Source organism: Amblyomma maculatum, chromosome 11, assembly GCF_055883805.1.
Source record: "Amblyomma maculatum isolate TAMU_Amacu chromosome 11, ASM5588380v1, whole genome shotgun sequence".
Taxonomy (NCBI): Eukaryota; Metazoa; Arthropoda; class Arachnida; order Ixodida; family Ixodidae; genus Amblyomma; species Amblyomma maculatum.
Window position 1 is genome coordinate 35,273,485 of NC_139354.1, and position 72,089 is coordinate 35,345,573.

Below are 72,089 nucleotides of genomic sequence, written 5' to 3' on the forward strand. Positions count from 1 at the left end.
ATGCCGATACCTGAGGGGCGTGCCCTGGATTTGGTTGGTCAGCATCTTCAGAGAGGGGCTGGACATAGGGGGTTTTTAAGGACGCTGCAGAGCACGAAATGTCGCTCTGAGCCCTGGGTAAACGGCTCATCCAGTCGCTTCTCGCTATGAACTCTTAACGCTTGCCATTTTGCTGATGTACCCTTCTTTTTCGTGTAAATAATCTTGTAAATAAGTTTCTCAAAGTGCCATTAAACCTGCTTGTACATATTTCACCAACTTCGAAGATTCAATCCTACTTCAACCCCGAGTCTCTGCACGCTACCAAGTGAAGGCCGGGTCGACGTAGCCCCAGCGTCACGACAGTGATGTACACCCCTGCAGATGTTGCCCACTTTGTCAAATGACTTATCCCCCATTGGGAAGCTATATACAACGACGTGGCCCAGCTACCACTGATTGCAATATATTCACCAGACCCTACGTATGTACATTATAGCATAAGCGAGCCAAAGAACCTGTAAAGAAAACGTGTACGGTCGACAGTAAATGTGTCCCTGCGCTAACGCGTAGACACCGTTTCAAAACAACAAAAACAAATGTGTAGCAAAAGGGTGCTCAGTGCAGCCGCCCGACTAAGTTCCTTTGTTTAAAGAAGCTTCTTGCTGCCAGCCGCCAAAACAGACACATTTATCAAGCTGCACCATGATGTCGGACGCCATTTTGGTTTTCATACATATTTATTCATGTGTGAATTAATCACAATGTGTGTAATTACATATTATGTCGAGTTTGTGGAGGTATGGAGTCATTTAGTGCAGCACTGGACGAATGCCACATAGATAAATTCGCCGGGAGTGCGCTGACATTTTTTCTTTATTTCGCTTGTGGAAAACTAAGAGTTGATAAGGGTATTCCAAACAACGCCGGCATCTGAACTTCTCTTTTGATTTAAAAGAAAAAAAAAAATTCGGTAATATAACTGTGCCATTCAGTTTCTCTATTGATATTGCTTCCTAGTATGACTCACCTGAACGAAAAATTTCCCCTTTTCGGCATGTAAGGATGTCATTTATATAGATTTTTGAATGGACGTTGCCATGCGGTACGGGGAAGGCCCGATAAATTAGCTATCAACCCTCCTGCATCCTCCAGGAAAACAAACGTTGCGATGATTCTTCCTCTTTGAAGAATAGTAACTGCAATGAGTTTTCCTGCTACCCATGTTTCCCGGAAAACTTTCGCTCCGAAATTAGGCGCATGTACCAGAATAGAATACAGAGTCATACAGACTACGCACTCTTTTCACCTTTGGCGAGCGGCAAACCGTCACTGGCTACAAGCTTTTGTTTCCAATCGATGGGCGTTCAGGCACTTGACTTAGTTATGCAGCCTGGTTAAAGTTTAAGCTACTGCCCTTGAATGCGTGTCATGTAGTTAGGACACGTGTCTTGGCTCTCAGCCTTACAGTGGAATATGCGCTGCATCTGTAAACACCAAAAAGGTTTTGATACTGAACCTTATTGCGGAGCGATTTTTGCGCACATAATGGCCTAACGGGTTTTTGAACATCAATGTGGAACATTTGATACAACTAAAAAGACTTAAATACCTTGGTTCTGAACCTTACAATGAAATATTTGTTGCGCATCTAAATACCTCAGTTGTCTTGTTTCTGAAACCCACAGTCTAATATTTGTGTTGAAGACAAGAAAGGTCTTCGTTCTGATTGGAGGAACATTCGAATCTGCCCAAAAGACTTACGAAACGTGCAGTGTCGGCACTAAACACCGCATTGAAAATTTGTCCGTCAAAGACCGGAAATGCCGTAATTGGTTCGGAACATTGCAGTGGAGATTTGTTGCAGCCTTAATGAATTAAAAGGTCCTGGTTCTGAATAGTGGAACATTGGATGCACTCCAGAAGAGTGAAATTTCGTGGTTATGCACCTCACAGTAGAACTTTCTTTAGACGCTTAAAGGCTGCAGGGATTGTGCTCTCCGAGCGGCGCGGAACACGCAGACGCTGCCGTTTGGTTTGGCCGTTAGAGACTATGCAGAAACTGCGAGAGGGGGCGGCACTCATGCTGCTGCTGCTGATCCGTTCCGAATGCAATTTTTCCGAGAACTGCTGTAATTCACCCCTCCCTTCCGTCTTCCTGTGTCGGTCTCCCCTGTTGGGCCACCTGCTGGTGATGTGTTAGGCCCTTGTTTCGACGGCCGTACGCGGGAAACGAACAGGGGCATCGCCACAGACTCTGGCAGCAGCAAGTGAGCAAGTATTTTGCTCCGGGTTCCCCTACTTTGGACAGGGGACCATGGGTTGGGAAAGCGTCCACGTTGTAAACTTACTCGAGTCCAGGCCTGAAAGGAGTCCGGCGCTGACTTGTGCGGCGCCGAAGCTTCTGTGTCTGGAGGACCTGTTTGACAGGGTTCTCCGTCACTATCTGCCAATGCCGATGGTGACACGCGATAAGTGATCGGCATGCGACCTGTGTTGTCGAGATATGCACCGCGTATCCCGTACCCTCCCTCGTGATGTATCGAGCGCGCTTAAAGTTTGTTTGACCGGTCGGCGAGCGCCCATATAGCTCGGCCGCGAATAGCCTTTACATCGCGTGGGCGCTGCGGCCCCGCTTTCGGGGGCTGCGGCAGGGCTATGGGCTGTAACTAGCTCTGGGGATCAGTGGAGTTTTTGCAATGCAGCTTTCTATGCAGTAAACATTCGTGCTTATAACTTGTGCTCTTTCTTCCTTGGAAGCGGAAGAGCAGGCGCGTAGTGTATGCTGACTGTGCCCTCGGCTTGCTCTGGCCCGAACCCATGGAATCGAGGCGAGGTGCCACACATCTAACAGCACGCTATCAAAAGTAATGCCACAAGACATAAAACCTTAGAAGGGTTCAACGCTGCCGAATCGAATATGGGGCGAAGGCATTAGCTGCGGGTGATCGAGCGTTCTTCTTCTTCTTCTGTTTGGCGCAGCGCCGGCTCGGGAACCACGGACACGGCACAAAGCGACGAGCGGTTAGACCTAGTGTAGGATGTTTTCGCAATAAAAGGGGAAGAAGAGTGACAGCAAGAGCGAGCCGGTGTTGATGCATAATAGTTCGACAGCGCTAGCGAACAGAACCGGGAAGGAGAACTGACACACAGCTGAGTTCTATTAGCAATAAGCATGTCGCTTTATACACTTGCACACACACAAAAAAAAGACTGCATACATGCACATAGTCATCAACAGAAGCGCTCATAGGAACCAAAACATTTGCAAAGCGCACGTGAAGTCATCGCCCAACCGCAGTACATTGTGAAGCATGTTGACTTCCCTATAAGATAACGTAAGAAGTGGCCCACGTAACCTCTCATTTCTTTTCATAACAATATGAAATGCGTACTATACTACAACTGTGCGCTGATCTAAAACAAACAAAAAACAATTAAAACACCTAAACAACAACTAGACTACACCTTGTGTACACCAGTAGCGCCTTATGTTTCTTGTTGTTGTAGTGGTTATTTATTATATCTACAAAAGGAAAGAAAATATGTTTGCCAGCCCCGGTATCTGCTATCTGATATCTGAAGCACCTGAACTGGGGCGGTGGAAATAAAGGGATAGTGAGGAGAAGGTAGAGGAAATCAAAGAGGTGAGTCATAGGGAGAAAGAAAAGGGTAGGTAAAAATAAAACAAATATATACACTATGATACAGTACACAGTAGTTTGCTTGATGCCCACCTGCAAATGTCTTAAGTCACTTGTTTTGCTTTTTTGTTTATCCGGAATAAACCGGTGTTTTTAAGAGACTACATTTGTCACTCGTCGGGCGAGACCATGCCTCGCGGAAACGTTTTTTGAAGGCGAGGTCTTCAACCTAACACGTCTTTGTTTTGAATCTTCAGTTGAATTATACGTTACCAGCGTGAAAATCTGAAAGGTCTTTGAAGACAAAGGCGAAGGCTCTGTTTTTTTTTTTTTTTTTTTTTTTTTTTTTTTTACGAAGTTCACTGCTTTGAGGGCCCTCGTTAGCGCTCCATCAAGGATTTTAAACAGAAGCCACAACGTCGTATATGTCTGAACGTTCCTTGTTTTTTTTTTTTTTTACAGTTTATTGGGGGGTACCTAGATATTAAGCATTTTTCAACCTTGATTGCCGGAATTAAGAAAAGCAGCATCAGTGAAGTTTTTCAGGGAAAAGCTCTTCTGAAGATGGAAGGTAGCGATACAACTCTACCTGCCCCATGTCTGGGTTGGAGTAACAGCTGACAGTTTGAATGAATAAGCAAATATACTCGACTTCTACAGGTTGTGCATCAGTTCAGCAACAGATAGTAGTAGTTCAGTTCAGTTCACTTTATTTCCTTTCAAGTGAAAGTGGAAGACGAGGCAAAAGGCGTGTAACCTGACAAGGTCTCGTCTCCAATGTGCAGCTCGCAACAGGCAACACGTTCAGATGCATACAAAGGGAATTGTCCAGATTAACAATACAGCAAATGAAAAAAAATATATATATATATATATATATATATATATATATATTGTGAGGCAGAAGAACGCACCAGCAAATTCACCTTTTTACTTCAGGTAGGCCGAAGCAGCAGCTACCGACTAGCCACAGCTTAGCAACACTTCGTCTTCTTCGCACGACCCGATGACCGATGATGATTACGCTGAGATGAAGATGAAGGTCACTCACAGTGCTTACAACATTCCCCCTCCCGAACGAAAGCGACCATCCTGGTCGCAAATTAAATCTTAAGGTCGGCGGTTAAAGGGTTTCAAGCGCGACACGTGCACAATCTCGGTGCCGCGACACCGACGATCGCGAACAGGCGATGCAGGTGTGATGAGATAGTTTACAGGGGAAGTTTGTTCCAGAACCGTGTACGGGCCAATAAAACGGCTCAGAAACTTTTCACACAGGCCGGGGATGCGAGTAGGTGTCCAGAGTAGCACTTCGTCTCCAGGGCGGAAAGACACTGAGCGATGAGTCGCATCATACGTGCTTTTCCTGGAAGCTTGAGTGGCTTCAGTTTGAAGGCGGGCACGATCACGGCAGTGGGCGATACGAGACACGAACTGTTCGTGGGAAGGCGCGGCAGAAGGAGTAGAAGCTGTGAAGAAAGATGCTTCGAGGGAGAAGGTAGGATGGCGGGCATAAACAAGAAAAAACGGAGAGTAGGTGGTGGTTCGTTGAACGGCAGTGTTGTAGGCGAAGGTTACAAAGGGGAGTAAAGAGTCCCAGTTGTTGTGCTGAGGGTGAATGTAGGTGGATAGCATATCAGAAAGGGTGCGATGAAAGCGTTCTGTGAGGCCATTGGTCTGAGGGTGGTAAGGAGATGTAGTTTTATGCACCGTGCCTGAAGCATGAAGCACTGCGGCGAGGACGGTGGAGAGGAACGACTTGCCACGATCGCTAAGGAGGAGGCGAGGGGCGCCGTGGCGAAGAAGTATGGTGTGGAGGAAGAAGTTGGCGATTTCGGAAGCGGAGCCGGAAGGAAGTGCTGCGGTTTCAGCGTATCGGGTGAGGTGGTCAACGGCAGTAACGACCCAGCGGTTGCCAGCTGGAGTCAAGGGCAGGGGTCCATACAAGTCGATTCCGACGACTTCGAAAGGTGTGGAAGGACATGGGAGAGGTTGCAAGAGACCGGCAGGAGGCGACGTAGACCGCTTGCGTCGTTGACAAGGGATGCAAGACGCTACGTATTTTAATACTGAGGTTGAAAGGCCAGGCCAGAAGAAACGACGTTTGATGCGGTCGTAGGTTTTGTGGTACCCAAGGTGACCTGCGGTGGGGTCGTCGTGAAAGGCTTGTAGAACTTGAGGACGCAGGGAAGAAGGAATTACGGGAACCCATGTGTGGCCCAGTGGGCTGTAGTTGTGCCAAAATAATGTGCCATCCTGTAACTTGAAATTTTTGAGCCGACGACGGAGACGGGCATTTGGAGGTCTAATAACACCGCTGAGACTATCAATCAGCTTTTGACAGTAAGGGTCAGCACTCTGGTGGTGAGCAAGATTGCAGTGTATATCTGGCATGGGAGCAATAGAGGCGGCGCTCAAAGACTGCATAACTGTAGGGTTTAAATGGCTTGACTCCGTTGGGACAGGAGAGGAATGCGAGGACATGGGTTGCGACGGCAAAGCAATAGGGCAACGAGAGAGAGCGTCGGCGTCCTTGTGCTTCTTGCCCGATTTGTAAGTGACAGTAAAGTCGTACTCTTGAAGGCGGAGGATCCACCGCCCGAGACGACCGGACAGATTTTTCAAAGTGGATAACCAGCATAGGGCGTGGTGGTCAGTGACGACTGTGAAGTGACGGCCGTACAGGTAAGGACGAAACTTCTGAACAGCCCAGACGACGGCGAGACATTCTTGTTCGGTAATAGTGTAGTTTTGTTCCGCAGAAGTCAGAGTTCGGCTCGCATAGGCAACAACATTTTCTGTAGAGGTGTTTTGGCGTTGCAGAAGGACAGCGCCAATGCCATGGCTACTGGCGTCGGTGTGCAAAATTGTCGGTGCTTTATCATCAAAATGGCAGAGGACGGGACCCGAAGTCAGAGCACGCTTCAGAGTTTCAAATGCTTCTTCGCAAGCAGGAGACCAGATGAAAGGCGTGTCGTTGTGAAGAAGCGCATGTAAAGGTGAGGCAATAGAGGCGAAATTGCGGATGAATCTGCGGAAGTATGATGCCAAGCCGAGGAAACTGCGGAGATCTTTGACCCGAGTTGGACGGGGAAAGTGCAGCGCAGCAGCGATTTTTTCAGGGTCAGGCTTAATTCCTTCGCTGCTTACGAGATGGCCAAGAACTTTAATGGATTTTGATGCAAAACGGCATTTCTTCGTGTTTAGCTGTAGGCCAGCGCTGGAAAGTGCTGTCAAAACTTCATCGAGACGAGTAAGGTGATCAGGAAATGACGAAGAAAAAATGACGATGTCATCTAAGTAACAGAGACATGTTTTCCATTTGAGGCCGCGGAGAACTGTGTCAATCATACGCTCGAATGTAGCAGGAGCGTTGCAGAGTCCAAAAGGCATTACATTGAATTCGTATAAACCGTCCGGTGTTGCAAAGGCGGTCTTCTCTTTATCATCTTCATTCATGGGGATCTGCCAGTAGCCTGATCTTAAGTCAAGGCTGGAGAAAAATTGGGCACCTTGCAAACAATCGAGGGCGTCGTCAATTCGAGGGAGGGGATACACATCCTTACGAGTTATTCTGTTTAGAGCACGGTAATCTACACAAAAACGAACCGAACCGTCTTTTTTTTGCACTAGCACAACAGGCGATGACCAGGAACTAGACGATGGGCGTATGATGTTGCGTGCAAGCATGTCAGCAACATTTTCCTGAATAACTTTGCGCTCGGTTGGAGAAACACGATAAGGCCGGCGTCTAACTATGCTTGATCCGTCGGTGAGTATGCGATGCGTTGCTGCAGCGGTTTGACCCAGTGTGCCGGAATTGACGTCGAACGAGTCTGCGTGCTTGTTCAATACAGCGAGCAATGCGTCTGTCTGGTCTGTTGTCAGGTCGGTGCTGATCGTGTGGCGAAGTGCTGCACTGAGCGAGGCAGGGGATGAATCAGAGCGATCGGAGGTGGAGATTGGAAGAAGTGTGACAGGCTGGGCGGAAGCAATTGATGCAACAGTAGAGTCGCGTCGCAGAAGAATGGGCTCTGATGTGGTGTTGAATGCGGCGAGAAGAGAAGAACCGCTGGAGAAGCGAAGAAGGGACACGATGATGATAATACCTCTTGACAGGAGACGAGGGCTGGGTGTAATCAGGACGTCGCCATCGGTGACGGCGTCAGAAGTCACAGATAGAATATCTTCGTTGCCCGGATAGAGGACGTGATCGGCAAGCATAACTACACGGGAAGAAAGTGGTTCTCTATCGGCAAGAATGTTGCATTCAGTGACTTCAATAGTGGGAGGGGAACACGTAATGACTGCTGAGGCGTTTTGGAGGAAATCCCAGCCGAAGATGAGTTGATGGACACAGGAGGATAGGACAGCAAACTCAATGAAGTGCAAGATGCCGTCAATGGTGACTCGGGCTGTACACGCTCCACAAGGGTTAATATTCTGTCCATTTGCAGCACGTAAAGGAGGACCAGTATAAGGTGTGCGCACTTTTCGCAGTTTTAAACACAAGTCAAGTTTCATAATAGAAATAGCGGCGCCGGTATCAATTAAAGCTTCCAGTTCATGTCCCTCAAGGAATACAGTCAACATGTTTGATGGGAGCAGAGGAGGAATTGGAGCGACGACAGGCGGTGCAGTTTTACCTCCGGAAACTGCACAGGTTAGTTTTCCGTTTGGCGGGCAGAAGCTGAAGATGGAGGGCGAAGGGGCGACGAAGTCCGGCGAAAGGGTGACAGGGAGCGACGACGGGATGGCCGTGCTGTCCTAGACCGGTCAGGAGAAGTCGACGGGGAGGAAGAGGGACGGAGGTCATTATCGGTGTAGTACTGGCGAGGAGGAAGCTGGTAGGCGTCGTCACGTCGAACGTACCCATAGCTCGCACGCTCATCTCGCAGTCGTCGGCGACAAACGCGTGTTACATGGCCGCGGATTCCGCAGTAGAAACATACTGGACGAGGTGGGAGAGGCCGCCAATTACCATACACCGGTGGTCGCGGGGACAGGGCGGCGAGGCTGGGTGGGACAGGCGCGTGATGGACAGGAGGACAAGGAGGAGGAGCCGCAGTGACTTCAGCATACGTCGGAACGTAGGGAGGGGCTGGTGGTTCTGTAGCCATGGGACGATTGAGTGAAGTAAGCTCCTCCTTGATAATGCCACGCAACCCAGTAGATTGAGCAGGTGGGCGTGAGAAGGCAGGAACCGACGAAATATCATTGTGGAGCTCTTCCCGTATTATAGATCGTATGATGGTGCGCAGATCAGTTTCGGGAATTTGGCTCGGATCCCAGGTGTTGTTGAGGCGGCGCGACTGTAGATAGTCAAGTCGCTGGCAAGTGGCACGAATGTCTGCCACCGTGACGGGATTTTGGGCAGCTAGAGCTGCGTAGGCAAAAGAGCCAATTCCTTTTAAAATATGTCCGACACGTTCAGCCTCGACCATGCCATTGTTAACTCGCCGGCAAAGGGCGAGTACGTCCTCAATGTAGGATGTGTATGTCTCTCCTGGAAGCTGCACACGGGTCTCTAGCTTCTTTTGAAAAGAGGCCGGACCAGCACCAACAGTTCCAAATATCTGGCGGATCTGTGTCGTGAATTGAGGCCAGTCAGGAATGGCGTCCTCATGGTTGAGGAACCACGTCTTAGCCACGTCACTCAGGTAGAATGAGACGTTGAGTAGCTTCATAGAAGCGTCCCAACCGTTAAAAGCGCTCACCCGATCGTACTGCTGTAGCCAGTCTTCGACGTCGTCACCGCGGAGACCGGCGAAAACCGGAGGGTCGCGCTGACGTGAGGTAACTGACCAAGTTGGGTGGGTCAAATGGTGCTGAGCAAGTGCACCTTGGGACGTCAGTGGTGCAGAGGTGGCATGGGCAGCCGTGGGATGCCCATCGGTAGCTACAGGCGCCGGAACGGTGAGAGCAGGGGGATGTGACTGCGCCATGGCGGTTGATGTGCCGCCAAGAACACGACCGGAACGGAGCTCCAGGGGGTGCCGCGTTGAGGACGCTGGGATCAGGAGTCACCTCCACCACTTGTGAGGCAGAAGAACGCACCAGCAAATTCACCTTTTTACTTCAGGTAGGCCGAAGCAGCAGCTACCGACTAGCCACAGCTTAGCAACACTTCGTCTTCTTCGCACGACCCGATGACCGATGATGATTACGCTGAGATGAAGATGAAGGTCACTCACAGTGCTTACAATATATATATGTATATATATATACATACATATCAACACCCAATGCAGTTTACAGTATAACATCACTTTGCGTTGAAACAAACTCATAAGAGAATATGTGACAGCACGAAGATGAGTAGAAAAAGGCAATAAAAATATAGGTGGGTGTTTGACAGGAAATAACATGACGACATAGACTGTATGGAAAAAAAAATACCATGAAGAAAAACTAAAACTGATCATTTGGAGTCAGATGGGTGCCCCTGTATTCAATAAATATATTCTGTGGTCTTTAGGAATGCTTTATATGCTGATTTGAATGAATTAAATGCTAACGTAAGATCGATTCTGTGTTCATGAAGGTTTGAGTAATTTTACTGCTTGATATTCAATATCCTGTTTGCCATAATTGGTTCTGACTTCTTTTGTTTTATGTGCAAGGGTTCGAAAGCTATAATGTGGAGATACATCAGTGTACCTTGTGTACAGCTTTCTTTTGTGAATGATTTGCATAAGTTTAAAGTAATATACCTTGTTGGCTGGTAATAAATCTCATTTTAGGAAGGGTGGCTTGGTTGGCAAGTCACTTATTCTACCGTTATAGTTCTCAAATAGACGTAGAATGCGCTTCTGTAGTACAAGCCGCTTATCGTAATTTCCTTTCGTCGTGGGGCCCCAGACTAATATTGCATAAAGTAGACAAGGGTAAAATAATGTGTAATACAAAGTTTTTTAAGCCAGAGAGGGTTAAGAGGAGCTATACGGCTCATACAACCTACGGCACGGGAACGTCAGCGCCACCGAAAGGCAGCGCTGCGAAAGTCATCAAGACAGTCGTTACCGTAGGAGGAGGAAGAGGATTACCGAGCAGTGAGGAAGCTATGACGGGAAGGGGCGAGACCTCACTCAGAGGGTAATACGAGAAGTCTATCCACATTTTAATGTGCCATCGATTAAGCAGTCGGTACTTTAAATTTGCGATGGTGTAAATCAGAAGTGGTGATGGTAATATTAGTAGTAGCAGTATTACGGGTGGTAAATAAACCAAAGAGTACGCTAGGAACTATACATATGCGCATGTCACTTTATATGTTTTGCTTGATCACTATAACGAGAAACCACTATAACGAACTCCATCCTTTTCCTCTCCAACCATTCACTGAGCCTCGCATTAAACTTCAGTTACCGCCTGCCGAGCTTTTTTTCTCCTGCAGTGAAGACTTTCGTGAATAACGCCTTGCAAACTGAGGATTATCTCAGCAGCGTTCAGATCACCCTGTCAGAAAGTATCAGAGACCTTGCATCTATATAATGCTATTGAATGATAAGTAGTTACAACCAGCTAGTAGTAGAGTTGTTAAGAACTCTGGTACTGGATGGAAGGCAGCGGTTTAAACCCGCAGCCGTCGCGTTGTTTGTGGTCCAGGTTGGCGTTAGGAAGAGCATCCGGTGAGGGGTGCTCTAGGCCAGGGGTCGGATTGCTCCTCTAAGACGCGCCTGTCGTTCCGTGAAATTCTGTCGCGGCCACTGTCGGACTAATTTCATTCCCCTACCGGTCGACGTTTGCTGAGGGATTCGGGGTGCGCCTGCATCCCGAGGCAGCCGTCCACTATGCTGGGGCTCGCCGGATTCACCTGAGAATTATGGCGTGCGACGTTAGGTGCGTTCCTTGAGGTCGTAAATCCCCACATCAACGAGGTCAGTATACTCCTCCGAAGTGAGGTGTATGCTGCGCCTTGTTTTAGACATTTAGTTTATTGTTAGTGATTCTGACGTGAAAATACCTTCGTTTGAATCATTTTCTTGGTGTGTAAACCCTGAAGTACTCGAGAAGCTCAGTTTCAAATGGGAAGTTTAATTTTTTATAATTGCGAGGCGAAAATCGATACGTTTGAATTATTTTGCTGCGAATACACAGAAGAGGTGAAAAAGCGCATTTTTCGACGCAAAGTTCAATTGTGAAAACTGCAACAAAAACATATTCACATGATTTCTTATTGACGTGCATACCAAATACTTCTACACAAGCGCCTTTTTCGACAGGATGTTGTATGCTTGCGCAGTTTTGTTCGGATATTACAAAATGCTATTAACACTCAACGTATCGGGAAGCTCACTGATTAATGTTTTTCATATCTTCGAAAACTCTCCTCACTATTTTTCTGCTGCAGACTATCTCACCGACGCGAGTGAAGGGCAAAAAATACAAGTAAAGATTTGTATCGCATCGAAGAATGGGGTGATTTCCTTCATTATTACCGCAAGCGTATACACGGCATACTAGCATTCAAGAAAGCTGGATTTGGTTAGTGACGACCTACACATAAGAATTAAGACATCTCCTTTTTGCACAAAAATCTTTTGACCTGTGTTGGGTAGGTATACCTGTTTGTGGGTGTGTTGGTGCAGCGTAAAACAGTACTAAGAGGAGCTCAAAAGTCCTGAAACGTACCTCAAGTCAAGGACAGTGCCAGCTTGGGAACGTAGCAGCGAACTTTCCTTATGCTGTTTCATAACGACTCTTAAAATTGCAGTTTCTCCGACCTTTTTGGAGCAAAAATTGCTCGGCGATAGCATGCTTATGGTGTGAGGGAGTGGTAATGATAAATTCTTCACCATTTCCTTTTATTTTAACACCAGAGCTTTAAAAAAACCCGTTATCCTGAAAATCTTCCGCCAGCATGTCGGCGCTGGTGTTGCGTGCGAAAAATCCTTGAAAGGCTATGGTATGTGGTAGCTTCCAGCTGACATAACTGAGCACAGATTTTACTTATAAGGTTGTGCTAACCCGTGAACTAATCTCATATTGTGAGATATACAGTGTTGATCAAAAGTCCTGGAGCCAAATAATTCTCAGCCGCAATTTGAAGCCGTAACGATGTCATTAAAGGCTCAAGGGCAGCGAAATACTATAATATAGTTTTTTGTTTTCCGTGATGAGAAATCATTTCCTAGGATTTTAAAAGTCATTTGGCATTTCATACTGTCATAGCGGCTCTGTATTGCGCCTGAGATGAAACTCCTCTGGATTCAACACTTTTGACAAAGACTTTACATTGCGCTTAATTGTTCTGAGCCCCACACGGGCACGAGGCAGGCCATCGAGGCCGTTGAGTCGTTTTCGCAGCTAGGAGAACACAGAACCGACGCCAGATTACTTTGTTTTGCAAGTAACTCGCTTCTCACACGACGTTCGCACTCAGCGTTTATAATGTGCACCCTTCGACATTCCTGAAGCTCTGAGTTTGTTTTGCAACGCGGAGAATCATTGGCCTAATCTACTAAGATGGCTAGCGATGCCATAAATTTCCCACACCAAGGTTGACATGTGGAGCACGTAGCCCATAACACATCTAAACTCGTTTCAATGGCGCTCCTTGCATTCTTAAGGAAATTTGCGCCTAAACCATGCGCCGAAGTAGTGGAAACCCCTATGCAACGTAAACAAAGCGTTGCACTCAGCGGCACGCAGCCGCTGGCCGTGAGTGATAAATGCACGTACATGGCATTACTTTGCGTTGCACTCTCGCACCGGTGCTTAATTACTCAGAGCAACCTTGAGAAAACATTGACTTTTTTCTTGAAGCATAGCGTATACAACGACACGTATGTCTGAATAACGTCCCTGCCGTTTGCAGTTTCCCTTTTGTCTTTCTGGCTATTGTTACTTTAATAACGACTTATGTCAATATTTAAACAGTTTAGAGTTACCGCAACGTATTTTTATGAACTGCAGAAGTGAAAGTGTCATGCGGTAAGAGCTCTGCAGTGAATGTTAGCAGTTTGTTTAGCATGAAGGGCTTACGTTGTAGTGCTTCTGCAACTATGAACAGTATCTGAGGTTAGGTGATAGCTGGAAATCAAAGTGAAATTCCTCACAGGAACCGTTTAGACTGGTGCTCAGTGGAGAAGATTTTAACAACTGAGCGCCAGTTAGCGAACGCCGCTTTTTAAAACAATGGACCCCTTTACTGCTGCTACGTCGTGAAAAGGCCGCGCCTTCGTCCGAAGCACATCCCGCTCTATTATATAAAGCCACTCAGTACAGTTTAACACGAACACAGCTGATAATTAGGTATTAGTTGTACGCAACACAGAAGTATATTTCAGTCCTTTTGTTTATTATCCCATTACGGGGGCCCATACCTTTGCCGCTTTCGTCAACATTTCACCTGTCATGAGCGATAGAAGCTCTTCATACTTTTGCTCATAGTAGAGACCGCTGGCACTGAAATGGTTTTATTAAAACATTTATGAAAAACGTAATTACGGTCATTGCGATACTATGAAATAACCTCGGAATTTGAAAGTGTGTCGACATCGGCGGTCAAGAACTCCTCGGTTCTTCTTTATGCTGATGATATAAAAATATTCAAGGTAATATGTTCTTTTCAAGATTGCTTGTTGTTGCAATCGGACATATCTGCTTTTTCTGGTTGGTGTGCAAAGAATCGACTTACCCTCAATTCTTCCAAAACTAGGGTTGTCTCCTTTACTCGTAAAACACATAGCTTTCTCTACCATTATTCCGTGAATTTTGTGCTGTTGGACAGGGTTAATGAAATTAATGACCTTGGTGTACTTTTTGACCGCACCCTCAGCTTCTCCTCTCATACTAAGCGCATTACTCAGCGGGCTATGCGCACACTCGGATTTGTTTGCAGACTTTCGAGAGAGTTCCGTACTCCACTTCCGTTCTTAAAACTGTACCTGTCCATATGCTTGCCGCTCTTGGAGTACGCGTCGGTTGTTTGGAATGGCACTTGCAAATCGAACTTGGACAAGGTTGACAGAGTACAAAAAAAAAAAAATTACGGATATTTAATTATCGCTTTCATTGCCCAACTTCCTCCTCTCACTCCACCAGGAGCACGCAATTGAATCTTCCTTCTCTTCACTGCCGTCGTATCAGAGTTGATATCATTTTTCTGTACAAACTCCTTCATGGCCACATTATGTGCCCTCAGCTCTTAGAGTACATCCTACTGCGCGTTCCGCGAAAGAGCATGAGGGAATTCAGACCATTTCAAGTTTCTCCGTCTCTTCATTCCCATTCCCTTGTGGACAGAATGCAGTGGTTATTTAATTCTTTTTGTCCACACCTTGACATCTTCCAAAACTCGCTCTGTTTTATATTGAATGTTCGTAGCGTTGTATTCTAAATAGTACTTTATCACATATAACTCCCACTTTCTAGCCTAAAATATTGTATTTACTTCACTTTTTGCTTTTTCTCCTGTTCAATGCTGTCTGCATCTTGAACTGCTTTTTATCCGTTTCTTATATTTCAACTTTAAACTTTATACTCGAATCTTACTGTCCCGTGTTCCATTCTATTTCTTTATTGCATTATTCTGTATTTCTAGTCTGTGTTTTATGTACCACTCACTTGTTGCGCCTGGAATTGTTATTTATTTTATGTATATTTCTATATTACTCTAATCATGCAATGTCAGTTATTTGTTGTTCTTTTTTCTCTCTATCTACTGTCCTTTTGTTTTTCTTTCGTGATGTGCTCAACAATTCTCTGACTGTGTATATAAGTGACGCTACTCATTGATTGCTTTCTTTTCGTGTTACTTTTCGTCTCAATTTCATTTCATGTGTTATTTATTTCTTCTTTGTGTTCTCTCTGTGTGTGTAAACATGTTTGTGTATTTTCATTTTTTTTTTTTTTTAATTTGTGCTGTAGCACGAAGACCACATGGTTGTTCCTGCACACATTAAATAAAGATTGATTGATTGATTGAATGATTACTATTTTTACTACTAATCGATATTTTTTTAATCGAAACGGTTATGCAATACGTTATGGGGCATCCGGTGGAAGATGGCTCTTGGAACACCAAACCAGAATATACTGAGTGATAGAGCAAATTCACCCATATATATTTATAGGGCCCTGCTTTCGCAGTCTCGAATCGTACTGAAATTCAAGATCAAGCAAGCATTTGCCCTTTTGCTCTACGCGAGGTTTCTGTCCTCGCTGAACTCGCCTTAGGACACCTGCGTGTGTATATACCGGGTGCCCCAGCTAACTTGAACCAAGGGTTACAAAATAATATATTTGCGGTAGGTCAGTGAGACCAGTTGCATACAACTACCAGCCTGCTTGCGCACTACAGGCAATTTTTTGTCTTGCAATTAGTTAATTGGCTAATTATGTTAATATTTCTAATTTAATAAATATTCACCTTAGACCAAAAATGTGAATTCGAAACTTGTAGAGCACCTTCAGAAACCCCCATTCCATTAATTGCGATAAAGAAAGTCTCACGTGTATCTTTTTTTCTGGGCTCGAAAGAAAGCCCGCGAAATACAAATAATACCACGTGACTAGTGCATTTGTGCGCCGCGATTGTGGTGCTCTCAGTCGTGGTTTGAGCGAACGAAATCAGCTGCGGCCGTAACCCGATGGTCCCGTTGCAGCGGCAGGCAGAAATGTTGGCGATGGTTGGAGCGAGCTCGAGCTCGCCCGTCGTCACCGCGATCTTGGCCAGCACTGTGCACCGCAGCAGCCTACATCACGACAGGCGGATGACGATAAAGAACCGGCAAATGAAGGTGCAGCGCTAATTTTAGTCGAGTCACATGTCATCTCGCCCCTTTACCCAAGCATGTATGCGCAGATTCAGTGGCTGATACCTTATCGCTCATCCGCTTGCCGTAATGTTCGCTGATGGGAGAGAAGGAGGGTTTGTTAGAATCCCGGTGGTGTCGGCTCGCCGCTCTCGGTGCTACTTGCACCATCCCGTGGGCCGGCTGTCGGACGCGGGCGAAGAAGCCATCGCAGGCATATCGGCCTGCCGCTTTAACGGGGCAAAGGAGACACGGCCGCAGCTAATTTCGTTCGCTCAAACCACGACTGAGAGCACCACGATCGCTGCGCTCAAATGCGCTAGTCACGTGGTATTATTTGTATTTCGCGGGCTTTCTTTCGAGCCCGGAAAAAAAGATACACGTGAGACTTTCTTTATCGCAATTAATGGAATGGGGGTTTCTGAAGGTGCTCTACAAGTTTCCAATTCACATGTTTGTTCTAAAGCCGATATTTAATAAATTAGATAAATTAACATAATTAGCTAATTAAGTAATTGCAAAACAAAAAATCGCCTGTAGTGCGCAAGGAGGCTGACAGTTGAATGCAATTGGTTTCACTGACTACCTCACATGTATTATTTTGTATCCCTTGGATCAAGTTAGTTGGGACACCCGGTATATATATATATATATATATATATATATATATATATATATATATATATATATATATATATATATATATATATATATATATATATATATATATATTGTAGTGTGGTAATCTTCATCGATATAACCACTGACATGCGTCGCGTGCTGCCGCTCTCAAGGACGAAGAAGTTGTTCGCTGCCTTGCTCTTTCGCCACGCCTGACGCTTCGCTGCGAGTCTCCCCTGAGCGGCTGGAATCATCTGGGTTCACCGAATAAACACACCCCTACAATTGGTGGAGGTGCTGGGTACGTTCCCGTCCACCCTGGAACTAAGAAGCCGCACGTTACCCTCTGCTTCCAGCATGCCGGATGACACTGCCACGACATCGTCGCCCCTCCCAACCACCGTGCTGTGTTCTGGAGCTCTACGGCAGCGTGATCCGTGCTTCTTCAGTGGCACAGCCGACCAGGACGTCGACGATTGGTTGGCGGCATATGAGCGCGTCAGTAGCTACAACAGATGGGACGACGCTATCAAGCTAAGCAATGTAATCTTTTATCTGACTGACGTGGCGAACCTCTGGTTTCGCAACCATGAGGCAGACCTGCCATCTTGGTCTGCATTTAAAAAGAATTTTGCAGAAGTGTTCGGCCGCCCTGCAGTTCGCAAGCTCCGGGCAGAACAACGCTTGCGTGAGCGCACTCAGCAAGTCGATGAGTCGTTCACTAGTTATATAGAGGACATCGTGGACCTATGCAAGCGTGTCGATCCGCTAATGACTGAAGCGGATAAGATCGAGAACATCATGAAAGGCATCTCTGACGACGCGTGCCAAATGCTCTGGGTAAAAAATCCTGCCACGGTGAGTGACGTGATCAAGCTTTGCCAGAGCTACGACGTGCTTCGTAAGAAGCGCGCTTCTACCCGGCGGTCCGGTGTTAGAGACGACGCCATCTCTACACTTGCGCTGGGCGGTTCTACCCCATCAGAGGACAGCCCTTTACTTCAGCAAATCAAAGCCTTCGTTCGGGAAGAGGTCGCCCGCCAGCTATCGCTGGTCCCTCAGTTACAGGATAGTGGCCGCCTTGTTCCTGACATGGCTCCGTCTTTGGCCCCTACCATACGGCGTGCCGTTCAAGATCACATCGCTGACGTTCTTCCTCCCAGCTCCATGCTCCCGCCCAGCCCTGTGCTGCCGCCCAGCCCCGTGCCAGCGCAAGTAACGGCACCACTGACTTACGCCCAAGTTGCGGCCAGGCCGCTCATGCCATCAGCATCTCTTTCCTACCAGGCCGCTCCTTCCAACCTTCCTTCGCCTTTGCCTGGGTCTGCATTCCATGTCCCTATTCCAAGGGTACGCCAACGCCCTACGAACCCTTGGCGTACCGCGGACAACCCACCAATCTGCTACTCTTGCGGGCTGCCGGGCCATGTCGCACGCCTTTGCCGCCAACGCCTTCCACCTTCTCGACCTGAACTATGGAACTACTCCTACAATACAGACCAGCCCTCGCCGAGAAATCCGCCCAGTTCCGAATTTGTATCTCGTGACAATCAAACGTACACAGCTCGCCGATCACCTTCCCCTCGTCGCCGTTCCCCGTCCCCACTCCGACGTTCTACCGGCACCGTTGAGGGAAACTAACAGTCGCAGTTCCCGGGGCAAGAACTGCGCTTGGTTCGAACTCTTCAAGTCCTCGGTGTTCTCCCACTAACGTAATTCAAGTGTTTGTCGACGGCGTCGCAGTACTCGCTCTAGTCGACACGGGCGCTGCCGTATCAGTCATCAGTGAAGCTCTTTGCCGTCGTCTTCGTAAGGTGACCACCGCACTTTCCGACTTTTCGCTTCGCACCGATTACAATATATATATATTGTAATCTATAAGCAATAAGCAATCTATAAGCATTCTATAAGCAATAAAGTATAGGTATCGTGTTTTTCTTTCCTTTTCCTTTGTCAGGCCTCCTCCTTTGCACAAGTAGGTGTTAATCCAGAGAAAACAGGTTTCGGCTCAGGTTAATGGGTCCCCACGCACAAGGATTTGAGCAAAACGCGCCCAACGCAAGAAGAAAAAAAAATGCTTATGAACTCTTAGCAATTAGTCATGAAAAACAAGAGAGAGCGGGAGCTATACTAGTCCTTTCCTTGCGCATAGATAAAGATAGCCTTCAACCTGGATGACCTGTAGTATATGATCTCAAATTAGGATAGTCTAAACGGCGCCAATTTTCCGGTTCACCACCTCAACATCCACGCATGTGAAATCTTCCTTATGCAGAATTTTTTACCAATTTGTGAGTGCGACGTTGTACAACGAAAAAACTGCCTTGTTCGGACGAGATTGTGCTTCGCTCTAGGACCGTCTTGCGTCACCGGTCGCCGTCTCCAGTCCTTCGAATAACCCCCAATAAACCCCTCTTCAATATCTCTATCGGAACTATTGCTGTGAAATTACTACTGCACGAATTAATAACCAATAAGGAATTTTACAAAGCCGTCAGCATATTAGGTGTTGCACGTTAAGTGAAGTGCCTACATATTCATCTTCGTTTGGAGGCGTATGCAAATAAACCGCTTGTTTGCTGATTTGCACTACTCGTCCTCTTCGATGTTCTCGCAGCATTGGGAAAACTAACTTTAATATTTCACACAGTCTTTAACAGTTTTTCTTTGTATAAAACATTTTACGTTGCAAAATAAGAAAAGTGCTGCTTATTATGATCTCCGAAACTAAAAATAGGACATATATATATAGAGAGGAAAGAAAAACAATACGTAAGAACAAATGTTTGAAAGCTTTGTTCTAAATACCCAAGCGAAAACTTGAGCACGACTGAACAACTCGTCTTTATAGCCTTTCAGTATAGAATCGGTATATTTTGTCTACCGACTATTGTCTTATTTATAATGCATGGTGATGGAACAGCGCAATGAACGGGACACAAAGACACTAGGAAGCACTTGCACTGCGTCCCGTCACTGTGTCCTGTCACTGTATCGCGTCCCTTGTGCTGTTCAATCGCCATGCATTATAGCTCGCCAACTAGCCCTTATAATGCATACTTAAACTCAATGAATTAATTTTTGGAGGTCTAATGCAGCTGCGTAGGAAGGTAAGTGGACGATGTCTGGAGAAACCTTACGACGAGAGTCGCAGACAAAAGGGACTGCAATCGAAGGTTGCATGTATCTGAAAAAAAAAAAAAAAAAAAAAAAAAATTCGCAATGCTTATTTAGGTGTGCACAGTTGCGAACAACAAAAAAAAAATGCGTTAAATGTTAACGCCTCTTGTAATTACTGTAAAAGTGCAACAAGAATAAATACAAAGTAAAAAAATGCTTCGCTATTTAGCAACTGGTGGCGAATTATTGTTTCCTGTTAGAACTCTATCTCTTCGCTATTGCGATGCATCTCTTCATTCGACCCAAAAGAAATTTTTAATTAGCAAGTATGCAAAGAAGCTATTCTGGGCATAGCGAAAAACCTAGAAAGAAGTCGCATATGGCTTTGCTTTCAAGAAGAAAAGAGTACACGTCTCTCAGCGCCCCGCCGGGGTGGCGCAGTGGTTACGGCGCTCGACTACATTTCCCACGGACGCGGGATCGAATCCCGGCCTCAGCGGCTGCTTTCCCTGCAGGCGAAAAGCAAGGCGCTTGTGTGCTGTGCGATGTCAGCGCACGTTAAAGAACCCCAGGTGGTCGAAATTTCCGGAGTCCTCCACTACGGCGTCTCTCATAGCCTGAGGCGCTTTGGGACGTTACACCCCACAACCCAACCCAACAGTTAGCAGCAACAACGCTCTGATGTTAGAGTAATTCACTAATTCTAAACGGGGAATACTACGTGCAACGTGTGGACAATGTGTCGCCTGCGTGTGCTCCAAAATAATAGAAACCACGCCAACACTTTAACATCTATTCTAATGACTTGCATCAGATGAACAACATGAGAAATGAAGAGTTGGCTCTTCAATCAGTCTTCGAGAAGAACCGAGCATAGCGCTGCCTGACAAGGAGGCAAGGACGGTTTCCCTGAAACTCTGCAGAACAATGCGTTCATCCGTTCTTTATGGCTGCTCAGTTCAGTGAGCAAATGGGAGCCGTTTCTTAAAAGCAACTCATTTATATCGACGAAAGGGCGCATCTGTGATGTACACCCCTGCAGATGTTGCCCACTTTGTCAAATGACTTATCCCCCATTGGGAAGCTATATACAACGACGTGGCCCAGCTACCACTGATTGCAATATATTCACCAGACCCTACGTATGTACATTATAGCATAAGCGAGCCAAAGAACCTGTAAAGAAAACGTGTACGGTCGACAGTAAATGTGTCCCTGCGCTAACGCGTAGACACCGTTTCAAAACAACAAAAACAAATGTGTAGCAAAAGGGTGCTCAGTGCAGCCGCCCGACTAAGTTCCTTTGTTTAAAGAAGCTTCTTGCTGCCAGCCGCCAAAACAGACACATTTATCAAGCTGCACCATGATGTCGGACGCCATTTTGGATTTCATACATATTTATTCGTGTGAATTAATCACAATGTGTGTAATTACATATTATGTCGAGTTTGTGGAGGTATGGAGTCATTTAGTGCAGCACTGGACGAATGCCACATAGATAAATTCGCCGGGAGTGCGCTGACATTTTTTCTTTATTTCGCTTGTGGAAAACTGAGTTGATAAGGGTATTCCAAACAACGCCGGCATCTGAACTTCTCTTTTGATTTAAAAGAAAAAAAAAATCGGTAATATAACTGTGCCATTCAGTTTCTCTATTGATATTGCTTCCTAGTATGACTCACCTGAACGAAAAATTTCCCCTTTTCGGCATGTAAGGATGTCATTTATATAGATTTTTGAATGGACGTTGCCATGCGGTACGGGGAAGGCCCGATAAATTAGCTATCAACCCTCCTGCATCCTCCAGGAAAACAAACGTTGCGATGATTCTTCCTCTTTGAAGAATAGTAACTGCAATGAGTTTTCCTGCTACCCATGTTTCCCGGAAAACTTTCGCTCCGAAATTAGGCGCATGTACCAGAATAGAATACAGAGTCATACAGACTACGCACTCTTTTCACCTTTGGCGAGCGGCAAACCGTCACTGGCTACAAGCTTTTGTATCCAATCGATGGGCGTTCAGGCACTTGACTTAGTTATGCAGCCTGGTTAAAGTTTAAGCTACTGCCCTTGAATGCGTGTCATGTAGTTAGGACACGTGTCTTGGCTCTCAGCCTTACAGTGGAATATGCGCTGCATCTGTAAACACCAAAAAGGTTTTGATACTGAACCTTATTGCGGAGCGATTTTTGCGCACATAATGGCCTAACGGGTTTTTGAACATCAATGTGGAACATTTGATACAACTAAAAAGACTTAAATACCTTGGTTCTGAACCTTACAATGAAATATTTGTTGCGCATCTAAATACCTCAGTTGTCTTGTTTCTGAAACCCACAGTCTAATATTTGTGTTGAAGACAAGAAAGGTCTTCGTTCTGATTGGAGGAACATTCGAATCTGCCCAAAAGACTTACGAAACGTGCAGTGTCGGCACTAAACACCGCATTGAAAATTTGTCCGTCAAAGACCGGAAATGCCGTAATTGGTTCGGAACATTGCAGTGGAGATTTGTTGCAGCCTTAAAGAATTAAAAGGTCCTGGTTCTGAATAGTGGAACATTGGATGCACTCCAGAAGAGTGAAATTTCGTGGTTATGCACCTCACAGTAGAACTTTCTTTAGACGCTTAAAGGCTGCAGGGATTGTGCTCTCCGAGCGGCGCGGAACACGCAGACGCTGCCGTTTGGTTTGGCCGTTAGAGACTATGCAGAAACTGCGAGAGGGGGCGGCACTCATGCTGCTGCTGATCCGTTCCGAATGCAATTTTTCCGAGAACTGCTGTAATTCACCCCTCCCTTCCGTCTTCCTGTGTCGGTCTCCCCTGTTGGGCCACCTGCTGGTGATGTGCTAGGCTCTTGTTTCGACGGCCGTACGCGGGAAACGAACAGGGGCATCGCCACAGACTCTGGCAGCAGCAAGTGAGCAAGTATTTTGCTCCGGGTTCCCCTACTTTGGACAGGGGACCATGGGTTGGGAAAGCGTCCACGTTGTAAACTTACTCGAGTCCAGGCCTGAAAGGAGTCCGGCGCTGACTTGTGCGGCGCCGAAGCTTCTGTGTCTAGAGGACCTGTTTGACAGGGTTCTCCGTCACTATCTGCCAATGCCGATGGTGACACGCGATAAGTGATCGGCATGCGACCTGTGTTGTCGAGATATGCACCGCGTATCCCGTACCCTCCCTCGTGATGTATCGAGCGCGCTTAAAGTTTGTTTGACCGGTCGGCGAGCGCCCATATAGCTCGGCCGCGAATAGCCTTTACATCGCGTGGGCGCTGCGGCCCCGCTTTCGGGGGCTGCGGCAGGGCTATGGGCTGTAACTAGCTCTGGGGATCAGTGGAGTTTTTGCAATGCAGCTTTCTATGCAGTAAACATTCGTGCTTATAACTTGTGTTCTTTCTTCCTTGGAAGCGGAAGAGCAGGCGCGTAGTGTATGCTGACTGTGCCCTCGGCTTGCTCTGGCCCGAATCCATGGAATCGAGGCGAGGTGCCACACATCTAACAGCACGCTATCAAAAGTAATGCCACAAGACATAAAACCTTAGAAGGGTTCAACGCTGCCGAATCGAATATGGGGCGAAGGCATTAGCTGCGGGTGATCGAGCGTTCTTCTTCTTCTTCTTCTGTTTGGCGCAGCGCCGGCTCGGGAACCACGGACACGGCACAAAGCGACGAGCGGTTAGACCTAGTGTAGGATGTTTTCGCAATAAAAGGGGAAGAAGAGTGACAGCAAGAGCGAGCCGGTGTTGATGCATAATAGTTCGACAGCGCTAGCGAACAGAACCGGGAAGGAGAACTGACACACAGCTGAGTTCTATTAGCAATAAGCATGTCGCTTTATACACTTGCACACACACAAAAAAAAGACTGCATACATGCACATAGTCATCAACAGAAGCACTCATAGGAACCAAAACATTTGCAAAGCGCACGTGAAGTCATCGCCCAACCGCAGTACATTGTGAAGCATGTTGACTTCCCTATAAGATAACGTAAGAAGTGGCTCACGTAACCTCTCATTTCTTTTCATAACAATATGAAATGCGTACTCTACTACAACTGTGCGCTGATCTAAAACAAACAAAAAACAATTAAAACACCTAAACAACAACTAGACTACACCTTGTGTACACCAGTAGCGCCTTATGTTTCTTGTTGTTGTAGTGGTTATTTATTATATCTACAAAAGGAAAGAAAATATGTTTGCCAGCCCCGGTATCTGCTATCTGATATCTGAAGCACCTGAACTGGGGCGGTGGAAATAAAGGGATAGTGAGGAGAAGGTAGAGGAAATCAAAGAGGTGAGTCATAGGGAGAAAGAAAAGGGTAGGTAAAAATAAAACAAATATATACACTATGATACAGTACACAGTAGTTTGCTTGATGCCCACCTGCAAATGTCTTAAGTCACTTGTTTTGCTTTTTTGCTTATCCGGAATAAACCGGTGTTTTTAAGAGACTACATTTGTCACTCGTCGGGCGAGACCATGGCTCGCGGAAACGTTTTTTGAAGGCGAGGTCTTCAACCTAACACGTCTTTGTTTTGAATCTTCAGTTGAATTATACGTTACCAGCGTGAAAATCTGAAAGGTCTTTGAAGACGAGGGCGAAGGCTCTGGTTTTTTTTTTTTTCTTTTTTTTTTTTTTTTTTTTTTACGAAGTTCACTGCTTTGAGGGCCCTCGTTAGCGCTCCATCAAGGATTTTAAACAGAAGCCACAACGTCGTATATGTCTGAACGTTCCTTGTTTTTTTTTTTTTACAGTTTATTGGGGGGTACCTAGATATTAAGCATTTTTCAACCTTGATTGCCGGAATTAAGAAAAGCAGCATCAGTGAAGTTTTTCAGGGAAAAGCTCTTCTGAAGATGGAAGGTAGCGATACAACTCTACCTGCCCCATGTCTGGGTTGGAGTAACAGCTGACAGTTTGAATGAATAAGCAAATATACTCGACTTCTACAGGTTGTGCATCAGTTCAGCAACAGATAGTAGTAGTTCAGTTCAGTTCACTTTATTTCCTTTCAAGTGAAAGTGGAAGACGAGGCAAAAGGCGTGTAACCTGACAAGGTCTCGTCTCCAATGTGCAGCTCGCAACAGGCAACACGTTCAGATGTATACAAAGGGAATTGTCCAGATTAACAATACAGCAAATGAAAAAAAAAAAAAAATATATATATATATTTATATATATATATATATATATATATACATATATATATATATATATATATATATATATATGTATATATATATATATATATATATATATATATATATATATATATATATATATATATATATATATATATATATATATATATATATATATATATATATATATATATATATATATATATATATATATATATATATGTATATATATATACATACATATCAACACCCAATGCAGTTTACAGTATAACATCACTTTGCGTTGAAACAAACTCATAACAGAATATGTGACAGCACGAAGATGAGTAGAAAAAGGCAATAAAAATATAGGTCGGTGTTTGACAGGAAATAACATGACGACATAGACTGTATGGAAAAAAAATACCATGAAGAAAAACTAAAACTGATCATTTGGAGTCAGATGGGTGCCCCTGTATTCAATAAATATATTCTGTGGTCTTTGGGAATGCTTTATATGCTGATTTGAATGAATTAAATGCTAACGTAAGATCGATTCTGTGTTCATGAAGGTTTGAGTAATTTTACTGCTTGATATTCAATATCCTGTTTGCCATAATTGGTTCTGACTTCTTTTGTTTTATGTGCAAGGGTTCGAAAGCTATAATGTGGAGATACATCAGTGTACCTTGTGTACAGCTTTCTTTTGTGAATGATTTGCATAAGTTTAAAGTAATATACCTTGTTGGCTGGTAATAAATCATATTTTAGGAAGGGTGGCTTGGTTGGCAAGTCACTTATTCTACCGTTATAGTTCTCAAATAGACGTAGAATGCGCTTCTGTAGTACAAGCCGCTTATCGTAATTTCCTTTCGTCGTGGGGCCCCAGACTAATATTGCATAAAGTAGACAAGGGTAAAATAATGTGTAATACAAAGTTTTTTAAGCCAGAGAGGGTTAAGAGGAGCTATACGGCTCATACAACCTACGGCACGGGAACGTCAGCGCCACCGAAAGGCAGCGCTGCGAAAGTCATCAAGACAGTCGTTACCGTAGGAGGAGGAAGAGGATTACCGAGCAGTGAGGAAGCTATGACGGGAAGGGGCGAGACCTCACTCAGAGGGTAATACGAGAAGTGTATCCACATTTTAATGTGCCATCGATTAAGCAGTCGGTACTTTAAATTTGCGATGGTGTAAATCAGAAGTGGTGATGGTAATATTAGTAGTAGCAGTATTACGGGTGGTAAATAAACCAAAGAGTACGCTAGGAACTATACATATGCGCATGTCACTTTATATGTTTTGCTTGATCACTATAACGAGAAACCACTATAACGAACTCCATCCTTCTCCTCTCTAACCATTCACTGAGCCTCGCATTAAACTTCAGTTACCGCCTGGCGAGCTTCTTTTCTCCTGCAGTGAAGACTTTCGTGAATAACGCCTTGCAAACTGAGGATTATCTCAGCAGCGTTCAGATCACCCTGTCAGAAAGTATCAGAGACCTTGCATCTATATAATGCTATTGAATAATAAGTAGTTACAACCAGCTACTAGTAGAGTTGTTAAGAACTCTGGCTTTGGATGGAAGGCAGCGGTTTTAACCCGCAGCCGTCGCGTTGTTTGTGGTCCAGGTTGGCGTTAGGAAGAGCATCCGGTGAGGGGTGCTCTAGGCCAGGGGTCGGATTGCTCCTCTAAGACGCGCCTGTCGTTCCGTGAAATTCTGTCGCGGCCACTGTCGGACTAATTTCATTCCCCTACCGGTCGACGTTTGCTGAGGGATTCGGGGTGCGCCTGCATCCCGAGGCAGCCGTCCACTATGCTGGGGCTCGCCGGATTCACCTGAGAATTATGGCGTGCGACGTTAGGTGCGTTCCTTGAGGTCGTAAATCCCCACATCAACGAGGTCAGTATACTCCTCCGAAGTGAGGTGTATGCTGCGCCTTGTTTTAGACATTTAGTTTATTGTTAGTGATTCTGACGTGAAAATACCTTCGTTTGAATCATTTTCTTGGTGTGTAAACCCTGAAGTACTCGAGAAGCTCAGTTTCAAATGGGAAGTTTAATTTTTTATAATTGCGAGGCGAAAATCGATACGTTTGAATTATTTTGCTGCGAATACACAGAAGAGGTGAAAAAGCGCATTTTTCGACGCAAAGTTCAATTGTGAAAACTGCTACAAAAACATATTCACATGAATTCTTATTGACGTGCATACCAAATACTTCTACACAAGCGCCTTTTTCGACAGGATGTTGTATGCTTGCGCAGTTTTGTTCGGACATTACAAAATGCTATTAACACTCAACGTATCGGGAAGCTCACTGATTAATGTTTTTCATATCTTCGAAAACTCTCCTCACTAATTTTCTGCTGCAGACTATCTCACCGACGCGAGTGAAGGGCAAACAATACAAGTAAAGATTTGTATTGCATCGAAGAATAGGGTTATTTCCTTCATTATTACCGCAAGCGTATACACAGCATACTAGAATTCAAGAAAGCTGAATTTCGTTGAGTGACGACCTACGCATAAGTGAGACATCTCCTTTTTGCACAAAAATCTTTTGACCCGTGTTGTGTACGTATACCTGTTTGTGGGTGTGTTGGAGCAGCGTAAACAGTACTAAGAGGAGCTCAAAAGTCCTGAAACGTACCTCAAGCCAAGGACAGTGCCAGCTTGGGAGCGTAGCAGCGAACTTTCCTTATGCTGTTTCATAACGACTCTTAAAATTGCAGTTTCTCCGGCCTTTTTGGCGCAAAAATTGCTCGGCGATAGCATGCTTATGGTGTGAGGGAGTGGTAATGATAAATTCTTCACCATTTCCTTTTATTTTAACACCAGAGCTTTAAAAAAACCCGTTATCCTGAAAATCTTCCGTCAGCATGTCGGCGCTGGTGTTGCGTGCGAAAAATCCTTGAAAGGCTATGGTATGTGGTAGCTTCCAGCCGACATAACTGAGCACAGATTTTACTTATAAGGTTGTGCCACGGCATGGAAACAGGTGACATGGTCTATTTGGCATGAGCCGCCTATTTGCCCACTCAGGCTTTCCAATTCAGCATTTAAAACTATTGTGCGATGCCTTCAAAAGGTCGGGCTTGAGTCTCTTCCCTGCAATTTTAAGGCAAAAACCTGTCAATCTCATCTCTGCCTGTCCTCGAGAAGTGTCGAACTTCGCTAAATTTCACGAAATACCGCGAGATTGTTATGTCATCACCTGATGATGCCATCGGCCATGACCGGGTGTAACGTCATCACCGGATGTGATGTCATCACGTCGTCACATCCGGTCAGGTATAAGAACCGGAACTTTCGTGGTCATGGTGATAATGATGATTCGGCCGTGACTGCTGGCATCACCAGGCGGTTCACGCGTATACGAAGCTGACCCCGCCGGGCGTTCGATTCAGGTTTTCATGCTGGGCTTTCATTTGACAGTTCTTTGAACGCCGCACCACGCAGCATACAGAAGCAGTAAAGCAGGAATCAGTGGTGCTTCACACAAAGTTATCGCCACATCACACTTTTGTGGTCCGAAGTGCCCTGAAAACATTTTTTTGTTGTGTGTGGATGATGCATTTTGACAAGCTTGGAGCTAAATAGGAGAGCTTCGGGATTGTTTAGAAAAATATAACGCCCCGTTAACACTCCTTACGATTTGCAAGCGAGCTGTTTACAGTCCTCTCTCCTCAAACGCACTCTTGCTCTCGTGATCTACGCTGGCACGTCTGCTCCTACAAGGTCATCATAACCATATCAGCCCAGGGAGAGGATCAACGGCAAGTCGTCGTTGCGAGCTTCGGCGGAAAGTAATCAGCCGCCTGAGTGAACAGGTAAATACCAGAAAGAGTACACCAAGTTACCGTCCTCGACCACCACAGAGGTCATCCTCCCCCGGCGACTCCCTCCTTTCCCTCCGCTTCTACTCGGAGCGAGTTTGCTCGGTCACCAACGCCGTTCGTGATTCCCATGCGGCTAGCGGCGACGAGCGTATCGCGTTAGAGGCCTGACTTGTATGTCTGCTTGGAAGCCTGTGTGTGTGTGTGTATTTATATAACAAGTTTATCGTCATGCGGACATCCTGGGTGTTGTTCGTGGTTCTTCTGGTTGCACTGCGTTACGCTTGGACGTGGTTGCCTTTAGTACCGACGCTGTCCGAATGGTTGGGCACGGCTTTGGTGATGGTGTGCAGTGCGCACTGGCTGGCGCGGTTCCTCTGGCGGCGATTTTTCGTCACGCTAATCAGCGGAGATGGCAAAGCGGTGCTCATTACTGGTAAGTGCGTTAATGGACTCTCCTGCATTTGAACGGTGGGCTAAAGTTAATGGAAACCGGTGTCAGTCAACGATCCCTGTTCTCGTTCGGCTTTTTTTTTTTCCCGCCAAAAAACGTCATTAGGTTTTCAACTCAGGACCCCAACATAATTTTATAACGGTCGTGTCTTGCTAATATGGGCACTTTAGCTCCCCACTAAAACTGTTCATAATGCGAGTCACAAGTAATAATCATTAGCCATAAAAATAAGAAAATTCATTAAAGAAACGTTTGTGATTCATGATTCAGTTTTTAAAAATTCCATGCATAGGGGTTGGTAGTGAGGGTGAAAATAGTGAGTTGTGGAGAATTGCCATTATGTTTAAATACACTGCGGTGCAGTTTGAAGCCATTAGTGGAACATGAGGCGTGTGATGGGTTTTCTTGGAGCGATTCCATTGTCTGTCACCGTGACTGTTCCTTTTCCGCGAACTGTAGTACAGTCGGCGTCACCCTTGTGTAGAGCGCTCGAGCAAGAGATATCGGGCTACAAAAGCCGAAAATGAACTCCAGCTCCATACTTCTGGGCCAGGTGCTAGTCTCTACCTTGGTTGCGGCTATCTGTGGCACCACTTTCACTCGAGTGTTGCCGCGAGAACCTACCAGCTGCGACGATATCTGGCCTTACTTACAGGGCTCGTGTCTCCCGAGACCTCTACATAAGGGTGACGGTCGACTGTACATACACAGGAGTTCTGTCGGACGTTTCTAGTTCGTTGCTACACTTGGTTTCTCATCTGGTTCCTCATAAGCTCTAGTTATCAGTGGAACCTTTTAAATGCACGTGGAAACTTATTTGGAGTGAGTATATCTACGCAGCGTGCCTTTCACCGTCTCAGAAGCTGCTAATAGCTATCCTTTCAAAGCTAGTCATGAAACAAGGCAATTCGTACGCAACGTCAGCTGTGCGCCTTGGTGGCGTAATGCACGACCCCCACCCTGGAATTTTTTTTTTTGTGTGTGTGGACATTCGAGCACCGCGTTTAGGGTATAACGCGATAGCGTTAAGCTACTAAGCTATAAATAACATGTTGAAAGCAAGACGGGATAGCCTCAAACTACTCAGCTACCTTTTAATCCGGCTACCAATCATAAGTACCCACCTGGCACGTAAAGCCTCGCTTTAATTAAGTCGCAAGAACTTACCTGCGTGAGTACCACGCCACACTTGGCATCGGAGGCCACTAGGGAATTGATTCGCCTCACCGCCTCAAACGAGCAACTCGAGTTGGCAGCTGCTTCCAGCTTTCTGACATCATACGGTATTGTTGTGTTGCACAAACCATCGAAGAATCAGTGCTAGCCATGCGTGTCAGACAGCTGCTACCACCTGCCACCGCCATGCCTTGGTATTCCGCTCACAACACCGACGCCGACACGGATGACGACGCCGGCTGTTCTAAGTAACCAGACCTTTTAAAGTCATGATGTTAAAGAATTCAATAAAACAAAACCGAGCCCCATTAAGCCCTTTATACTACTGTACTGTTTTTCAACGGCGGTCAACAATCAGAGCACTTAAAAAAAAAAAATAGAACAACCTTGTTTAAAAAGTTGATCTTTTTTTTTTATGATCACAGTTTATATAAAAGGGGAACCAAGACAAGAATCGTCCAATGTTAATCCCACCATAAAATGAAGAAAATATTCTCTTGCTCTTTTTAAGCGTGATGACATTCCTTCGGCTTCGCCATGGGGTTAAAAATTTATATTTTCAAACGTTTTTCGCCACTCTACTCAAGTTGTTGTTGTGGCTGTAGGAAAAAGAAAAAGAAAATGCATGGGCCTGCTACTGGCTTTGTAGCTGAGCCACATCCGCTGCCTCGTGCAGACAGAAGAAAGTAGAGAAAAAAGCAAAGGAAGAGGGAGTGAAAGACGCGCGCCGCAACAGCCGTCGTCCACCATTTATGCAGTCGCGGGGGCAATGACTGCTTACAACAGAAAAAAATTGGTGGCCGGCTAGCTCCCGCCGCAAGCGGCGTTGACCTGCCGTTCCGGCCCCGTAGGGCCAGGAACAGCCACCCTCCTTTGCCTCTCTACTCAAGCCCGTGACCTCTACGCCGAGGACGACTTCGTTGCCTCCGCTTTGAAGTCAATGACCTTATTGCATAGCCTCAGGAATTACAAACGTTTGTGTCGGCGGCATGCAGTGTAGTTGTGAAATCAGCCTGCATTTATTTAGTTAGCGTTTTCTTTCTCACAATTTTTCCATTCATGATGGGGCTGCTCCCTGTACTTTTAGATGGCGTTAGTGTATAACTCCACGGTGTATACCATGGCCTGTTAACTGTGGGGAAGGAGATCGCCTCTCACACCGCACAAGCACAGATTAATTCGTACTCAGTCTTTCTGTAAGGAAGCAAGAAGGTATCGGCCTCAATTACTGCTGCATAGCTTCACTGTGCCTTTGTTTGCAAGGGGCTGCTTTCCGTATTGATAGGGCGAAAATGCAGTATGAATATCTGACCTTCAGAAAAGGGGCTCATAGTTAGAGTCGTTCATATTGACATCTTAAATGGCATGCCCAGAACGTTAAAAACGAGCTGATTGTACTATTTTTATTTCTTGAAATACGCATATGGCATTAAAAGCGCTGAAAAGAAGGTAACAGTGAAGGGGACTACGTCACGAAGTGTATTATGCGATGTCTGAGCATATGTCCACATATGAATGCGTTACTGCCTCTGTAGTCATGGTAGCATATATTAGTCAGGCACGATCCAGGCATGTTGCTATGCCAAAGACAAATGTTTGCATAACATTATCTTTAATAAGAAATAAACAATAATATTAATATAACATACAAGGGCCCGGCCAGTATGCTTAATGGCTTAGTACCAGGTGACTACTAGTAAAATATAATTAAGATTCCTTGAGGTCGGCAGCGAATATGAAAAAGTAGTACATTTGGGCTTAAAAGAGTATTAAATGACTAAAAAAAGGACTACCGGAGACAGCAAGCTCGTAGGAAGATCTGCTGATTCGCAATCGACACTACTGTGAACACAACACTGGAAGGAGTAAGGAGTGGAAGATAAATAGCCTGCTGAGGAAATGGATGAAAGAAGACTGTACGTAACCCTGACGGGAAAAAGGAACATGAAAAGAAGTTATGCAGTCTCCCTTTTTTTCGGTCATGCTCCGTCAATACATAGGGCAGTACCAATATTTCCGACTCAGTCCCAAGAGCGAAGGAACGATAGAAAGGGGTAAAAGCAAGGAAGGAGAGTCAACCTGAACACTGCTCGTTTGAGCAGCATGGTCGCTATTTTTGAAGTAAACACAACGACGGCGGGTTTATAGGATACGGGCCGGTGTTTTCAAACTAATATGTTTCATTACCACGAAATCAGAAATCAGGCTTCAATACAGTATGCGTCCTTTGAGTCAGCCATGTTAAGATAACATTGCAACAAGTTCCGAGCGCACTGCTCTACCTCTAGTCCTCGGGACATGAATTGATTCGAGTGACGAACTCCTAAACAATGAAGATTCTGTCTACTCCCCTTTATTCCCATCCATGGCCATGAGCCTTCCCAATCAATAAAGGACATTCAATCAATCAATCGCTCCGTAGCACCATGGCCGCCACTTATATGCAAGTAGCGGTTTATCGGAGGCCCGCCGCAACCACAATGGCGCCTGTTGAAATGCGAGCATGCTTGCGGAGCAAACGTTCTTCCGACGTGACTTACAAAAAATTCCGGCCGTAAACGCCCGAGCGTTAAGCCTAGCTTTATCAAGACTTATAAACCACGAATCGTGACCAGCTAGCAAACCGAGATGCGGGTTGAGATCATCGTAGGAACCAACGACGCACTCAGCGTCTAGCAGCACATATTGAGCATCCCAAGGCGGTACCCATGGCAGTCGCATTGAGTCAGGTTCCTAAAGCACGTGATGGTACTCGAATGTGCCTGTGAGGCATGGTTTAGTAATACGCGTTCCGATATTTTTTTTTTTCTTTATTACGGTGTAGTCAAAATTTGTGAGGTTTGGTCAGTATCAGCTCGATTGACTTCCTTCGGTTCCTTGCAAGAAATAATGATGGCGGTTCAGCACACGGGCTTTCTTTGAAGGGTAAACAGCACCGAGGCAACGTGGAGACCCCTGCCCATTTGACGCAGATGCGAAACGCGCAGCACAAAACAGAAGAAACAGGTCGAGGTCGGCAATCTATGCTTCGACGCCCGGTGCACTGCCCCGATCGGAAGGAGCGTGTTCGGGGAAGTAAAAAAAAAAACAACAAAAACGTTGCGGGCGGAGATAAGTGGTCAAGGCTAGCCTGTTTTGTTGTTTGTGAGTGCTCCGCGGAGTTTCAGGAATGCATGGGTTGTTTCAGCGGAGATTATAGTAGTTGTGTTTAGGTGGGCTTTTTTAAGGGGGAGAACGCTGTTTCTTTTTCCGTGGTGTCTGGGATAGTGTGCATCACAATGTATCTAATACTTGCTGACTGGGAGGATGTTTAAATAGTATTGAATAGTTACTTTCTATCAGTTACTGTTAAGCCTCTCCTTGACTAAGAGGTTTGCAGCCTATGGCAAGTGATGTGCACGCAAGCTTTAAGATTTTAAATAAATCCTCTTTCCTCGCCGCTGCAGCGCTAGCAGTTCTGTGGCCGCTCGACACCGAAACAAAAAGCGCCAGTGAACGCTACGTGATTGCGGGCCTGCGCTCTGTGCCAGCACCCTCCCACCGGTTGCGAAGCAGGCACGTGATGCTCATTATTTTATCTGTCGTAAGCTCGTAAACGCGGCTATAGCTGGCATAAAATTGCTGTCCTTGAAAAATAGGGACCACGATTGGGGGGTCGCGATGTCTACCACTTTCCTCGTAGTCTATCGGCGAATGAAAGATTTCAACATTTCATGAGCGTACGCTTTGTCCACATAATCCGAGTTTTAAATTCCGGGAAAAAATGAAGAGCCTAATTTACTCAAGCTGCACAGATTTAGTGAATACGTTATTCAGTGTTTCGTAAGTAGAGCTTTTTGGGAAGCCTTTTAATTGTGAAGAAAATGAAGGCTATTGTAAGATATACTATGAGCACATGCTTATGCATAGCGCAAATTTGCTTTTGTATAGTTACACCTGCACTCCTATCGAGTAAATAAAACCACCGCATAGAAAGCCAATGGGCTCCGCTCTTGGAAACAGTCGCGAGGCAGCTGTGGAATATCGTTGGAGGCTTTAATGAACGTATTGATGGGAGTGGTTTAAGCTTGCAATGTATGATAATATGTGTGTATGAAGAAGTATTATGGTATAGTCTCGATATATTCTTCTTCCGAGCTTCTATTTGACAATGAAATTAAGCACCAGGCTGTGCTAAATAAAAATGTAATAAGGCTGTGCTAGTTATTTAGATGCATATTATGTTCCTTTGTCTCGTTATAGACCCATATTCTTATTTACTACCGGCAGTAAATTACGGGGTTCTGCTGAGTTTATACTGCCAGTTTTTGGTTCTTACTCCCTAGCCCCTTTTTTGATTTTGTAGAACCGTAAAAAGTATGCTTTGAAAGGGATCAAAACTTAAGAAAAGGGATTATAAAAACCTATGACCATTGCGTGATATATTAAACTGCTGCTGTAATGCTCGAGTGGTTAGTGGGACTTTCATCTGTATGCAGAAAGGCATGACTTATTTTCCCTTGCATTTGCACGACGTGCATGATGCTTTTATGAAGCTTGTCCATCAACAGCATGTCTGTGCATATCCCGGAGGATTGTAAAAGGCCTGGTCAGATTAAATGCACCAGTCGGTTGTAGGGTAATCAATAACGCGACATGCAAGACACCTAAACTGTCTACGAAGAGCCTGTGTTAAACGCAGGCACATATCTTGAAAGCTTAAAAGAAGGCACATGCTGTGGGTTTTCTTTGTGTCTGGCATACTGTGGTCCTGTGTTCATAAACGTAATTTCATTTATTACTTCATTCAGCGAGGCATACTTTATACACGCCTAGCTTTATGAATATTCGGCAACTATGTCCACATCTCCTAGCTCATTGCAAAGAATAAAGTATCACTCAATACAGGAATTTCAGAATCGTAACCGACTCTTCCTTGACGCTGTAAAAAGTGGCGTAAAGAATTCGTCCTGTATACGCTCGCACCATTTCCTATAATCTAGGAAAATGCACTGAACAATCTAAATTTTCTAGACGATTTCTTGTTCTCAGCACCATGCAGCTCGTAGTCATGGTTGTGCAAAATAAAATTATTTTTCCAGGTATCCTGATCTGAGTGGATTTTTAACAGTCACCCAGAAGGATTTTATTGTGCAAGAAAAAGATATTAACAATGTATCCGCTAAACTGGCTAAACTCGAACAACTTCCTTCCTCGGACGCTATAGACTAGAGAAAAATACAAACAAACACATTCCCTAATCTTCACATTTTAAATAAGATAAGCCCAACAAAATACACGAGTTACTGTCCTTGGTGCGGTGCAAGCCCCACACTCTATCACATCTCTTGGGAATGCCAGGGCAAACCTGACCCAACGTTACTAGTGCCATGCCCGACACACGAGCAGTGGGAGGCGGCCGTGACCAGCGACAGCCTGGACCAGCAAGCCTGGATTATCCAGCTAGTCCGCAAGTCAGCTGCTGCCAGCGGAGACCTGGACTAGGGGCACCGACCACCCAGCTCCTGCGAATTATTACTGATTATTAATTAAAAGTTTTCTCTCTCTCTCTCTCTTGTTTGGTTCTCCTTTGCGTTTCAAAACTGGGATGCCGGTGAAAGACGAGAATCACATTCCCAGATTTTTTCCCGCGATGATGATGGGGTTGGCTCGTCCTTTTTTAGCGGGTATAAACTTAGGACACCGGCAATCAGCAACTGGCGCCAGCTCTAGGCAGCCAGCAGCGACAACTACGATATATAGTGGTTTTAAACTTCTAATTTCGAGGAACCTGAAATGTCTGAAGGTAATCTAATGACCCTCACGACTGATCGTTTTTCCATATTTCTTGGGCAAAGGTAGTGATGAATTTCCACTGCTGTAAACAATGCGAGTTATAATTTTAGCGGCATAATTAGTACAACAGGAACACTAACCTGAAATACGGTTTCATGGCACATGTTTATGTCAGAGACGATGCAAACAGTCAAAGCGCCTACGATGTTTTCTTCGACCTTCTTATAGGTGTTTCACCTCTCAAAGCGTCTGATAATGACGTACTTGCTTCCTTTTCTTAGGTCATGAATGTTGTTTTACATTACTATGCCCTCTGCCCTATACACCATGGTTTGAGTGTCAATACACTCTTTTCGCGTTTATTATTATTTTGTTTGTCAATTGCAGGCTGCGACACGGGCTTCGGAAACCTGCTGGCAAAGCGACTGTGCCGAGAGGGCTTCATGGTATATGCCGGCTGTCTTGATTCCAACAGCGAAGGAGCCATGGTCCTTAAGAAAAGCCGGAACATCAAAGTGATGCAGCTTGACGTCACGAAGGACAATCAAGTTGACGAAGCTCTCGACTCGGTCAAACGTGACATTGGTTCAAAAGGTGCACTTTACACAGTGAAAACATGTTTGGAGTGGGCAGAATCCGCTGTTTTTGGAGAAAGGCACGCACGGCTGTCATCTTTGGGCAAAGTGTTAGTTTGAACAACACAAATATTTGCTTATCTGCAACTATAATCGATATCGTTTAGCTTTTGTTTGGTTTAGTTTGATTTGCTATGGAATTTAGCGTGCCAAAGGTACATCTACTATAAGAGATGCACAGTGCGGGCAACTTAAAGTCTGGGCTGCCTGGACTAGCCTGAGCTTCCTCTATAAATCAATTTACAATATTCAAGAAACAATTATGAAAACGGGACCTTGACCTGATTATGTGTAGTTTTCCACCATTCTGTGGTGTCTACCGAAAAGTATAGGGCGGCTTCCGTTCCCTAAAAATGTATTATAAAGAAAAATTGAAGAAAAAGACGCGAGTTGAAAAGCGGGTGTTAGAGAGGCTAACTCTACAACACTGCATAACTATGTTTAAGTCATTCTTTAACCCCCAGAAGTTTTCTTAGGCATGCAACAACGTTGACGTTACAGTAAATCTTGTGCACATCAGGGGCGATGTAACTGTTGCTCATTTGTAAACAGTTGCAATTCGCCACAGCCTGTTGTATTAATTTATTTACAGGTCTGCCACAGCGTGGCTGAGTGCTAGACACTTGAATTCAATTGTGATGACAAGAAACACAGTTATAAATATCCGAAATTGATTAGCAGGCAATGGAGGCAGAGGATCATCAAAGTTCTTCTTTCAGAAAATAAATAATTATGTTTAGTGGTGCGGCATTGCGCGTAGCTGTTATAAAGGAGACTGTCACCTATCTGCTATAGGAAACACGTATAATGTCATGAAAAAACGGAGCACGGACTTGGGTGGAACGCGCGTGCTCCAGTGATAATTCCGATTATTGCCGAGATCCTCTTCAAAACTTAGTTATGTTTATGGATATGAACACCATTAATGGCTTACGTGGATCACGCGTTTCGCATAGGATTTGTTTATTTTAATGCTAATACGAGCTGGTCTTCGTGTTTATCGGTGCAAAGCGGCATTGACGGAACCCCCAGAGCTCAGTCTAGAATTGTGACCTTGACATTGGCTCTCACAAACGTGGGAACATCTGTTACTCCAGAGGATATGTATATGCTCATCTGTTGAGAGCTCAGAAGCAGACGTTCGTGTATTGAAAATTTTACCGGTTCTGTATGATTCTTTCTAAGGAAAAGAACATTTGTTTAATGATCAGCTACGTTACATACAGAACTAAAAATTGCGGGGGTTTAAGCATGGCTTGAACCTAGTGATTAAGCGAAAGATGTGAGTGCTGCAGGGAATTTTTTTACGAACACCTGTATTTAATGTGCCGCTGTCAGAACTTTCGAACCAACCTTCTGTCATAGTAACTCGCTGTCGCCATTTGCCTCTACCAACTACCGAGTTATTTGTCTTCTTCTTCTTGTTTTACTTCTACTTCTTCTTCTACTACTTCTTTTACTACTTCCTCTTCTTTTTCTCCCTTATCTTCTTCTACTTCCTTTTCATCATTCCTCTTCTTCTTCTTCTTCTCCTTCTTCTTTGTTTTCTTATTCGTCTTCTACGGTGCCCCGGTTCCAGACCGACGGCTTGGAAACCTACAAACTAACTAAAAAAAGAGAGGACTGATTTGTAAAATGAAAAGCATGTTCTTTCGCGGAATGAAGGAGCGGTCTTAATATACACTTTCAAAAAAAGTTTCAGATGGTCAAAGCTTTCTTGATATAAATACGCCTGTGCAAATATACGAAGTGTTTTAATACGTTTTTTCATATCTTCAATGGTAATTAATTACTTCACACCTGCAGAGCTGTGGGCTGTGGTGGCCAACGCCGGCATCGCGAACAGCGGATTCATTGAGTGGATGACCATGGAGAGCGTCATCAGGGTGTTCGACGTCAACGTCTTTGGAGTTGTTCGGGTGGCAAAGAAGTTCCTACCACTGCTCAAGAAAAGTCGTGGCCGCATGGTTATTGTCACCAGCGCCTACGGTCAGTACCACTTATCACAGAATGACGCATATCTATACTCGTAAGGGCGCCTACGCTGCTGGTTACCGCCAAACATTACTGGTGATCTGAACAGCGCTTGTTAACGTATTTGCATGTGAGCAGATTAGAGGGCAAAGCAAATAAATAAATTTTTCAAATTGTCGGGCTCTGTGAGGTCTCGTTACTTTATTCTTCCTGCCTAGCTCAATGGTCAAATCACTTCAAAAATCCAAAAGAAACTTTGAAAGTGTCTCTCTGGCTTTAACGTACAACCACTTCGTGGTAAAGATGTGGAAGATTAATTGGGGCCCCATTAAGACTTAAGAGCTTCCTCATGAGCCCTCCTATGTTTTTTTATTTTACCGCAACAAACTTTCGTACTAATCTTCACGCTTTCTTTTAACCTTGTGAGCCGACTGCAGCAGCGTATTCTCCTAGGGTTTTTGCAGCTGTTAATTGATGGGTGAAAATATAGTGAATCTGAGATGAACTTGTCACATTTAGTGTAGCCGAATGTAGACTTTGCTTGAATAATATTAGTTAAAAAATATACTGTACATCGGCTTCGCATACGAGCTATCAATTAGGATTTGTTTATATCTTCTGCATTCAAAATTCATGCACGAATTTCGTCTATGCATTTACTTCTGTGTTCTACATTCGAGGCAATATTTGGACAGCCGAGGCAGAATTGGCCACAATGACTTAAATGTTCCCCGTGTTGTGACTCCAAAGAAAAAAAAAAGTAGCGGAATAAACAACACCCCCTGAACAATGCGGGCAGCAAACAGCACCCATAGACGCAATGAAACTTTTCCAGAGAGAGAGAGAGAGAGAGATAAAGAGAGAGAGATAGCAGAAAAGAACTTGCAGGTAGCAGGCTAGCATTGCACAACACGGTTATTCAGAGACAGTTATGGGGATATTTCACTGAGCGTTTCAAGACAGCGGCAGGCGTCGAAGTGAGGAGAGGAAACTTCTCCTGTTCAATTTTAGATAATAGGGGAAGTGGGAGAAGAAATAAGAGCGGAAGTTGAGGAGTGGCCTTGTGGCTTCCGAGGTTACGACAAGATCTAAGGGTGTGCATACTGAGGCTGGGGCCAAGAAAAGAATTTCGCGAGTGGCTATGAGGAAGTTATGGCGAAGGTAGAAGATAAGAGGATGTGAGGGCAGTTGTCACGGGAACAAATCAAACGGTGGGTACACCATGGGAGGAGGAGGAGGTCATGACGAGAAATGAATGTGGGGCACAAGCTAATCAACGCGTCAACATGCGTATAGAGGTCAACTGTAACTGCTGTAAACTATCTCTCGAACTAAATCTAGTTCTGATCATCACTGCTTACATGTCAATCCAGATTCACCTGCGCCTGTCTGACGGCGTGAGAAAAAAGTGCAGAGTTCTGTAAACACTTCTTGTTATCACACCGCGAATAACGGGCGAACATTTGCATTACCCGCTCTAACCATCCTACGATTTTTTTTCCATCTAAAATGAAGGCGAACCACTTGACAGTGACGTGGATATCAGTAAAGGCACAGAGTACTTCTACCACCACAGCGAGGCGAAGCCCCAAGTAATGGCCGCGAACAGCTTGCGCTGATAATGGCAGACTACTCTACTGCTATACCCCTTGACTCCGCCTTCATTTGCTCAGACCTTATCTTATCATTGCCCGCTAAACAACCTGCTCCTCACCTTCCTTATCGCCCTTATCAACTCTCGGGAAAGTTCCCGTGGCAACTATCCTCCGCTTTAGCCCTGTATAGTATAGCGGTTAAGAACTGTTGCGGTGATATATATGCTACTAGGTCGGAAATACGGAGGAGCATCTGCCTAGAGAGATTCGGGCGGTTCTTGGGGAAACAAACACTTTCACGCATGTCTCCACATTGAGCAACGAATAGATCTTGCATTTTACCGGGTATGTCGTGCCATGTGACGCTGCACGTACGCCTGAAAATCCAGTCCTGTCCGAAAAATAACCACGTAGAACAGAAGTTTCAGGCGGCAAACGTTCCGGTGGATTCGAATTTGTAAATGTTCAGTTTTAAAGCCCACATAAACATATTCACTTAGATCACACTTTTGGCACATATCGGAATACTTTCTTTCAGAAGCGCTCCGTAGCATTATTTTCAAATAAAATGTGTGGCGGTCTTGTCCACGTCCCTCTGTAGCTAGGATTTCTGACAGCGCTACAAGCCCCGTCTACTAAATGTTTCAGCGAGCGCATACAGTAAGCTCAGTTTACGACTATTTTTTTATTCCAATACTTGCCGCCCTGACACTATAAAACAAAACTCATAAAACAGAGGCAGGGAATAGTTGCCCATCCTAAGGGATAATGCCATTGTGTTACCGGAACAAACACCTAGACCACGTGGTTTGTTGCAGATGCGCGTAGAATCTGCAATTGGAACGAGAAAGAGGAAGAGGTTTTGGGACTCGGGGCGCGCGGGAGAGATAGAGTGCCATTAGAAGAGACCAACAACAACAGAGTGCCATGTTGGCATATTGACAAACGTGGGGACAGCCGAGGATTAAACGCAGTATAGAGGCGTCCTAGTGCCTTCCCTCCTTCTTTTTAAACGTCCTCTTCGTTGCGGGGCACAATGATGGCGGAAGAAAAATATAGTCGTAACTGTTTTCCTTAGTCAGGAAATATTGATTGCTGAAACACCCCTCAAAACAGCATGGTGCCGTGTGGTTCCGAAACGTGCTCTGATGAAGACTTCTTTTTGTAGTCTTACTCTCGAGCGGGCGTGCAGAAGGCCATGTGACCTACGAAGCAGTTCTGGGGATGTACTCTATAAGAATTGGCCATATATTTTTTCGATTTTTTTGGCATGACGACAGTATGATGGCAGCAGCGATGAAAGCAAGAGATGACCAATCACAAAACTCGCAAAATGTGGGTTCACACATGTAAGGTACTTTGAGCATATGCCGCGTGTACCGCCTAACCAATGACTACGACATTCGGTCATCGCGAGGTGTCGAGATATGCTCTACAGATAACCCAAGAGTCGGTTTCTACACATTGACGCAGTTATTAGCGCTGTTATAGTTCATGGATTCAGAGAATAGTGGCCATTATTATGAGACCAGATGGACTTCATTTAAAAGGTGTATAAGAGATTTTTGTTCTTTAAGGCGCTTGATTTCGCCTTGAAATCGAAAACTTGGAAGTGCTCCCTGCAGTAACTGTCCCCTTATTTTGCCTCTTGTGTACTTGAACGAATACCAATCTGCGCGGCTTGCGTATTTGTCTTAGCGCACAAAATAGCTTTTACGAGGCACGCCTGATATATCCCAATAAACGTGTTTCCAGGTTCCTGCACGTTCCCATTGGCCACGGCGTACTGTATGACAAAATATGCGGCAGTTTCTCTCGTCGACGGCCTGAGAAGAGAGCTCTATGGAAAAGGAGTGGACGTAGTTGCCATTGAGCCTACCCTGTACAAGTAAGTTAATTGACCAGCGTAAGCCATTCTTTTGCTTCCATATATGGGCGTGAACCTCTTGGGTTTTGCGATTTATAATGTCAGTTCTGCCACACGCTAACATGTCCCGCAATATTTTGTTAGCGGCAGCTCATAACCAGTGATGCATACAATTTTATGATGACCACTCTTTTCCTCTGCTAGGAGGCAGTAATTTTTGTAGGCTTTAAGCAGAGATCTAAATGAGAATCACTGCACTGTGCAGGGTAAATTATACAAATTGCAGTTCAATATTCCTATCATGAGGTTTAACTGGTTCAACAGAAAATTTACGTTTATATTGTTACGCTAACTCCAAAATTTGCTTTAGGAAACATAGGGAAAAAAATTCAACACACTGCACGATTTCGATCTCCACATCTCTAAACAGGGCGTCGTTAATTTCGGGTGCCTGTTAAGACCTGTGTCAATGATCGCTGATTGTTGTTCTCTTTTGTGGCATCCAATTTTGGTAGTTAGTTGTTTGCAATACGTTTAAAGCTATTAAAACATTGTTTGCCTCTACAAAAGCCTGAATGACTTGATAAGACACTGTTAATAACTTATATCGTGATCATAGAGTACAAACGAACTGATGCTTGCGAAAGGTGTAGCTGTTCAGCAAAATCAGCGAACGCCCAATGGTAGTCTTCAGAACTCTAAACAGGGCGTCCTTAATTTCGGGTGCTGTTAAGACCTGTGTCAATGATCGCTGATTGTTGTTCTCTTTTGTAGCATCCAATTTTGGTAGTTAGTTGTTTGCATTACGTTTAACGCTATTAAAACATCGTTTGCCTCTATAAAAGCCTGAATAACTTGCATTGTGATCATAGAGTTCGAACGAATTGCTGCTTGCGAAAGGTGTAGCTGTTCAACGAAGTTAGCGAGCGCCCAATGGTGCTGCACTGCCTTGCATCGGGAATGCACGCTGACATACATTTGTGATTGGGCGCCACAGCGTTTTCTATGCTTACAACCTACAGATATATAATCGAAAATTGACCTCCTCAGTTCGAAACTCCATCTTCCCGTAACAATGTGAACACTTATACAGGCAGTAATTTGGCTTTACATTGCAACAAGTGCGGGTGCGTGTCTTTTCTGGATAAATTCTAAGGCGTTTCTGGGTTACACATTTTAAACTCAGTATTAAAAAAAATGCCTCAGTGTTTCAGTCCTGTGCTCCCTGTCCTAATATGCGCAGGACTCCCATCAACGACAATGTTGGCTCTCTATCGCACGTCGAAAAAGACTTGAAGAAGCAGGCACCGGAAGTGCTCGCTGACTACACGGAGGCGGAGGTGAAGAGCTGGATGAAGACGGCCACCAGCTTTTACGCCTACAACATGCGCGAAGATGTTAACGAGGTTGTAGATCAAATGGTGGCAGCTGTGAGAGAGACGGACCCGAAGACCTGTTACCCGGCCACTGGTCCTCTGGAGTACATATCGCTTTGCGTGCTTAGGACTTTGCCTGGCGAGGCGGTGGACTATCTAGTCTCTGGCACGCGAAAGATCTTGAACCTGCTTCCCTGACCATACTTCCGTTATATTGCTTGCAAAATTAAAATTCCTGCTGGCACAAGGGCTCGTGGGAAATGGACGGGGTGTAAAAGGAGAATAGAGCTTAGCGTAGCTCCTTAGACAATATTCCACCAGCAGTAGCTGATTGGCGCGTGCCGCCGAAACATATGGAGCTGTGCAAGTGTCAGGCCAATGGGTCTTACGATTTTCCGCACCTGCTCTGTAACAAAGGCAGCTGGCTTGATTTGAAGGATATGCTTTTTGCGTTCGCAAGGTGACCTCCTTCTGTGACGCAGATAGCCAGCCGTCACCCACTGACATCCTGTCAAGCCTTCTTGTGTTTTATTCAATGTGAAATTACAATGTAATTAGAGTGGTAGTCGAAAAGAAAGCAAAACTCTGAGAGCACTGCATGAGCTGCACGGGAGAAATTCGAAAGCCTGAGCGTTGATGATCGACACTACGGACGCGTAGTCATTTGTTATTTTTAGGTTCTGTTAGTTATTTATTTTTGTTTTCATTCTTAATTGTAGTTTGTTTCTTTCTTTAATTGTATTTTTTTTATTGCCTTCGATTCCCTGCAGAGTCCTCGCCGTAGAGAAGTAGATTTATAGACAAGTTCGCAGGAAGCCGACGTATAGTTTCGATTAGCGCGCTCGGCTGGCACATGGAAGGATATGGCGATTCTAGTGCTGTCTTGGACTCGATTTTTTGTAATTAATGATTGCTGTTTATTAATTATTGGTTCACTGTTCAAGCAGACATAGTCTGGTGATATACTGTACTTCATTATACTGCACTATACTGACGCAATCATAAGACAATACATGTTCTCACGTTAAAAAAAAAAACGACATGCAATCGGTGGGATCCGATCCCACGAACCGCGAATGTCGCTTTTGGTCTTCCATCGACTGTTGTTGTTGTTGTTGTTGTGGTTGTCCTCATAAAATGGCGCATGCCTACAAAGAGGATTGGCCATGACCAGGTGGTGATTACAGGTTCTGAGGTTCCATTGTGTATAAATGAGATAAGAATTTTGATAAAATCCAGTTCACTGTCAGTGATGGTTGAGGGTGGCGCATGGGCTTAACTACGGCGACAGCTGTTCAATCTCTTCTTCTTTCTCAAGTATTTATGTAGGCATTACCACGGCCGGCACATAGCGGCTTTTATTCTAATTTCAATTATCTTCGTGATCACATTCTTTGACTTTACCAAAAGAAAAAAAAGAAGAATCGGTAACAGCCAAACATAAATATCATAGTATGCAATAAATTATGTAATAAAATTAATAGCCGCCGCCGTAGCTTACTCCGTGGAGCTTGGGAAGCAGAATTTTGAAGTCGAGGTTTAGGATTCTATGGTTACGTCCTCTGGTTAGTTTTATTGCGATAGCAATACTGCACCAAGTTTCGAACCATCGCGTATCCCTGACGGACGCCACGCTTGACCTTGAACAGCCGAGGTGGGGGAGGAGCAGGAGCAGAAAAAGAAGACGAAGAAGACTGGTAACTTATGCTCTCGCGTCATACTCTTAAAGGATGAGCTTAAGTGTCCCCAATAATGCAGCACCTTACACTGATAGGGCGTGATAGGGGAATAATGTAGGAGGCAAAAGAAGTTTCCACCGTAGCTATCGCAATTCAACTAGGGTTAACCAGAGTTAAACCACAACTAGTTTTTTTTTTTTCTAATCACTCATCTTCATGATTACATTATTATTTCACATTGATCGAGACCAAGAAAAATCCCGTGCACTACTTTTTCTCGCCGGCTACGTTGGGTTACTGCCAACGTGGAGCGCTGTGATATAGATGTACTTATGAGTTTACTATATTTATCAAAATGGCAGTGCCTCTCCGACAGCTGGTCAATGCAGGCCCAAGTAAAGACACCTGATGCTATTTCAGCGCGCACACTACGATCTACAACGCATTAGTTACCCTATAATCCGCATTATTTCTTCCATGCCGAGGTATATCTTGCATCTTTCATTTTTTCAAACATTTTGAATGTAACAGCTAAACTGCCAAAATATAGCAGGAATAATTGTTTAAGATAGAAGGATCTTTATTCAAGACACTCGACATCGACGTGTGCGTCCTGGTTGTTGTCCTCTGTCAGCAGCCACCCTTTTTTATACATTTCTGAGAAGAACGCTTAAACAATTTGATCAAATGTACAATACTTCCCCCGGCATGGTCATATGTATAAAGATGCCGCTGAAATTTTGCCATATTTTGACCGCGTTTGATGGGCCGTGTAGCAGACAGAACTTGCATCTAATAATCATCTCAAGCACGTGCATCTTCAGCCAGACGCTCCGCTACAGTGGCTCAGTTGTAATGGCGCTCGGTTGCTAAACTCTAGGACGCGGAATTGAATCCCGGCCGCGGCGCCCACTTATCTATAAAAGAGCAGAGCAAGGCGCCCGAGTGCTGTGCGATTCAGTGCACGACAGTGCAGAACCCTAGGTGGTCGAAATTTTCGGAGCTCTTCACTAAGGCGCCCCTCATAGCCTAAGTCGCTTTAGGACGGTAAAGCCCACAAATCAAACCTAAGCTTCAAACAGCCAGGGAAAGAGTGGTCAAGAACTGCTCGTATTCTGCGGAAGGCAGCGGCTGGAAGCAGCCGCCGTCGATTTCGGGTTCTTTGCTGTACCTAGCCTATGTTTGCCACTGTTACAAGCGTCGCGTTAGAGATGCTCAAGGCCATGGGTTGGATCTGTTGTCTGTTGTAACTGTTGTCGCGACGTGTATGTTGTCACTGGAAGTCGGTCGTTGTAAATGTTGCGCACATTTTATGGCCTACCGGTCGACGTTCGCCGAAGGATTCGGCCTAACCATATGATGATAGACCATTGATTTTGCGGTGCTCAACACATTCGAGTGAGAATATCAATGCAGCCTTAAGACACGTTCCTAGAGGTCATAAATCTTAACACTAATCACCTCTGCATACTCATCCGTTGTGGAGTGCATAATGTGCTAAATATGTTTGGAATTTTGTTTGGGAAAAAAGCTTCCATTTCAAACTTTTATGTCCGTGGTATTCAACGATCAGAACATAGGAAATCATGCATTGCATTTTCGGGACTTATACGGAACACGGGGCCCATTGTTCGCGCTATATATGTTTGTGCACGTTTTTACCAGCGTTAAGAGTGCTCAGGTGTGCTTATCCTTATACTCGAAATATAACTGAAACCATCTACTTTTTTTTTCTTTGACCGCCTTGGTAATGCATGCTCAAAAGACTTTCTCTATAGCACCTCGAAAGATGACCAACAATTCTCTTTAATATCACCCGCCTTATCGCTGCGATTTTTCCGAAAGTTAATGCGAAAACCTTTCTAAGGGATGAAACCTGTTGGTTCGTTCTTCCAATGCCTGAAATAAAATACTCAGGGAACTATGTCACTCCAAATTAAGGGCCATATATGATTTGTGATTTCAAAGAGAGGCTTCCAGGGCACATCCACACAGAAGAATGAAGGCAGACATGCCTGAATATCGCCAACAGCCATTGAAATTTTTATTTGTTGCACTTGACACTATGCGCTCTCGAAGCAGATGCCTTTTTCTTTCTTAACACTTAGACTATATTCCTAACATTCATTCCTGTAGTTCGAGCTACTTCGGTTTCTCAATGTCGGTCGCCTAAATGGCGATATATCGTTGCTCATAAGGACGTTATAAGGACGCATTAGTGATGAGATGTATCCTGAACATGTAGATATGTTGCAGCACAAAAGTAGCTAATGAATACTACTTGCCTTTAAATCCGGCTAGTGATATCATGGCTAGCTATCACTTGTGTCTCCAAAGTTTTAACGCTGCAGCCTTGAGGCTCCCGTGAATTGCAAAAGCAAGCATTCGCGTTGTAAGGAAAAAATTTATGCGCATATTTACGGCAGATGACACGGCAGGATACTAATTGTCCGGCAGATTGTGTAACTTCATGAGACCTTAGACACGATCGAGTTGGAAAATTAAGAGGAAGAGATGCAAACGTTTTATAAGTTAATCTGCCTTTGGAACTGAGCGTGTTAGTGCAAGCCATACTAAAGGAGGAGAGGACCATCGCTATTATCATCAACAGGCAAACTACGTGTACTGCCTCCCAACGATCACCAACAACCTACAGCCCCCCTTGCTCTCTTTCAAGGAATCTCCTAATATAATCCGCTTGCTTGATTCTCTGCAAATCCCCATCTTGCTTGTCTGCCTTTCTTGTAATCAACTATTTTGCCCTTAAGGACCATCAGTGATGCGTTTTGTACAATGCGTGCCTTGCATAGGTATTTCCACTAACAAGGCTTCGTAAATACACATGTTGGGCAATGGGTGTACGGGAAACGTTGAATTTTGTGAAATCGGTTCCAAACCGCATGCACACTTTCCCTTAATGTCTTTTCAAAGGGCCTTGCGGGTCCTACATTTCACTTGTTTAAAGCAAGTCCTGCTTCTTTAGCAGCCCGTATGTTTTGGGACATAGAGCTTTTCGCAGCACGTCGTACGCGGAGCCACGCTCCGTCTTTGTTGACCGGCTGTAAGAATTCCACAGGTGAATCGCGTAGCTTTCGGTCGTGGTCCGCATCACGTCTACGGTGGAATTTCTGAGGAACGTCTTCCGCCACTGCAAGTAGCTGACGGGATAAAATGCCGTATTGGGAAGAACGGTCACTCCCGAGCACTGGACGAGGGGAAGCTTTCCCAAGAGGTTCCGAGGACAGAACCACGCGAGCACGCGTTCCAGCAGACGGGGTCCGTTGTAAGCCCACTTGTGAGACCTGCACGAAAGTGTGGATATGACGCTTATACTTTATATTCAGAACTATTCATTTTAACATTAATAACGATATTCATTAGCCGCCATGTTAGCTCAGTCACTTTCAGATCTGACTCCAGAGTCAAGGCGAAATTATCGAATCTTGCCATCAGTGGCAGCGATTCTATCCTTGCTGAATTGGGATATGCGTTTTTAAAGAGGCAAAATTCAAAACCGGAAGTAGGTGAAATTTTACCATGGCTGAAATATATTCTCAGTCATTATAATTGTACCCCTCTTCATGGAACGTAAGGTTGTGCCTATGGCGTTCGGCGTGTGAACCCAAGCCCATAGGCTCGAATCCCGATCACAGATCGAATTTCGATGGAGGCAGCGTGATGGAGGTCAAATGTGTATGGCAACCGTGTGCTGTGCAGTGTCCAAGAATGTCAGGAACCCGGGTGCTGTGCTGGAACGGTCAATCATAGCCGATGTGCACCTCAAGAATACTAACACACACACACACACACACACACACACACACACACACACACACACACACACACACACACACACACACACACACACACACACACACACACACACACACACACACACACACACACACACACACACACACACACACACACACACACACACACACACACACACACACACACACACACACACACACACACACACACACACACACACACACACACACACACACACACACACACACACACACACACACACACACACACACACACACACACACACACACACACACACACACACACACACACACACACACACACACACACACACACACACACACACTGAAACTCATCTACTAACTACACTCAGTCACGAATGAATTACCACTGGCATAACAATGCGCAGTGTTTTATAGAAAGCGCATAGCTCAATTTGTTTTCATTTTAGCAGCACTAATTTATTTCAAGTTTCTGAGCCGAGCTTCCGAACCCACTGCATGCATGTTCATCCTCCGTTATCAAGCATTGATAGAGATGTAAACGGCAGCGTTAGGGCAGGCAACAAATAAAGAGAAGGAATGCACAATGTAATTTCTTTACCAACTTGTGCACAACAATGGAAAAGCGACAGTATATGTAGTCTTTCGAGCGGTTATCGTAATCGCTGCTTAAAAGATTAAACTGTCACTTTCGGGTCGTCCATTACTAAATACCTGGGCCCTGACAGCCGTTCAGTTCCACAACAGGCCAGGCGGCATGATTATGGCTAATGTGGATCAGGACCAGCGCAAAGCTTTATACAAGGGTTGATGAAAAAGAAAAATCACAAGAAAAAAAAAGGAACGTTAATAAATAAAAACATTGCGCTCACAGCCTACTGCGGCCGGAAAAAAAAACGTAACTACACTTCGCTCGAACTCTTATCAGTAACAGGTAGACGAAATTCTAATGAACAAGCTGTCTTAAACGATAAAGGACCCTAATTGTGTTGAATATAAAAGGGAAAGACGAGCATGCCAAAATGATTGCAGCCTCTTTCCATCCTATAGTGTAGCCGACACAGTGGATGATGTCTAATCGTTAACGCTGCTACATTCGAGAAGTTGTACCGAATCGGAAGATCTTTTCTGCCTCTACCAAAAGTCATGTCGTCGGGGGTCCTGAGCACCAAGTCAGCTTAAGCAAATTGATGAACTACTACGATACTTACTTGTACGTCCAAGAAAACTCTTCTAGACACCGAAGGAGGAAAGGATGTTTTCTTTCGAAGACCATCACGCTGTTGCCAACGTCGGGAAAGTGCTCTCTCGCCACTACATTTCGGAGCTGTCCAAAGCTTTTAAGTATGAGGACGTCTAAGTCTGCATACACTCCGCCATACTTCCACAAAATGAGCATCCTCAAGGCGTCACTCATGTGGTTGATTCGAAAGGGGCTGCGAATCCAGTCGTCCTTGATATACCAGTGCACGAGTACACTGTCTTTTACCAGCTGGTTCAGTTCTATTTTGAGGGTTCTGAAGTTTGGTAGGTACAGCAAATTATCCAAGAACCTGGAAAGAGAAGGGAGACAGAGAGAAAGAAAACTGTCTTGTAAGGTCTCACGGTAAGCGTTTTGTTACTGTTAGGAGGCAAAGGCGTCGGTTCGCTCCATGTCTGACTTGAGATATCTGTAGAGGTCACCAATCTTTGATGTGAACTTATGCTTTTCACTACATAACACGGAAGTGCAGCCCTCCACATAATAGAAGCTATCTTCATTCGTTGTTATTAAGCATGCGGAAAATACAACAGTTTGAAATTTTCTGTCAGCGAAAAAGTCCGGCGGTGCAGTGTGCGAGCCCAGAAACCTTTTTGTCGAAGGCCCAAATTAGTGGCCCTTTGCAAACATGGCCCTGACAAAGACTCTCGAGAATTTCCGCAAAGCTTTATGAGAAAGAAATAGGCGATCCGTCATACCAAGTTATGAAAGAAATATGCTTTAGTCGTAGTGGTTTTATATTTCTGTTCTAGTGGACGCAGCTGCTGGAGAATGAAGGCAGATGATTTGTTGCTGGAAGGCGCTTATAGAGGAAGGAGGCTGCACTCTCAGCGCATTTACATGCCGATATTTGGAGGCATTATGCGAATAGAGATATCTTTGTAATAGGCTCCGTACAAACGTCATGGACGGCACTACAAATACAGGAGAAACCATTGAACCTTTAAAGTGAAACTATTCTTACCGTAACAAGTCCTTAGTATTGAGCCCAGAAATTGATTAACATTTACAAAGAATATTTTTTCTGGACTACTGTGACCATGACAGCTATAGGTGACAAAAATGTCGGAGGCACATCCTTTAGTTGGAATGAAAAATAAAACATAACAAATGGACCTTACCCTAACTCCCATATTTTGAGGGCACCCGATAAAAAGTTATCATAAGAAAGGTATAACTGAATTATCTCCTGTAACTTCCTAAGCTACATGTACCTAATTAGTCTATATTAACTATATGTACCCATTAAGTATAGCTTTCACCCTTGGGCCTAGAAGGCAAAGCGTATAGTTAAGAGTTGACATTTCCAAGCGGCCGATTCCTTGCCCTATAAGACTCACCGGCAGTCCCGCATGTCGAGAATGGTGAGAAGCCATACGGTGTAGTCCGGATTCCGAAGCGCTGCTGACTCAATGGCACATGCTGCCCTATCGCTGATGCACGATGCACCGGCAGTCTCAATGAAGAAAAAGCTTCTCTCCGACTCATTGAGATCGCCACGCCGCCCAAGTTCTTTACTATTGTCTCCAGAGCCTGCACGGAATCGAACAATGCTGCTTTAACGAAGGTTCCTATAATAACCTTGCTACAAATAGTGCAATCAGGCTTGTCAGAAATTGTTGCTGCCACTTCCATCGACTTGTGGCATTTATAAAAGCGGAAAATTGAGGATGTTGCGCAGTTCCTTGCAATATGAATCATTGGTGGCACTCGTGTCTGCAGAGTTCGTAAGAACAAAATGAGGCAAAGAGACAAATACACACATGTTTAATATTTTGTTGTTTCGGCGTATTGCAAAAATACTGGCCCAGAAACACTCCCGGGCCTCTTTTGCAGTTTACCAGTAATAGAGAGATTTAGCTTACCGTGATCAGCGATCCGCCACCGTGACTCTCTACCGCGCGTGGGCGGGGCGTTCAAGCTGATTGGTTCTGACAAGGCAGGTCTATATGCCGACATCCAGTATGTGGCGCCATCTATCGGCGTCAAGGGGGGTCTGGGCATGCGCAGTGGTACGCGCGGTGGCGGATCACGGTAGCGGATCGCGGATCACAGTAAGATAAAACTCTCTAATAACAGAAACTCTAGATGCAGATAAGAAGATGAGAAGTCCCTCCCTTTAATATCAGTCAATCCATATTTCTTGCTTCGCAATTATGTTTCGATGAGACAATCATCTTCTCAAAAAGCATGCGTGAAAGAATATCGCTTAGTGACGGCATTCACAGAAGTTTGCTAACGCCTTTATTCGCTCGTTAGTCAGTTTAACTTAATTTGCATTAAATGCAGTTAAACTGCACGACATATTGCATCTATGCTCACATCATCGCTCAACACGCCGGAGTAACGAAAAAAGAATGACAAGATTACACAAACGTTACCTTATAGCTCTGAATAGCAATTACCTAGAAAGGTTGCGGTGTTGCAAAGGAAAAAGTCTTTAAAAGCTAGATACTTGAAAAGAAAAACGCTGTAAATCTAGTGTGGCTGTCATGTGCAGATTACGCTCAGATGAAAAAAAAAATGCACCGATAGTGGGTTGCGATGTATAAACTGCACCGCTCGTACGAAACAGCACCGCGGAAGAAAGCATTCAATGCAATGCAACGTACTCAGGCACTGTGGCTTGTTTAGGCTGGAAGCGATCACCAGCAAACCACGTGGATCGTAGCCAAGGTGTCTAGCGCTGACTTCCAACAGGGGCGTGAACAGAGAAACATGAAAAAAAAAATACAGTTTTATTTCACGAAGCCGGTAACAGCTTGCTTCAAAAGTGAAATACATTTTTAGGCCTACTAGGCATGCACTGCGCGTTATACTTTTTTAATAAGGTGCAAAACCTAATTTCACGCGATATGTTCATGTTGGCCGGTACTGCAACCACAAAAAAAAAAAAAACACTTATTCCCTCAGAAGTCATATATGATATGGCGCCTTATTAACTTTATGCCACACGAACTTCAAATTGGTAGAAAGCACAATTTAATACTTGTGCGACTTTGACTGTATTATAACCATACACAGTTGTCAACAGTCCTGCTTCAAATCTCGGTATAAACCCTGGTACAAGATTATGGGTATGTCGCATCATGAGGAAAACCATGAAGCAGCCAATATTATATTTTATTGCTGGAATTAAACATTGCTTATACGTTAAATAGTACGAACTATTTTTCATTCCGGTTTGGTTTGGTTTGGTTTGTAGGGTTTAGAGTCCCAAAGCGAGTCAGGCTCTGAGAGAAGCTATAGTGAAAGGCTCGTGACATTTCGACCACCTGGTGTACTTTATTTTTGTACCATCGCACGTCACAATGGCGCCTTGCTTTTCGCCTCCACAGAAGCCGGGATTCATTCCAACATCCTTCCTGGAGCACCGTAACCACTGAGTTACCACGGCGGGGGATTTGTAATTTTGTAATAATTTCAGAAAGATAAGCGCCTGCCCATATGAATTCCACACATCACTGAAGCCCTGAGAATATTTGGAATTAGCCCTCAGGATTTGTTTACTCGAGTATATATATCGCATTTGTATAGCAAAAGCTACGCTATGCCGCTGCACTTTCCCCGCGTTCACTAAAAAGGCGGTATACTAAATAAATTACCAGTGCTTTTGTTTGCTAAGCAAGAGTCATCTTTAAGCAGAACAACAATTGGCGGAGCTTGCGCTTGGGATGCGTGTTACTTGCAGACCATTTTATTTCACCAGCTTATTTCATGCTTCCTTTAAACAGGCTATTTCTACTTCAGGTTAGGTGCACTGAGTACCACTGCCCCATACCTAGAAGCTACAAACACCGTACGTCGAACCTGCCTGAATGTAACGGAGTTGATTCAATAACCGTGCAATCACGCAGTGACACGCATCTCACGTACATTTCGCGGAGTCAAGAGCTTTGCAATGTGGTTCATGCTCAACGTAAAAAAGCGTGAAAATGATAAAAAGCGGAAAGTTTGAGCATCGAAGAAGTGTGAAACTTTGCCCAACACTCAAACCAACCCGAATCCGGCACCTGAGGACAGCTGGCCTTTCAATAACCAATCCTGCCTCATATGTGGCTTGTACGCAGGGACCATATCATCGCTCACTCCTGGACTTCATAAAATCAGCCATATCTTTTTCCACTCATTTAATCATTTATTCATCCTTCATCTCATATCTTACTGATGCCCTGAGACAATAAATATCGATATTTAAAAAAAAAGTGTGAAACTTACGCATAACAGTGAGCAAAACGAAGAAAAGCACAATGACCAGCGCTGTTAGCTCCGATCTCCCCCGGCTGTAAAGCCTGAATAACGGCGCCTGCGAAACATTTCGTCAGGAAGAACAAAGCATCAACCAAACATGTACTAACAGAATAAACAGCTAAAGGCAGTTCGAGTATTATATTTGGGAGCGAACGTGGGGTGCTGATTACGACAGCGAGCCTCAAGCAGCTTCTAACATCAAAGCCGATGTATTTAAAGAAATACTGGTGATGGAGGTTCACACGATGCCTGTCGCGCAATGATTGACAAAAAAAAACAATAATTCAACACTTGAGATTTATCCTGGCCACCTGTTGCTGTAAGCAACAGAACAGCTAAAGGAATGAAAATGCTCTGGTTGTATTTTTTCGTCCGTATAGGGCGAGTTTCTGTAAAAAAGAGTGAATACCTCAAAGGCTGATTTTAGTGCCTAGTTCAAGTTCCGTGGGTGTAGGATGTCGTGCTTGGATGGCTCCAGCTTCATAACACAAGAAGAATTCATTCTTACGCGACCGCGAACACGTGTTGAAATTGCGGTGCCGTACGCTCGACCAAATAAAATTCATGACCCTTTTCTGTCATGTACTTCCTCACTGAAGCGCTTCAGAATATTCAGCCAGAGTGTGAGTTACACATCTGATCAAGCTCTTTTGAGAAGAAAGTCCTGCATGGCCTAGCTGTATCTTAACTGTATCTTAAAAACAAAAGCGGGGCGTGGAATGAGTCCACGTACCGAGTTGATTTCTTATGCACCACGTGGAGCGTGTTATTGTGAACAGCAAGTTTTCAGTAGTGAAACGTAGTGAGCTGCGAAATGTTTCAACATTAATTTTTTCCAACCCTGTTAGCGATTGCATCGGCGGGAAGGTTTGAAATGAGCTATATATTTCTATCAAAAAGGTGATTTCGACGTCATTTCATCGGTGTTACCCAGTAGCGTCAACCGCCCCTGTTTCCTCAGCTGCACTTCAGCTGCATTGAGTTGTTGGCAACACATTATAGGCGGATTAACTGACTTGAAAACTGTTGCTGTGAGCGCGGTATCTGCCTCACCACCGGCGATAGTGTTTATAGGAATTAAGCCTCGTATTTCATGTTGAACTTTACAGTGCTTGGCTCAAAATATTCGCTACCTTTATGCCTATAAACGCGCAAGAATTTCAAACGGTTGGCGAAGAAACGCGGTTAGCGATGAAGCTTGCACATCGCCGTTTTAAGGCGAAAGCCTTTATGGCTTATGCTGTCGTGGAAAAAATGTGTCCCGATTTTTTGGCGGCTCTGATTGGCCGAGAAAGAATGACGTCATAGAGGGCTCGACCAATCACAGAGTACCACCACAATTTGCGCGAATGTGTGCCTCATATGGCCATTAAGCAATCAATTATAAATTACTAATTAATTATTTACTGATTCATGGTTGATTAGCTTATTCAATAAATAACCAATTAATGCTCAATCAATTATTAACTGCCTGCTTAATGTTCAATAATAACTAATTACTAATTAGTGCCAGCTGCTTAGCAGAATGCGGCACTCAGGCTTTCGCCTTTCACTACTTTAGTCGCTAAAGTCCCTCGCAATTTTTAGTTTGCGGTAGGCGAGCGTCTTCATGGATAAACAGTGTCGGACACGCTACAAAGAGGAATGACAATCAGTGAGGCATGCGCCTCTCGATATTTATGGCCCGCTTTGACGGAACACAAATTGCTTTCGGCGGAAGTCTTTGTATTGAATTTCAGAGAAACCAAAACACCAGTTAGGTAGCGCAAGTTCGCTGCACCCTTGAAATTGCAGTGCAATTTCTGTGCGCCTGGCATAAGTACATGGAATGCAAAAAAGCGACACTGAGTGGAGTGAACGTAGACATTGTTTCGTATTTTAGACTTTGGCAGGGATGTTTAAGAAATCTTCAAATATATGATTTTGATTTGATTTGTAGGATTTAAGTTCCATACCGGCTCAAGATACGAGGGTCGAAATAGTGGAGGACTCAGGTAATTTCGACCCCTTAAGGTTTTTTAACGTGCATCGGCCTATCACTGTACATGGGAGCCTTCCTTTTCGCCTCCGCCGAATAGTAACCGACGGAATTGAATCCGCGTCCTTGCATTGAGTAGTTAAGCGCACTTAACCAGGGAGCTACCTCAATGAGGCTCAAATAAATTACTTTTATTTCACAAGACAAAAGAATCGTTGGAACTCGTCGGCATGAACGCATGCACACCCTTATCTTTTTTACAGAATTGTATTGAACCTTCGGGGGAATGTGACAAAAGCGGAATGGTCAGCAAAACCTCTGAAGCAAAAAAAAAAAAAAAAAAGCTACACTCAAAAGTGGAAATACTGACGCACTTACCATTGCCAACTGGCATTGGAACGTCACTTCACGACGCCGAGAGTCATGGTCCCAAAAATGCCATCCGGTACTCACCGTCCAGATGCACCAAAGAAACTGCGCACAGAGACAACTCGTGGAAACAACCTCATGGTGCTTGGAAGCTCTGAGCTGTTTCGTACACTGTAGCTTATGGTGGGAAAAATGTACCGGCGCAAGAGAGTACAAAAAAAGCCCAGCTTCTCACTGGAGAGCTCCACCCTTTTTGAGCCTTGACGTTGCCACTTCATGCCGAGGGACTCAAAGGACAAAAGTATATATGTTAAAATATAGAATAAACGTGAAGCTCCTCGTAACTCTTCGTGCGAGGGTGCTACGAGCCGTCAGAAGCAGGCCTGCAAACAAGCGTACAAAAAGCAGATGGCAGAAATAGATGACAAGAGATCGAAAACAAAGCAGTTTGTGCTGGGAGAGAGTTCCGGAAACGCAAACGAAAAAAATAGCAAAATAAGCGTAGTCAAGCAGCCGTTTAGAGAGAAGGCGTGACGAACATAACCTGCGGACGCTGTCGGAACGTGCCCGTTGTTTCTTTTGAGGCGAGTGGTGACAAGCTCGGGGGATGGGTTACGAGTTTCCGGCGGTCGTTTTGTTCGCCTCCGGAATCGGACTTTTCCGTCACGCCTGTCTTTGGCACAAAGGGAAGTGAGCGTGCCCGGATAACGAGCATCCAAATGCGCATCCTCCCGTGGCCACACGCGCCGCCGCCATTGTTTTAGAAATGGAAAAGTCAGTGCGCATGGCCGTCGCCTGAGGCACCTATATCTCCGAACACAGGTGCGTCCAGTCGGTATACGCAGTTGTGCACTCTCTTCTTTTGATTAACTTGTCAGGAATGTGGAGGAAAACGGTACCTTAACGTGTGTAAACCGAGTACGGAATCTTTTGCGCACAGCTGGACATTGACTGAGACGAGCACATGCAAAAAAAAAAAAGGCGGCAATAGTTGCGACGTTACATATTCGCTTCTCGTGAGGAATTCCTGGGTTTAGGTCCTAAGTTACCTGTTCTTGTTTTCTTCGAGCTCTGGTGCGAGGCGTACCAGTGCCCACAACGTTCTTGGACGGGTTTCATCTTATCAGCTAAGGCTTCCGCGCTGAAATTATCCGTTGTTTAACCCTGTTTGGCAGATGATATCGGGTGAAAGCATTGTTTTAATTACCGGCGCCTGGACACGTGGACTGTTACATCACAGTATGGAGCTTTAATTGGGAGTCGGTGACGATCGTATGGGTTTCGCCCACAAAGCTTACCGAACAACACCAAATATTGCAGTAAGCATATTGACATCATACTTCTTAACTGCTGGACAATACTATCTGTACAGGATAGTACGCGATAATAAACTTTTGAAACCGGAGGATATGACATCGACCGGAAAAGAGCAGATAATCAAGACCATTCGGACTATCACACATTGCAAAGAAAGTAAAATTATTTCGTGATCGCCAAGTAACAACAAAGAAGGCGCTGCCAAAGTAATTTGCTGAAAACGATAAAAAACTGGCGAAATGTTTGCCAACAAACAACACGCACCCCATAACAGCAGTAGTTACTTCGAAGCTGGAACAACAAGAATGAAAAAAGCTACGGAGCACGCACCGGAAAGAGCTGACAGCCACACATGTAAAATACTCATAGACAGTTCAAGTGGAAGCTACAACAGCTACAGACGCAAAAATTACAATGTACATACATCAAAGGGCCCAGTGGACACACAGGCAATGATATAGCATATGAACTGGCGAAATTTTACAGTATGAAAACAGAAGCACGAACACCTATCGCAGAGCACTCCATAAAACAGCACTTGAAGAAAGAAATTAATAAGAAATAAAACACTGGACCGAAGACAGCAAAAGCATATATATATATATGGACTACAAACATTTTTCAAAGAATAACTACACAACAAAAACCAGCACTCAGCATGAAATATTTCCGTTCCACCTGGCCCATTAGGATAACGCAAACAATTCCAAATGCACTTCTGCAGTACAAATAACAGGTCATGATCTCTAGTTAGATAGTTGCAGTGTTACAATTAACGATAAAAATTAGTAAAAATTGTCGTAAGAACTAAGTAAATATCAAAAGACCAAATTTGCCAGCGAGAAGCCACCCAGTAAAAAATGTATATGAGAAACGCTGTAGAACTATTAAAAGAAATAACAGTATTGATCCATGTAAAATTCTTATGAATAACTAGCCCTGGGTAAGTCTAGGGGCCCCACAGACGATGTGCGCTGCGCACCGCACGCGCGCTCCAGTGACACCACAGTCGGTAAAAAAAAAAACAAAAAACAAAAAAACAAGGTCGTAAAGAAAGAAAACATGAAAGAGAAGAATAAATTAATATAGAGAACAAAACAAAAGAATGGCGGATGCAATATGAAGACAGAAAGGAAGAAAAGAAAACTTCAGTGGGGGTAACATCTCTCACCGCTGTATTTCCATGCGCGCCTTCAATGCTCTAATCCAAGCGGCCCTAGAGAGGTTAGTTTTTGGTTTCAGAAACCAACTTCCAGTCGAATCTCTAATTGACTGGTGGAGAAAACCCCCCTCGAGATCCCAGAGAAAACTCGAGTTTTCTCGGGTACCTCGAGGGGGGCGGTGCTAACAGTCCGTGACTGCCAGTGCCCTATTAAACACGGCTGACGGCGCATCGCATGTGGTAGAGCATCCGCCTCGTGTTCGGGAGGTAACAGGTTCGATCCCTGGTGCCGCCGGATAACCACCGGTTTTTCAATGGGTACAAGCTTTCCCCCGGCCTGGTGCTCGGCTCTTTGGGGTGAAATGTTTGGGAAAGGGGTCATAGGTCCCAAATAGTGGCTCCGATGTAGCAGCGATAAGTTCCGCCATCGGACAATAATAACTCCGCTTCGCGCGGCAAAAGCCCATTATGTGGCTTTTTTTTTTTTCTTGAACCAACACTTTTGGTTCGTGGCCCCTTTTCCTAAGTTTTTCACCCTAGAGGAGAAGAGCGCCAGGCCGGGGGAAATCGTGTACCCATTGGAAACAGGTGGATAACCGGCGGCACTTAGGATCGAACCCCGTACCTCCCGAATGCGAGGCGGATGCTCTACCACAAGGCCATCGTTCGCTAGCTGCGTAAGCTCGTTCTGCTGGTGTACCAAGCTTCTCGTGGAACTGAATGAAATGCGGATGCACAGAACGTTTCTCTAAACATGCAGCTGAGACCGAGCATCGATAACCATGCCCACACACCAGTGCTGTAGTTGATCTTCTCATTACTCTTCTGCGATGCCTCCTGGGGTCTTCCCACGGCTATTGCGGCCGGACTGTTTGCCGCACGACGTTCCGGATGGTGTCAAACGATTCATCTTTTTGCGTAGTACACATTGATATTTATATATGACTCCCAGCTTCCATTTCGGATACAACGAATGACTATACCGCATATAGCTAAGGTGAATCTACACCATGTTATCCGAATATAAACAAAGTTGATATGCGATATAAACGCAGAAACAGACGCTGCTTTTGTCACCGTTTTTTTTTTATCTGCTGTGCGTGCCATTATTATATTCTCTGTTTCGATGACGTACGACGGCCGTTGCGACGCTCATCTTTTTCTAACTTTTTTTTGTTCGTTTAACTCATTTCCCCTCTGTGCGCACGAGGCAGCGGTGATGTCTCATGTATAGATCCAGTTGGCAGGCCTGTGCATTTTTTTTTTCTTTCCATATATACATTCGCAACAACAGCAGCTTCTTGTGCCAGGCAATGATGGAAGGGAGGTAGGAACCAGGTCGTCTAGTCGTCTACGTCAACGTCATATCGCCGCCGCCGGCCAGCTTTCGATGATCCCGACCAATGATTGCTTCAGGATATTATCGGGCTCATTTTTTTCTTCGTTAGTTACTGTCAAATCTTGTTTTTACCTCTTCCTTGTTCTATACTCCGCAGCACTTATGTGGAGCGGGCAGTGCTCTGTCGAATTCTTGTGATCACTATCAGTTGTAGGTATTAATAATCTGTTAAATAGCAATGTAAAGTATATGCTCTTCATGTTGCAGTATGCGTAAAATTATTACGTGTAGTAAGACCAGTTTTCATAGACTGCCCCCCCCCCCCCAAAAAAAAAAAAAATGACCATGTTGAAATGACACACCAGAAGTAACTGATTTAGTATTAGTTAAATGCCGGCGACTTCGCCACTGATGATCACACACCGGTACAAATGGAACGAAACTAGTGAGCATATTTTTATTTTAACACTCCTGTGATAATCAACCTATTTTCCTGTATCGTTGAATGGTTCATTGCATAAGGACTCCGTAAACAGAAACGTAGTCCTTATTCCGTAATGTTTTTTCCTCCTGTACTATAAAACCTAAAAGGCTCAGACAAGTAAGTTATACTATACTGTAATTAGAAGTCCTCTATCACCCAGTAACATCCGTAAGCGCTGTGCTTACACATATTAAGGATTGTTGACCGCCTAATCACAGTCCGGCTGGAGATATTTTCGAAGCCGTGAATACTATTGCTTAAGTGAATGAGTTATCAAACAAATATATATATAGGCATGATCACTGAGAAATAGTGAAAAAAAAATCGACGCATTTAAAATCCCACAATATGGCCCCAATAAGTGCCAGGACAACACGTAAGCACCGATAAAACGGTATTAAGAGCAGCCTACTTCGGGTAAGTTGTGGCAGCCGAATGCGCGGGAAAAGTTAGGCGCGGTCATTACAACCATATTACACGAAGTCTCCACTTCGCTAGTGTCGCTAGCGTCATCATGGCCTCGCTTCGCAAGGGCGCAGCATGTGTGCCCGAGACGCAGGAAGAAGAGTCTCAAGAGAATGCCCCCTCTTGAGAAGTCGGCGTCCTCCATCAATGCCGCCAGGAGTGCCACGTGAGCAGCCCAGACTCGTTGACTCATTTGGAGCCAGTGGTGCTTAGTAAGAACTAAGCCTAAATGAGAACGTGCGTACTCCTGTGTGCAGAGGGAGTAACTGGTACTGCTCCAGTTTTTCGCCAGCCCTGATCTTACGGCAAGTAGTTCGGCGAGAAAGTAGCCAAGGGTTGCGTAGTTGATCGCCTGCTCCTGCGCCTGGGGGTGGTAAAAATCGGGCAGTAGAAGTCGCAAAAGAGTCTCAGGGTCGCTCCATTTCATGATCACCGAGCGGAGACTGAGGAATGGTTCGCACCGCTTCTTGGCTCCCGTCTTTCGTGAGAAGAGGATTAGGTTCGAAATGAAGTCTCGGCTGTACTCAGACGGCAAGGCAGGTGACTGGGTCCACTCATTCCACGTGGGTCTTTTGGTGTCGGGAAGAGCTGCAGAAAGAATAAAAGATGTACGTTGTGTACTTAGCTGTGTCCACTGCGCAATACAGATTTGATAGAAAATTACTTGAAGTGCATTCAAGCAAGTAACATTTAGTTTACGATTTCGTGCGTAGAAGTGGACATAGTTCCCAGTCGGAAAAAACTACAGAAAAATTTCTGTTAAGACAGAATTTCTGTGCGGTTTTTGATAGAAAACTTGTTCTGACAACCAAACTTTTCTGTAGTTACAACAGAACACAGAACTACAGACAACAAAAAACTACTACAAAAAACTGCAGAACTACAGAAAATTACTACAGAAGTACAGTAAAATCTGACGTTTGCGACAGGACTACAGAATATCCTGTCGCATTTTTGACATGGTTCTGTAGTTTTTCGATTGGATTATATCGACATTTCAAATGCAACTTTGCTGAATTCTAATCTTGAAGGTTTAAAATATCTTGGTGCACCAAATGTGATACAACCAGGGCAGCGAGCCAACAAATAGTATCAAGAACGGAGCGGACGGTGAAATTATTAGTTTGTTTGTTTTTATATGTTTTCTCAAAAATGCCCATCGGATGCAGTGCTGCTGTTACACTGGCTAGAATATTCTTTTATCAATGCAATATACACAGACGATCATCAATAAACCTGATGGTAGACTCACCTTTTATCACTTAGAGACTAAATATGCACACGAGATCAGCAACTCGTGAAAGTTACCCCAAAATGCTACCTGCTGGAGGAGGTCTAAAATGTAGAAAAAGGCTATAGCGGAATAGGTATATTGATACGTGCACTGATTACGGAAGTTATCATCTAGGAGCAAAGGAAGCTTCACAATACTGTACACCTATTGTACACGGCAGCCGTATTGTTCCTCTTGGGCAGATGATAATGAGTAATCCGTCTTTTTCACAAAATGTGGCGCCCTCTGGGAGTGGTTGAAAATATCCTTGCGAGACGTAGCTGCCAGCGAAATGGCGATCTGTGTACTTGACAGCTATCGCTATCTGTCGCATATGTCTCACGAATATCAACTCCACATGGCCTCCGAGATAAGTTCCGGCTGCGCCAATCGCGGATGCGGTTGATGGCTTGTTTACAACCAGGGAGGGGCGCGCATGCGCAGTGCGGCCTTGAGAGAAAGGCGGATTGCGTCACCGAGAGGGCTCACTGGTTAGAGCGCTCGACTACTGAAGACAAGGACCTGGAATCAAATCCCGTCGGGGGCGCCTGTTTTTCAGTCCGAGTCAAAAAACGAGGCGCCGGTGTAGTGAGCGATATCAGAGCATGTTAAGGAATCTCTGTAGTCGAAATTTCTACTACGTCCTACCACTACTGCGCCCCGTATACCCTGAGTGGCTTTGTGATGTTAAACCATATAAACGAAAAAATAAACCGATATAATAAGTATTTACCCTATTATCAGCACTACAAGAGTACTTTGTGCATTTAGCAATATAACGATTGCTTTTTTGGTAGGTACTCCAGAGTAAAACTGGTTTACTCACCCATCTCTAACTCGGGGACAATTTCCACGTGTTTCCAGTTCAGATGGCTATCAAAGTGGTCTTGTGCAAAGCGTTTAGCGGCAGCCAGCAGCTGTTTCCAAATTCGGCTCAAGTTATTCAGTGTTCCTTCCCTGTAGATATTCAGTGACACCCACCGCCTGTAATATTCTCCAAACAATACCTCGAGGACCCGGACGCACGTCTCGTACTTAGCCACACTCTCAGCAGCGTCAACATTCATAGGCTCCTGGCGCTGGACTTCATCCTCAAAGAGAAAGAACTCAGCCAGTGGAGAGAGCATCAAATATACTGCGGCAGTCAATGTGTCAGCGTTAACAAGCTCTTCGAGAACTCCTCCGATGTCGGAAATATTCTCTACCATCGCCTCCGAAGGTGGTTGCCTTCCGATCAACTCCGCATATTCTCCAACTGCTCGAGACCAGTTCGCCCACGGCTTGTCCATGTCGGTTAGGCTTATCTTAGTCTTCTTAGTTTTGGAGGAACACAGCGCGGACATTCTCGTGTTTATGGCGTTGTCGAGGTTTTCTACCGCCTCAATCTGGCTAGCAGCGTCGTAGCTGCCGATGAACAAGAAGGCACGGATGACTAGGTACCGCCGAGAAGAGCTGCCGACGCGCTGCGCGATGGTCGTTCCGGTCGAGATGTCCAGGACTTCAGAACCGACTTGGTCCTTTTGCCAACGCACAGTGATGACCGACTTCATGTTGTACTGCAGTGCGTGGCCAATGGCGAGAAGGAAGAGGTTGTCGAAAGTCGAGACGCTTGTCCAGGCATTGAAGTCGATACCTGAGGCGTGCATCACTTCGCCCAAGTTTAGTGGTTCCTCGCTGAAGAACCTCAGGCAGGAGCTGCGGCAAGGTTTAAATTCTAAGTCAAATATCTCCAGAAAAAAAGCTTCTTTTCATGCTAATGTCATTCCACTTTTTCTTGCCCCTAATTTAATTTGTGTGTGTGTGTGTGTGTGTGTGTGTGTGTGTGTGTGTGTGTGTGTGTGTGTGTGTGTGTGTGTGTGTGTGTGTGTGTGTGTGTGTGTGTGTGTGTGTGTGTGTGTGTGTGTGTGTGTGTGTGTGTGTGTGTGTGTGTGTGTGTGTGTGTGTGCGCGTGCGTGCGTGCGTGCGTGCGTGCGTGCGTGTGTGTGTGTGTGTGTGTGTGTGTGTGTGTGTGCGTGCGGGCGTGCGTGTCCTTAATCGACATGATTGGTTGACATACTTAAGAAGCCTTATCTTTTTGTCCCCAATTCCCGTCTGGACTAGTATAGACTTCTTGAGGCAAATCATTTGCTTTAAGCTATACCATGTAGGCTTCCTCCAGGCAATTGAAATAGATGTGTAAAAAAGGGAACGGCAATAAAGATTCAAAAAGGAGGGCAATTATATTTCAAATGGTTCTGATGGGCGCTTTAAAGCATCAATTAATGAAATCTGCTCTGCAGTGTTCGCTTCTCTAAATGATGTGCGATGTTAGGGCATGCTTTTTCCAACCCGCACCACCATGCATACACAATAGCACCGTTGCCGCTTAGAAAGCATGACAAATAAAATTCCTGGCCTACTATTTGCAGAACATATGACCTGGAACAGGCGCATAGATTCAGTCGCAGCCAGACTGTCGCACGTCTTATTTACCTGGAAGCAATACACTCATGATTTATAGCAGTTTGTTCATGTCCCACATAAAATATTGCCATTTGGGGGGAGGGGGGGCATCCACTAATTTCACCAGCATTAACAAACTTCATGAGATTCAAAAGATAGCGATCCCTGTAATCATTAACTATCCACAAGGCTGCCGCAGGGAACGCTCTATAAACACTTTGGTTTACCCTCAGCACCCACACTTCATAAAATGACACTTCTTAAGTGGTATGAAATGGACACAAAGTGTAGTAAATATTCTTTTAGTGCTCTTTCCCATCTCGAAAAAATAAAAATAAGGACATGTAACACTATCCTCTTTCACTTTATATTCTTACTGAGTGTTATTACTCGAGGCGCCATCTGTCGGATAACACGCTCACTACTCAATGGTCATTGAAATTTGGCATGTGGCATTGGGGCACCTCGATGATCCTCAAAAATTTGATTGGTCATTCACTCAAGGGCATGAGATTGTTTTTATCGCAGAGGTATAAGAAGCATGTAAATTCAAATTTCTTCCCCCACTTCGAACATCTCGCTTCATTCGGTCTGCCACAGATGAATTTCACCAGAATTTGTATACGTGTGGAGTGGCCAGGATTTCTATAATAGCTTAGAAGAGCAGTAAATTTAGAAGGCACACTGTGCCTAAATAAATGAGCGCCTCTCTACATAGATAAGCAGTAGGATTAGCCACCGTCGAATCTCAAGTGTTCCTGACCTCAGAGAGTGGTGTCATGAGAAAATATTGCACTAGCTTTTGACTCGGGTTACCACTAACCTGTAGACTGCCGATATGCTGCTTGCGATGTTCCTCCACGCTTTAGGAGTACCGCGTGGTGGCTTAAGAAGACTGAGGTTCACAGCAGTTACGTAGGCACCACGCTGGATGGACATGTAACTGCTTTGCCGCCTGCCGCGGCCATGAACTGAGGTCGACGACTCGTTGCCCCAGCGACCGCAAACGAAGCCGTAGAAATTCTTACAAGGTTCCACGGATAAGTCGATGGAGGACTTGAGCTCCCAGACGGCGTTAAAGCAATCCGCAGTAACACAGGCGTTACCCAATTGATCCATCCAGAGCGCAGTACGGAAATGGTGCGTTCTTGCCTGAGAGCGAACCAAAAGTAGCGCTAAAACTGCCACTAATACCCATGGTACCAGCAGAGCGAGGAAGAGATTTGTACGGCTGGACTTGGTCAGGCGGCTATCGAAGCTGTATGAGTTGGGGATTGATCTGGAAAGCCGGTACCTAGGAGAGCTCTCGCAACCTGCGATGAAAATGAGACAAATTATAAGCGCTGTTTATACACTGCGATATTGATTAATAAAAGTTGAAATGTCCCTCTGCGAGCGTCTCCGTATCGTAATTAAGGTTTGAGCCTCATGTCGCGTGCTCGGAATATTTCGCAGGAACGGTGAGTGGCAGATAAAACTGATATACCCTTCCCTAGGCTGTGGTAAACATTCTTTTTTACAGCAGTGGAAGTCAAACTTCCGTGACTCACTAGCCTACAGACGATAAAGTGATCGCTAGCGGACATGGCACATCTGAAGTCTCATCGCTGTTTGCGAGATCTAAAAAGTTTTGAACACAACAGTGTGACTTGTGTGCTGTGTAAAAAAATATTCAAGTAAAATAATCCCCGGCAGGCTTCCTCACGAAAAGGTATCCTCGAGTCCCTGTACCTAAAATTACGCCAGAGCAAACTATACAGCCTTTTTTTTTTTTGTAATTTTGCCAAAACACCGTACTCATCCGTCGTTCGAGTTCCAAGTTCGGACGTTTTGTGGCGTGCTTCATTATTAATAAGCTATTTAGGACAGTGAAAAGATACCATGATCTACACATACAAGGAGCTTGTACACAATGAGAGGTGAGAGGACACTAAAGTAATATGCTAAAGGAGAATAGATAAAGAAGTTAGTACCATCAGACTAAACATGCATTTTCATCTCACTACGACATTGAGCGTAAAATCTACAAGCAGAAAATAAATTCATACTAATCGCAACACCTAGCTAAGGGGCCAATGGCTAATATATATGACAAGACTAACTGCGACTCATGCTTCTTTGGAATTATCTCTTGAGCCAGCACTGAGTGCTCTTAGAAAAGATAAAATCGCTCCTGCTACTTGCATAGTCCCGAAAGAACTCACCTATATATCGTCATTACTATTTTAGGCTTTGTGGCTTATAGTTCATTGCCGCATAAAATGTAAGTTCCTTTTGTGGACATGGTGTTATCACTCTACCTTCTTCACAATTTCCTAAATTCTCACAGGAATGAGAGTAGCCATGGTGTGCATTTCACGTCGCTTATCCGTTCTCGCCGGTTATTTGTTCTTATCGCACTTAAAAGCTGCCCAGACACCGCGGTTGTTTAATGATTATGACTCTCAGATGCTCAGCTGGAGGTTGAATAGAATCCCGGCTCCTACGGCCCAATTTCGATCAAGACGAAATGCAAAAGTATTCACGGGGTTTTAGAAATCAGAGTTAGTTTAAAAAGTGCAGACTGTATAAATCACTCAGGCGCTTTCTCTTTCGGCGTGTGTCATAGAGCTTATCTGCAACATTGAAGAATTAAGCCTCACGAACCATATGTAAACAGTAGCCCTTTTTGTCTTGAGGGATATGGCGTGACATTTGTGAAAACGTACTCCAGCTACTTTTATTTAGGGGTGGCTTAGTTGACAAGCACCTAAGAAGCTGCTAACTGTATCCCACGACATAGTTCTCATTTTCTGCTGCATAAGCTAGGAGAGCAAGTCGTCACCTTCATCTATTCAGCACAGCGCCTACAATGGAGAGGACATGGAGCAATACAGTTCGTGATCCCGCCACCTTACATCGATTTCGCATACTCACATAGGCGCTAGACTCACTTGCGTACACAAACGCTACACAAGTGCAATGTTGGAACCAGTACCGAATAGAGCCCAATCAAGAACGCATATAACTTACTGAGTAAATACGCTTAATAATAATAATTCGTTAACAGGAAGGAAAAAGCGCAGTATCTGTCACATTTCTTTCTGCGGAGACCTGAATCACGCCGTAAGGGAAGGTAGGAAGGTGGGAGTGAACGTGATTGAAAATGAAACTTTTATTTTTACTCTCATCTTCCTCCCTTCCCCTACGGCGCTGTTCATATGTCCACAGAGCAAGTGTGACAGATATTGCGCCTTTCCCTTCCTATGAAGCAGTTCAATTCATCCTTTTCAAGTGGTTTCAACGCATTGGCGACATTCTAATGACGCGTTTTAGCTGGATTATGAAACAAAACCAAGCCTTATCGAGTGTGAAACCTTCCCTATCATATCTGTTGCATCCTAGTATGCACATTTCATTAAAGTGGGGATCCCTCCGTCTTTCGCAGTTACGAGACAAACGGTATATGCAGAGTCTAGACGCAGCGCGTGTAATGCAAGCGGTTATTACGTAAAAGTTAAAAATTATTGTGCCTCACCCAATTCTTCCTTTCTCAGTGATGCCTTATTTTGTGGGAGAGGCTGCAGTGCACCCAGAACCAAAAATATAAGCCGGTCGTCTGCACTTTATTCCAGTCTCCTAAGGCTGCACTACAGCATGCAGCCTCACATCCTGCGCAAAGTTGTGTGGTGACCCAAGAAGCTGTGTAAGCAGACGGAGGGTGAACCCAAAGATGAGGCTTTTTAGAGTATTTTAATCACGTTAGCCGAATCGAGTCCGACCGTCCCTCAAATGCGAACGGCCACATTGTCGTCGTTCCTGCCCAGCTCTGAGACCATATACGCCCCGAGCATCGTGGAGGTTGCGCCGCCTGGCGGAAAAGTTATTTCTGGCTTGAAAGTTATTTGGCAGTTGTGATATTTTATTCTTCGGGACTTATAACTAATAGCTCCTGAAGCTTGTTTTTCAAATTTAGTTGGAGTTCGTGGGAGCCAACGACATCAGTCTGCAGCCAGAATTTCGTTAATGAAAACGAGTAAAATGACCTGAAGAAACCAGCATACCTACCAACAATATTTCAACAGCTTATATATGGAAGGTGCATCTAAGAGTAACAAGTGGAAATTTATTTTTGGTGGTTTTCTAGCAATTAATTTCAATCTGGGTTAATGCATGTTAGGTAATTGCATGGCACAAAATTTTGAGATGGTTTTTCACCTGTTACAAATGAGGCAAAAATGCTGTGATGCCAGTCATAAAAAATATATATGTGTTTGAAACGCGCCCCGCCGGGGTGGCGCAGTGGTAAGACGCCCGACTACTATGCCGGAGTTCCCGGGTTCGAACCCGACCTCGGCGGCTGCGTTTCGATGGAGGCGAAACGAAGTGGCGTCCGTGTGCTGTGCGATGTCAGCGCACGTTAAAGATCCCCAGGTGGTCGAACTTACTCCGTAGCCCTCCACTACGGCTCCCCTTTCTCTCTTTCCACTTTCACTCCTCCCTTCCCTTACGGCGAAGTTCAGGTGTCCACAGAGCAAGTGTGACAGATACTGCGCCTTCCTGTGAACCAACCAACCAACCAACCAACCAAGCAAATGCAAATATAAGCATTAAAGTTGGAAAGGTCAAACAGTCACTGAATGCCTTACAGCTTTTTTTTTTTGTTTCATATCAAGCACGACTTGCGATATGTACAAGCTACGCGCGTAGGCATCGCGAAAAACCGGGGTAAATAGATAGCATTGGGCGATAACCCATGAAAACGTAGGGTACTTCTGAGCACCCGGGGTTGGCGCGCTCTCTTTTCAAGCTTACGTTTGGTTTGGTTAGGTTTGGTTGTGAGGTTTAACGTCCCAAAGCGACTCTGGCTATGAGAAACGACGTAGTGGAGGAGACCGGACGTTTTAAGTGCGCGGACATCGCACAGGAGACAGGTGCCTTGCTTTTCGCCTCCATCGAAAAGCGGCCGCTGAGGCCGGGATATGATCCCCCATCCTTGGGAGCAGTAGTCGAGTGCCGTAACCACTGCGCCACCCCGGCGGCTCTTCTTAAGCTTACATTCAATGGCCATGATAGATAATGCCACAATCATCGTGTGCGATTTCCATCTGCTGTGGTGACGGTCCGGTTATGCGGAGCTCCACTACAGTATCTGACGGAGCTCGAGAGGGGACAGCATGCGGGTAGGCAGTCGCACCAAAAACTAGTGCTACTTAAAATATTAGTGGTTTGAGCTGTAAACGATGCGCTCTTCTTATTTCAACGGCGCGTTGCATTCCATGAAGACAGTGAAAATTACAAGTCCAGCACGCTTTCCTGTACACATGCCTGCCGCCAAAGTTCCTGTTCCGCTCACCTCACAACGGCCGCTTGATCGGGCGCGCGAAACAGTCCCATGTCGCACTCCAGGAACACAGACTGAACTTTTCACTTGTTCCCCAAACACAGTGCAAGCGTAAGTATTGATTTTCAAATGCAAAAAAAAAAGATGGCGCTCATGATAAGCTTTACGGCGCAGCCGGTCTTGGTGACTTTTGTTTGCGGCAAGCAATTCGCGTGAACGCAGGTCCGGTTGTCCCGCTTCAGGCGAACGTCCAACTGCAACTTTGGGCATCCCCTTTGGAACAATTAAATTCATTTTCGGACGCTGTCGACATTAAAATAATCGTCATGCTCCCGCACAAAAGGCAGATCACATGTGCGACCTTCTGCCACGCTTGCTGCAGTAATGGGGCAGCAAGGAGACTGTGCCCCGCCTGTGCTTCCCCCAGCCGCCAGTAGTTGGCTTTCAGTTGCGCCCCTACTGGCGGTGCGCGGGGCGTGTAGGTAGGAGCAAATATTTACCAATACGATTATAAACCCAGCTAATCTCTACTTACTTAAGTCTTGTGTGCCGACTGCGGCACCTGAATTTTGCTAGCATGCAAACCTCGGGCATAGCCTCCAAATACTTGTCCCATCGCTCTTAAACCTCTTTCGTTCACAACCTCTCAGATGGGTCCCATTGCTGGGGCATGACCGGGGGGAGGGCTAACTTACGGAATTGTCTAATTCTCTACATCATCAGCAAGTGCGGGGCTGCTAAATAATTTTCAAGGTGCATACTTACATCCTGACTCTGGGCTGACGGATTCCGGCTGTCGCAGCCTCCAGAAGGCTAAGAAAGACCTGGCTCTCGAAACAAGCGTCTCGTCCGGACTTCCGGCATCCATCAAGCGGCCCTTCAGTTGTGATTGGATCCGATCGGCTGTGGACGGGGCCGGGGAGCTAGCAGGACTGGTCACCTCTGTTACTTGCACATCTCTCTGCGTCCCATTGTCGTTCGTTTGTTCTTGACCTTGCACCGCTGCCTCAAGACTTGGTTC

General features: G+C 45.0%; 2 protein-coding genes across 3 annotated transcripts; one reads left to right on the forward strand and one right to left on the reverse strand.

Annotated features, from left to right (window-relative positions):
• Window positions 1-29,328: 29,328 nt before the first annotated feature.
• Window positions 29,329-44,291, forward strand: LOC146173465 (retinol dehydrogenase 7-like). Its single transcript, XM_084583675.1, has 5 exons — window positions 29,329-29,533; window positions 36,890-37,096; window positions 38,944-39,126; window positions 42,462-42,594; window positions 43,817-44,291. Exons 1-5 carry the CDS (start codon window positions 29,329-29,331, stop codon window positions 44,145-44,147), a joined length of 1,059 nt encoding a protein of 352 aa, XP_084439801.1. The 3' UTR covers window positions 44,148-44,291.
• Window positions 44,292-47,907: 3,616 nt separating this feature from the next.
• On the reverse strand, window positions 47,908-57,530 carry LOC146173466 (lactosylceramide 4-alpha-galactosyltransferase-like). 2 transcript variants are annotated; one of them, XM_084583315.1, is made up of 6 exons: window positions 57,273-57,530; window positions 54,884-54,971; window positions 53,278-53,351; window positions 52,006-52,198; window positions 50,616-50,957; window positions 47,908-48,930 (listed from the first exon to the last, which is right to left on the reverse strand). In XM_084583315.1, exons 1-6 carry the CDS (start codon window positions 57,286-57,288, stop codon window positions 48,588-48,590), a joined length of 1,056 nt encoding a protein of 351 aa, XP_084439441.1. In that variant the 5' UTR covers window positions 57,289-57,530; the 3' UTR covers window positions 47,908-48,587. The 2 variants fall into 2 exon arrangements, with proteins under 2 accessions (XP_084439441.1, XP_084439442.1); XM_084583316.1 differs by having other exon boundaries at window positions 53,278-53,355.
• Between the last annotated feature and the right edge of the window lie 14,559 nt (window positions 57,531-72,089).

What these genes read in the sequence shown, in the direction of transcription:
- LOC146173465 (XM_084583675.1), top strand. Translation starts at nt 29,329, where the DNA reads ATGCGGACATCCTGGGTGTTGTTCGTGGTTCTTCTGGTTGCACTGCGT. An exon ending in CAAAGCGGTGCTCATTACTG is followed by an intron (nt 29,534 to 36,889) that starts GTAAGTGCGTTA and finishes TGTCAATTGCAG; the next exon opens with GCTGCGACACGGGCTTCGGA. An exon ending in ACGTGACATTGGTTCAAAAG is followed by an intron (nt 37,097 to 38,943) that starts GTGCACTTTACA and finishes TCACACCTGCAG; the next exon opens with AGCTGTGGGCTGTGGTGGCC.
- LOC146173466 (XM_084583315.1), bottom strand. An exon ending in CGTTTTGCTCACTGTTATGC is followed by an intron (nt 53,352 to 54,883) that starts GTAAGTTTCACA and finishes GTTGGAAGTCAG; the next exon opens with CGCTAGACACCTTGGCTACG. An exon ending in GAGTTTTCTTGGACGTACAA is followed by an intron (nt 48,931 to 50,615) that starts GTAAGTATCGTA and finishes ACTTTCGTGCAG; the next exon opens with GTCTCACAAGTGGGCTTACA.